Source organism: Lipotes vexillifer, unplaced genomic scaffold (assembly GCF_000442215.2).
Source record: "Lipotes vexillifer unplaced genomic scaffold, Lipotes_vexillifer_v1.1 scaffold147, whole genome shotgun sequence".
Taxonomy (NCBI): domain Eukaryota; kingdom Metazoa; phylum Chordata; class Mammalia; order Artiodactyla; family Lipotidae; genus Lipotes; species Lipotes vexillifer.
In genome coordinates, this window is record NW_006778796.1 from 4,839,691 (window position 1) to 4,911,779 (window position 72,089).

Here is a 72,089-nt window from a genome sequence, read left to right on the forward strand (position 1 = left end):
TGCTGATTGGAAAAATGATGCTGATAAACTTGCTTGAAGCAGTGTTGTCTCAAAACATCCATTTGTAAAAAACGCAGTATATGCGGAGCACAATAAAACAAGGTGTGCCTGTAACTAAAATCGAGTTTGAGAAACCAGGTCTAGAGTGAAAACCCAAATAAACTACACCTGGGGCTCAGTGTGTGGCCCCAGGTTCTCCCAGGGTCTGCTGGGCAGGCACGAAGTGCAGAATCTGATGTTTAAAAAGCAGGCTGATGGACTTCCCTGGTGGTGCAGTGGTTAAGAATCTGCCTGCCAATGTAGGAGACACGGGTTCGAGCCGTGGTCCAGGAAGATCCCACATGCCGCGGAGCAACTGGGCCCACGTGCCACAACTATTGAAGCCCGTGCAACCTAGAGCCCATGCTCTGCAACAAGAGAAGCCACCGCAATAAGAAGCTCGCGCACTGCAACGAAGAGTAGCCCCCGCTCGCCACAACTACAGAGAGCCCACGCACAGCAACGAAGACCCAACGCAGCCAAAAATAAATAAATAAATAAATAAAATTAACTAAAAAAAACAAGGCAGGCTGAGCAAATTGTGATGTGCAGGAGTGTATGAGGCTAAGAACAGAGAAAGGGAAGGGGAGAGGAATTAGGGAGAATTATAAGTACGTTTCTGATGTTGGATCATTTATATTGACCCCCTTTAAAAGAAGAATTCCTAAGATGCGAGGCCTCCTCCAATCCCCAGGTTTAACCAAGTACCAGGTGTGTAGGTTCCAGCCTTGGGCAGGTCTGGAAGAGATGTCAGTTTCCTCAACTCTAAAATGAGGAGTTGGTTCAGAATTAGATCATCTTCGTCTCCTCCAGTTTTAGTAATCTTTCTGGTCTTATTTCTCTTCCCTTGTATTCATTCGCCCTGTGCTCCTATCTGCTGAACACACACATTGGGAAATCAGCCAGTCTTTTGGGGTGAAATTCTACTGATAATGTTAACAGTCGTTCTGGATAATTTAGGCAAAACAATGCACATTTTTCTTAATTTCAGTTAGGTAAAAAGCAGGCTTTTATTGAATTTTCTAGATAATGAAAGTTTTAAGGGATTAACTTAAGAAGTTGCCAATTTTAGTAGAGCTTGGGGCCAAAATACAAGACGCCAATTCTTTTTTTTTTATTGGAGTCAAATTGCTTTACAATTGTTGTGCAAGATGCCAATTCTAAATCTATTATCACTAGAAATATCCTTGACATTTACTCTGGCTTCTCCAATGGATAAGAACTGCCTAGCTTCATAACAACCAGCAAGATCAAAATCCATCACTAAGACAAAAAATTCTCCGAGAGAATCCTGTATTCCCCACAGAATTTAAATATGCCAGTTTGGAAAGATGTAGCATTATTCTAGCTTTAAGTGTATAATGTTTCAGAGAAAGAATATGTTAAAGTTGAAAGAACAATATTAACAGCACAACCAAGACTTTCAGTATAGCTTTAACATTACAGCCCATTTTTTAAAAATTAATTTTTAGTGGAATATAGTTGCTTTACATTGTTGTGTTAGTTTCTACTGTACAGCAAAATGAATCAGCTATACCTATACATATATCCCCTCTTTTTTTGATTTCTTTCCCATTTAAGTCACTACAGAACACTGAGTAGAGTTCCCTGTGCTATACAGTAGGTTCTCGTTAGTTATATATCTTATACATAGCATCAATAGTGTATATATGTCAATCCCAATCTCCCAATTCCTCCCACCCCCACCTTTCCCCCTTGGTATCCATACAATTGTTCACTAGGTCTGTGTCTCTATTTCGGCTCTGCAAATAAGATCATCTATACCATTTTTCTAGATTCCACATATATGCATTAACATACAATATTTATTTTTCTCTTTCTTACTTCACTCTGTTATGACAGTCTCTAGGTCCATCCACGTCTCTACAAATGACCATTTTCGTTCCTTTTTACAGCTGAGTAATATTCCAGCGTATATATGTACCACAACTTCTTTATCCATTCCTCTGTTGATGGACACTTAGGTTGCTTCCATGTCCTGACTATTGTAAATAGTGCTGCAATGAACATTGGGGTGCATGTGTCTTTTTGAATTATGGTTTTCTCTGCTTATATGCCCAGTAGTGGGATTGCTGGGTCGTATGGTAGTTCTATTTGATATAGACAAGTTTAGAAATAATAGTCATTAAGTTAACCATAAAATTAAAACAACCGCTAACTACAAGTTGCAAGTTTGGCCACAAAAACTATCCAACCAAGGCCAAAAAGAGTGGATAAGAACATCACCACTAACCTTAGCTTTTCCTGGCTCTTGTCTTGGGGTGCTGTGGGTGGATTAAGTGAGGGTTTATAACCCTTTCCATTCTAATTGAAATCTCCACCCCCTCAAGGGATTGGCCAATGAGCATTCCAGTTTGTACACACCTCTGGGGCTTCACTTTACATCCCCTGTTTGGGTATTTGATAAAGCATCAGGATACTCAAGTAAGAAGAAAGTAAGATTCCACTAGCTCATTCAACAAATCTTTACTAAGTACCACTCTGTGCCAGGTACCGTTTTAGGCCCTGGGTCTACAATGGTAGGCATGACAGACCCAGTGTCATCGGTGGTGCTGACATTCTAGTTGGGGAAGATAGGCAGTATAAATATATAAACAAATAAATGCAGTGTATTCAAAATAATAATGGTAACAATATATCACATGATTATAGCTTATGAATAAGTGAGATCTACGACAATAGTGTTATAAGTGGTAGGAGGGAGGAACTGGGAACAACCACTAAAACTTACAAAAAAAACCCAACTATAATTGACATGCTAAGAGAGGAGAGAAAATGGAATCGTATAAAACGCTCAGTTAAAACCAGAGAAGCACTGCAAAGTAAAGGAGCTGCCACCGTGGAGGATTCCTGGACTGAATGTCAATATTATGACATAGTGTGAGTGTGTTTCGTGTTTGGTAATTGCAATCATTGTTGCTTTTGTTGTGGCCATCCATTTACAATGCTTGGTGTCAGTTTACTTATCTCTTGTAAAAATAAAATAACAGTGTGTGTAAAAATAAATAAATAAATAATAATAAAATAAAATAAAACCAGAGAAGGCAGAAAAAGAGTGGAAGACAAAAAAAAAGGTGGGGGGGAGAAAAACAAAGAACCAGGGCAACAAGTAGAAAACAGCCACAAACATGGTAGAGATTAATGCAACTACATCAATAAGCATTTTAAATGTGAATGTCTTAAATACACCAATTTTAAGACAGAGGCTATCATGAGTGGCTTAAGACCCAATTCTATGTTTTCCATAAGAAACCCACTTTAAATATAAAGACACAGATTGATTAAACAGAGAAGATTGCCAGGGGGTGTCGAGTGCTCTGAAGAAAATAAAATAGGGTGGTGAGAAAGAGGTATGGAGTGTGTGGGGTGAGCTACAGAGTTCGTGATCAGAGGGTTCCCTTAGGTGGGGATGTTGGCGCTAATAGAGCAAGGAGCCCACCATGGAATCTTCTGGAAAGAGGGAACATGCGCAGGTATGAGAGCTGGGGCTGGTGGCTGTTTGCCGCAGACCCTGCCCCCTAGAATTCATTTTCTGCTGACCCGTCCCCAGGAGCCTGGCCCCTCCACGCATCGCCCCGCCCCCCAGGCACCTGGTCCAGAGCGTCAGGCGTTCCCTTGGGCACCCAGTCCGCCAAAGCCCCTCTGAGTGGCTTAGGCTGGGTCCCAGGCTCATTAGGCGCTGCAGCTCCTCCTCTGTCAGACACCAGAGCCCCACTCCCATCCAGCTCCCCCTTTTGTCCCAGACACTGGAGGACCCACGAAGGCGTGCACTTTTACCCCATTGGCTCAGCTGCTGTGGTGTCTAGCCGGTGAGCCTCGTGGGTGCCCTCTGCTCCGGCTCCCGGCCTCACGGGTCCTACCGTTCATTCCTGAACGCTCAACACACTGACGTCTTTGAGGACAACCATCCGCTGCCTGACCGCCTGCTCTTTTTACAGGAGTCCGGTGGCTCGTGAAGATGGGAGGGTGCAGGGTGTTGAGACTAAAGCGCCTGGACCCAAAAGCTGGGGGACTCCACCTGTGCAGGATGGGGAAGGGGAGATTGTTTCCAACGTGGGAAGTGAACTGCGCAATTGAAGGTCACGTGACCGTGAGCAGAAAGACGTGGGAACCTGTCTTCAGAGGAAGCAGCTTGGCCTGTCCTATTTATTGTCTCTAATCCTCCAATTCGGTGAAGAAGCCAACTTCCTCCCTGGTTGTTTTCTCAAAGAGCCACAGCCTTGAGGGCCCTCTTGTGTCTAAGAGAATGAAAACTCCCAAAGCACTGTTTGTGCTCTGGCTTACAGTCTACACAGCAGGCCCTTGAGTAATAGTATCAGGCGGTGGCCCTGGGTAGTAAAATCCTGCCCAAATGGTCTTATAACAGCTCAAATTTCCTGCCATCCCATAAAACTCAATGATAGAGACCCCTCGGTGTTATCAAGTCAATGTCTGGTTCCCACGTGTAAATTAATCTCCAAATGAGTGTAAAGCGTTTCCCCTCCCTGAAGAGTTGGAAGGAGTAATCCAAAAGCCCGCCCTCGTTCAGAAACCAACTGCAGGTTCAGGGAGTGTCCCCCAAACACCCTCAGGTCTGGTAATCTGCTGGAAGTACTCACAGAACTCACAGAAAACGGTCCTACTCACAGCTTCGGTTTATTACACGGAGAGGATACAGATAGAAATCGGCCCAGGGAAGAGATGCACAGGGCAGAGTCCAGGAGTGTTCCAGGCTTGGAGCGCCCAGAGGTCTTCATTCTGCAGAGCCATGGACAGCGCTAACTCCTCCTGACAAGCATGTGTGACAACAGAATTCTGTCACTGGGGAAGGCCACCCGCGTCTGAGACCAGAATTTTACAGGAGCGCCATCGCGTGGGCATGACTATCCGCCCACGTGGCTGATCTGTCTCCAGCCCCTCCAGAGTGGAGCTGACCCCACATGACCCGGAGCCCCTGCCCAACATCATATTGTTGGTGCGGCTCAAAGCCTACACCAGAAATCATACAGTTGTTATCTGGCTGGCCCAGGCCCCACAGCAAACAAAGATACTCCTATCGGGCGTGTCTCTGGATAGTAAAATCCCACCAAAATGGTAGGAGAGGTTCCAAGGCTTAGAGATCACCTCCCAGAAGCTGAGGCCAGACCTGTCTCTGGGGAAGGTGAGACTCTTTACTGCACCCCCAACCCCATTTTCTTCTTTTTGTTCTCTTGCTCCCAGGAGGCTGGCGGAAACATCAGCCGGGACCACCAGTGCTCCTCGGGCCCGCCCGGTGGTGCACCTGCTGCCCTGCCTTTGCTCCTTCAGTAGTTCTAAATATTAGAGCGACGACAGAGTGCTTGCATTGTGAGAATGTGAAGACAGAACAATCTTCACGTCTGCGTTGCATTCTCCTCTCATAAAACCCTGAGGGGCTTTTGCATTGACTGTGACAGGCATTAAGGATCACCTCGCAACTGTCTGTTTTTCACATCTGGGCAAAAATCCCTCCTGTAGTAAGGAGTGAGTGTGTCCACTTTATGAGATGCAGATCAAACACTTGCCTTTTTCCAGTTTTTAAATTCCTAATTATTAGACACTCTCAAAGCGGCAATTCTCTCTTTTCTAAAATTACTTCTGCTGTTGACACATCTGTCTTGCCTACTGCGTGGTGAATTTTTTCTAAAGCAAAAAATTCTGATCTAGGCCTCTGATCTAGGGTTTTGTCTCCTGGCACCATGCTTGGCACATTACAGGTGCTCAATTAATATTTGAGATGTAAGTCAACACATGTTTAAAGCAGTATTAATAAGCCATACTTTTAGTTCTGAAATGCAAAAAATTAGAAGCCTCCAAATAACCATTTGGGTAGTAAGAGGACAAAAGTTAAATATATTTATATTTTCTTATACTTGTGTCAAATATAACTGGAAGGATTATACAAATGATAATGATGTTTGTCTGTAGGGAGCAGAACCAAAGAAAACTGGGGGGACAGGGCTGAAAAGAACACTTCCAACTGTATAGCCTTTTATACTTTTTTGATATTTGAACCATGTGAATGTATTCCAAATGATTTAATTTAAAAATTCTAGCAGCAGGGCAATGAATTGTAAATCCTTTATTTTGGCAAATATCAACAGCATTCGTTACTACCATGGATCTATTATTATTATCGCTCAGAGGAGAGTTACTATCTAGTGAATTCCATTGTTATTAGACACTGAAAACAGGAAGAGACTGGAGGGGGTTGAGAATGGGATAAGGAGAGGAGAAAAGAAGCTCAGGGGACAACATGAAGTCCTACCCATCCTTGTTACCAGGAAATGAGTAGACAGAGCAGATCTAACTTAAATGCCAGCCCCTCCAAAAAGGTGTTCAGAAGAGGTTCCATAACAATCACTCACTGGACAAAAAAGGTTGATGTTTCTAAAAGAGATCTCCTTGACATGAAAGACCAACTTAGGAACAATATACACAGCACCACGACAGAGCTGGATCACGGCAGCCTGGCTTCAATTAAGACACAACTGTGGACACAGCGATTTCTGGGGGACAGTGCTCACTCACAGCCGTGCTGCTGTCCTACGGCATGAAGATGTTGTACACGGTTCTCACGTAGATGTCATCCGGGGGAGGCTTCCTCTTGCTGCCAGGTTCAAGGAATTTCTTAATTGTAGGGATATTACTTATTTTCACTGTGAACTCCTGCAAAGGGAAAACGCAAAAGTTCAAGGCTAAAAGCAAAGGTGTTCATTTCTACGAAAATAGGGCGGTGCAAAATGGCCTATCAGTTTGGGGTTAGTAGATGCAAACTATTACGTATAGAATGGATAAACAACAAGTTCCTACCGTACAGCACAGGGAACTATATTCAATATCCTGGGATAAACCACAATAGAAAAGAATATAAAAAAGAATATATATAGATATGTGTATAACTGAGTCATTTTGCTGTACAGCAGAAATTAACACAACACTGTAAATCAACTATGCTTCAATAAAAAAATAAACAAAAAAAAAACCCCAAAATGGTCCATCAGAATACATTCAATAAATATTTGTTATCGAGATCCAAATAGAACTGTCATCCAGCACCTGTTTAGGGTCTGATCTCTTGGTATGATCATTTATAATCTCTGCCAACAGTGGCTGGAATCTAGGCCAGGCTCTATACAAATCTCACGGTTCCTACCAAGATGTGAACACTTTTCAGAGACAGAAAAATAAAAAAGATACTTAGGATAGGAGTATACTTGCTTAAATGAAAAAAGGAAGGTCGAAAAAGACATAGGTAGTACCTCAAATGTATTGATCTCAGAAAAAAATGCATTTAAATAAAAGTCACTTAAATAAAATTGTTTTAAAAATTCATCAGATAGTACAAGTTACATTTTAAGATTCAGCTGCCTTGACATTTTTACTCCTATTAACAAATGAATCCTCTTTCTGGCTATGTGTGAAAGATGGCCAGTTGCATTTTTTTGTAGCCTAGGGCTCAGTTATCAGATACCAGATATTCACGTAAACTGTAACAGAAGAAAAAAAATCTTATTTTTCATTCATAGAGTCAAATCTTACCAATTTTCAATAATTAAAAAGAAAAATCCATTTGATCTGGTGAAAATTCTGAACTATACGAAGAACTGTATTATTCTAACAAAATCTTTCAAAATAAATAGGTCATTTATTTAAAAAGCTACTATTTATTAAATGTCTACTATGTACAAAGCACAGCCTTAATTAAGCAGGCATACAAACATACAGAAACATTCTTACATATATCACTAATATTAAAAAAAACTAATAATTATGTCAATTAATTCTATGTAAATATGACAATCTTCTCTTCTTATTACTTATTTGAACTGTTTGTATTATGGTATTTGTATTATCTGTGTTATTACCAATAATTAGAAGCTTTTCCCAAAGGATTTATCATTTCAAGATTTACCTGGGGCTTACGTGTCATGTATAATAAAATTTTTGTGACTTTTGACTTTTTTTTTACCCTTTAATTAATGCAAGAATGACCCTTTAATTTAATCAGATCTGGTGTTAGATTTTGAAGTCCTTTAATATTGATACTTGACCTGTTCAGGTATTAAATTTGTTTACACAGAAGTACCTGGGATTTAAAAACAAATTGTTAGCATCATGGATAGAAAATATCCACAGGTCCTTGGGCCATTTCAGGGATCTGTTGGTATTAAAGTCAAACTTTAAAATGTCCATCTCTGTGCCTGCAGGAAGAAAGGAACAGAGAGCTAAACTATATAATGGCTATTTGCCTTGTTGAAGATTTCTGTTCTCATTTTCTGGGTGTATGTATTTAACCGGTGGTTGCTGTCCTCATTAGTATGTCAAAATGATGTTCACTAGACTTGGAAAAAAAATTTTTTTTTAAGTATATGTATTACTCTTTGGAGATTTAGTGTGTCTCTCTCTTGGCTTTGGATAACTTGGTCAAAGACGTGTCCATCTGGTTTTTATAGGGGATTGGCAACCTTTTTCTATAAAGGACCAGTTAGTAAATATTCTAGGCTTTGCAGGCCATACGGTCTGTATCAGAACGACTGACCTCTGCTGTGGTAGCGCAAGAGCAGCCTTAGACAATGCATAAATGAATGGGCCTGGCTTTGTGCCAATGAAATGTATTTACAGACACTGAAATTCAAACTTCGTATCATTTCATGTGTCATGAAGTATCACTATTCTTTTGATATTTTTTCAACCATTTAAAAATGTAAAAACCACTCTTAGCTCAAGAGTGATACAAAAACATGTGGCAGGCCTGATTTGGCCCAAGGGGCCAACCCACCAGCACAGAAGAAAGCCCATTGCATTTGGAGATAAAAGGCTAAGATTCTAGACAAAGTTGAGATACCCACTAACGAGGTCATCAGGCTGCTGACGTCTTTACCCTGGGTCTCTTTTTCTTCACATGTATTCAATATATTGAAGGCATTGGATGAAACGTGCTTTTTAAAGCCCTTTTCTGCTTCTAAATTCTATGATCGATCCTGCAAGAATAACACCGAAACATAAACTGAGTCACGCACCAAAGTCTGCCCTTGGAATTTGAGGAAGAAGAATGGTGAGAATTCTCTGGGGTGATGTTTAGGGTGCCTTTTATTAGCCCTCAGAATCCAGGCTCCAAAATTTCCAATTTGAGACCACGTTATTTCTGAGAAAGGGAGCCACACCCTGATGACGAGGCTGTTTTTGATGGTGACTCTCGGGTCCTCCTGTCAGCACATACAGCACAAGCAGATGAGCAGCCCCTGGTCCCTACAGCTACGTCTACAGCAGGTCCCTACTGGCAAACTGTGTATGGAGTTTGTTGCAAGAGTGTAGCCGTGCAACAATACCGAGGGACAACTTCTTTCACATGTAAACAATCTTTGAGCTCTAAGGGTCTGGGAACCAGAAAACCAATTTCAAGTCTGCACCTTCATTTCATTTTACTAACTAGAACCTAAAAGAATTACACACACACACATACACAGCCTACCAAACAACAGATATCGAAGGAAGGCCTAAGAGTTCTGGGCCAATCTTCTCAAATGTTGTTTTATGTACCTGGAGGTGAGGAAAGGCAGACAGGATATTAGGAATTTTCTCTTCTAGAGCCAAAATGGTCTGGAGTAGAATTATGTCAGCAAGGCTCAGCTGATTACCAACAAGAAACCTTTGTCCATGACCCCGTAAAACCTGCAGGGTAGAAACATTTTACATTGGTTATAATACTTGAGATGGAGAAAATGATGAAGCTGTGGAATCAGTGCAGTATCCGAGAAAGGCTGAAAACTACAACCTTGTCCTTTTATCCTTTTACGAATAATACCAACCAAGCAGTTCCCTATATGAGAGGGAGAGGGCGAAAAAGGTGTAGAAATGAAAGCATCCTTAAGTATCTGCTTTACATCAGAATGAGACCCTAAAAAGGGGAAGGAACGATTAATTCTAGATTTAGCATCCAGGGTTTTAAAAGGATACCTCTATTCCATAAATGTATTTACAGAAAAGAATTAGCCCTGATGCATTCAGGGGAAGTGATGTAAGACGTAAGCCACTGGTCCTGTCCAAGGAGTCTAATCTCATTTGCCAGTTCTGTGTTTCTGTGTGTCAGGACTCACAGTCATAAACGAGACATGACAGTAAAAAAGCAGGCTTCCTTTCACATCTTCTAAGACAGGGAAAATTAAAAGAATGAGAGTTCATCCTGACTCCCATTTTGAGAGTAACACAGGTACAGAGATTCATAGGAATAGACGGTGATCGGGAAGGGGCAAGGAACAGTGGTAGAACAGGGAAGATGCCCTTTGCGGATGCCCATGAGTGTGAGTGTGTGTTTACGTGTGTGTGACAAGGACTCTAATATGACTCCAAATCAAACAGAGCTATTGGAGCCGGACAGGGAGAGGACGAAGAGTCCAGAGTTGCAGTCCTGGCTCCTGACTTAGGCGTGTCACCCAGTCTCTCTGTGATTCTATTTCATTACGGGTAAAAAGAAGGTGACAATTATTTAGCTCATATGTTCGGTGGAGCCCTGACACAGTCTGGGCCACAGGGACAGAGGAACCAGCAGTGACCCTTTTCCAAGGCACCTGTTCCTCCCTCAGTCCCAGCACATTTCTGCATCATCGTATTTTACGTTCACAAACTGCCTGTGGGCAAGATGCCACGAAACTGGGTTTCCCTGGTGGCACAGTGGTTGAGAGTTGGCCTGCCGATGCAGGGGACACAGGTTCGTGCCCCGGTCCGGGAAGATCCCACGTGCCGCGGAGCGGCTGGGCCCGTGAGCCATGGCCGCTGAGCCTGCGAGTCCGGAGACTGTTGCTACTTAACGGGAGAGGCCACAACAGTGAGAGACCCGCGTACCGCAAAAACAAAACAAAGAAAAAAACAAAACAAAAAAAAGAGGCCACGAAACCAAAGACAGAAACACTCAGAAAATCTCTCTCCTCCTTCTTACAACTAATTCCACATCAATGGCCAGAGGAAGTCTGCCAATTCCAGATTTTCACATTCTCTTAGTTTTTAACTAAAGCATTTAAAATAGTCCCTCTGAGTTGAGGAAAAGAGAGGAGGAGTTTGAAGCTCAGAAAAACAGATACGGTAATGAGACAAGAAATAACAAAAGAGAAAACAAAAAGGGCACAGGGAAGAGAAATAAAACAGCAATGGTTCTTCTCTTTATACCAAACTATCAGGTAGGATGATGAAAGAATGAATGAAGTAGGTGGTTTCTTCTCTTCTGTATCCTGCACAAGGTGGCACCTGGCAAATGTAAGCAATGACAGTGCACACATGGGTGAGCCCATATTTTCCCCAGAAAACACGGAAGACTCTGGAAGAGTCTGGGAGGCTCCAAGACATCCTGGCTTTGCGCCGATGGCACCTGTGAGCCCTCAGGAGTCCAGGAGGTTGGTCTAGCAGGGCTCAGCTTTACTCTGCCTGAGCAGAAAGGGGCGTTTGTGGTCTGGTGATGCCGTGTTCACAGGCTTCACTGCCACCTACCTTTTCGAACACAGGAAAGTATCTAATTATAGCCTTCTGGGCCATGTTCACCACTTCCTTTTGCTGATCGTCTGGTTTGAGGAAAGGATGCATGATAATCAGTTCAAGAAGATCCAGGGTCCCCTCCACATACATGTCAATCCTTCAAAACACAAAAAAGCGTTTTCTCAGTCACCCCTCTCTTTGAACTCATTGGCTTCCACAACTAAGTATCTAGAGTGTTTTTCTCTTAAGGCTCTGGCAACTTAAGCACCAAGAAGCATTCATCTCCACCCGTCCCTTTACAGCAAAGATGCAAAGTCAATTCTAGCTGCGATTCAGAAAAATCTTTCAGAAAAACCTGTCACACATCTCAAAGCACAAGAGCCACGAATGTCCTTTCTCCTGGCCCCTACTCTGCCACCCTCACTCCAGCACCTAGGCTTGGTGCGGGTGGAGCTTCACATTTGTAAAAATAGTGGGTATTATTTATAGGATGCTTGGTGTGTACCAGGCACGGTGCTAAACACTCTCTATCCGATATTTCATTGAATCCCATGGCATTATGAGGAATGTGCTGTTATTATCCCCACCATACTGGAAACTCATCAGGACACTGGAGTGTAATGCTTTGCCCTGGGTCATGATCCAGGAGGTACAAGGACCAGGCTCTGAGTTCAAATTATAATCCAGCGCACAGTATCCTGGGCCTTGAATGTCACAGCAGCTTTCTATTCCTAATACTCAGCGATAATACATTTGCAAGAAAGGTAAAAAAAAAAACTATCAAAGCATTTAAACATGTTGAAACCTGCACCACACCCCAGACACAGGCTCTAATATCTGAATTCAACTGCTTTCTCTCGTTTTACTCAGACTCTCTGTACTGATTTTCTAACTGGTCTTGACATTTCTGGGGCTTTGTTCCCTGTTCCCACTAACGATACAGGACATGAAGTGGACAGGTGTGCTGCAGAGGGCGACTAATCAGTTAAGCATCGGTCAGTAGACAAGTGAGAACAAGCCAGAGGGGCCACAGTACAGGGTTCTCTCCTTGAGATCTTTGCCGAAGAGATGGTGCTTGTCTGCTATATAGTGGAGGATGCTCCGGGTCTGCACTAGCTTCATCCCATCAATTTCAACCATTGGCACTTGTTGGAACAGCAGGTGGTTACCTGGGAATGGAAGCCCAGAGTTAGAAGTGATCTCTTCCCTGCACCCCCATCAAAACATGCTCTGCTGAATGAAAAGGGACAGTGGGATCACAGCCTTAGGAAACAGTGTAAAGCTCCCCCAACTTCATTCAGGGGTGCAGATTTAGCCATAAAACAAGCCTGAAAACTAGCATTGATCCAAATCTTCCCTTCTGACTTTCACCCCAGGAAAAACACCTAGCTCCAGTGACAAAGGGTAGGGGAGACGTAGTGAAGACGTTTTTTTAGAGGTGCGCTGGCTAATACAGTAGCCAGTAAGCAGTGTGTGTATAGTTAAACCTAAATTAAAGTTAATCAATTTCTTTTGTGTGTGGCTGCAATGCACAGCTTACAGGATCTTATCTCCCTGAACAGGGATTGAACCTGGGCCCACAACGGTGAAAGCCCAGAATCCTAACCACTAGGCCACCAGGGAACTCTAAATTAATCAAACTTTTGAAAAATTTAAAACTCACTTTGTTAGTCGCCCTGGACACATTACAAGTGCTCAAAAGCCACGTGTGGTTGGTGGCTCCTGCGCTGGCCATTGTAGAACAGAACATTCCCATCACTCTAGAATATTCTATGACTGCACTGCTTTGCCAATCTGATCATGAAACCCAAGTCACCAGCTGATACTCACGTACAGGCGTCCACTACCACAGTCCACCTACCACCAAGTACGCTGTCACTGGTCAAAAAGTAACCCACTACTTTCTTCAAGAAGCCTGTCTCAAACACTTTCCCCACACCAAACGTCGGGGAGAGTTGCAAGTATAGCATACGGCCCAGCCCTGGGGGGGATCAAGGCTTGGGGGTGCATGCGGGTCGAGGGGAGATGTGTACTCAGCACAGGCCTAGTGACGCCAGGCAGTGTCACTCATGACGGGGGCATCACAGCCCTGCAGAGCTGGTCCCTCTCCGAGGAGCCTTGAGTTGGGCCTCAGGACCCTTGCTGATGGCCAGGAGGGAGGATGCTTACAAGGGCCTGGGTGTGGAGGGGTGTGTGTGACCAGGAGTTAAAAGGGGGCCTTCCACTGATGTCACACCTGTTTGTACTTATTTCAGAAAGCAGCCCAGTGTAAATGGTGACTTTTACCTGTGTACTTCAAGCAGGTGCAGATGCCTCAGGTAATTCAGAGGAGGTGGAAAGTGAGGCGGGAGGGGATGAGGGAGAGGAAGAAAGGGGGGAAAGGTAGAGGAGGGCGGGGGAGACAGAGATGGAGAAGGGCTGCCCACTGGGACAGAGGGAGGAACTGGCTCCTTCCCTTCCGCCAGCTTTTATAGAACTACTCAATACGAAGAGACTTCCTGGCAATTTCGGCTACTGTTTCCTCTTGCTTGTCTGGTTTTAGGATACTGGTCTGGATTCTTAGTGTCAGCAGTATCTTTGCCCTTCCACGTAAATATGGGTTCTTAGAAAAGAAAATCAGCATTACCGACAGTAATACATTTTGATACTCACCATCCTGCAACTTCTGCAACTGTTCTTTTGTTTCTAAAAAGTCTTCATCAAACTAAATTCAAAAAGACACGCCCCCCCCAAAAAAGAAGCGAAATGTCATTACAGGTTCAGGACTGAAAATACCAAGTTAAACTGCCTCAAAAGCAGAGAGAAAGAGCATACTCAGTACCCACATCTTGTTTCTAAATATCACTGGACTCCCAGAAGCAAAGGTTGACTCTGTTATGTCAGAAAGTGAGGACGTACTCAAAGACTAATGGATATGTCAAAAGCAAAGGCATGCAGGACCCTACCCGAGGGATTCTCTAGCCACATCTGGGACAATTTAAATATCGAAAAGAGTGATATCAGTTATGGATTAGAACACAACAAAAAAATCCCTGTGTCCATAAATGATGATTCTAAAAAAAGAGGGAGAAGAGCTCTCTTTTACAGAATTAGCACTAATTAATGTAGAATTATTCCTAATTAATGATAAAATTAGAAAATCACCAATTTTTCACCCTATAATGTAATAACTGATTCTGATAAGGATCGCAATGGATGCTGAAATCATTGGGTCATGGGGCATAGAATATTCACACAATCTCAAAGTGTTAACCCACAAGTTCCTTATTACGACAAAGAAAAAACATCTCTGCAGATCTGGAGATCCCACCATCCAACTAACCAAGTGGTCAAACTCAGCTCCCCACTGGGGGACACCCTGAGACATCACGTGCTCCCTGCTGTGACACAGTGAGGATACTGCACCACTGCAGAAAGAGCTCGCCAACCAATTTCACTTGGATCAAACTGCAAGGTGAAAATGGGGCATATCCACGATGTGGGACACTGTAACATAAATGGCCTGTTTTGTTGTTAAGCTCCTCCAGGATGTGCAAGGTTTGGAAACTGGTCTGGGGGACTTTTTGCCTCTGCTGTTCCCACTCTGTGGTCCTCACCACTTGTCTGGCTCCCGTTTCCTAGCCATCTATCCTCTTCCCGACCAAAAGCATGAATTCTGCTCTCAGGGGCAAATCTTTATTTAAAAGGGAATCGGGGCTTCCCTGGTGGCGCAGTGGTTGGGAGTCCGCCTGCCGGACTGTTCCCTGCAGGGAACACGGGTTCGTGCCCCGGTCCGGGAGGATCCCACATGCCGCGGAGCGGCTGGGCCCGTGAGCCATGGCCGCTGAGCCTGCGCATCCGGAGCCTGTGCTCCGCAACGGGGGAGGACACAACAGTGAGAGGCCCGCGGACTGCAAAAAAAAAAAAAAAAAAAAAGGGAATCGACTTTAGCCAGGTAGCCCTCTTCTGATAATTCTTTATGTTATTTGGTCTCCAAGTCACATAACTGATTCCTAACTTCTGTTGCCAGAAATTCATACAAGAGAGTCAATTCCTCCTTCACACATTCCTTTTCTGTTAAGTGAAGGGTAGGGAAGAAACAAACAAAATGCAGGCTCTGTTCTATTGATAGATGAAAAGAGACTAGAGAAATAACCACCAAATATCTGAATCTTGATTAGATTCTGGATGGGGGGAGGGGCAGTTATAATTGCTAAATAGTTAAATAACAGTTACATAGACTTCTGGGAGACGAGAGGGAACTTCTGAATATGAATTGTATATTAGATGTTGTAAAGTTAGTATTAACTTTCTTAGGTGTGACAATGATATTGCAGTTATTAGAACAATTCTTTCTTTCTTAACAGGGAGATACATGCTGATGTCTGTAACTTACTTTCAAGTGATTAAGAATAAATAAAGCAGAGAGAGGAGGGAAGAAAGCAAACATGGCAAAATGTTAACAACTGGTCAATTTAGTTAGAAGGTGTCCATTGTACTATTACAACTTTTCTGTAGGTTTTCAAGTTTTCAAACTAAAAGGCTGGGTGGGGCGGGGAAAAACACTGAAAAGTTTCTTTTCTTGTGATAGATAAAACTCGTGCTAATGTACTGATGCCCTTCACATGCCCACTGAGTCCCCAGATGGTTCCCCACCAGCATCTCTCCCTGCGCTGCCCCATCATCCCAGGAGGGGCAGAGCTGACAGCATAGACATGGCCATTCTCTCTTCCACCTCAACGGGCATCAGGATGTGTAGGCATGGCTTCTCCTACTCCCAGGGTCCTCCCGTGTGAGGAGGGGTCCTCAGTGCCCCTAGAGGCACTCCATCTGTGGCCCAGGAAGCACTAACTTCAGGGCAAGAATGTTCTAGGCATTTGTCCAAATGCCCAGCTGGTCAGGTGTGATGTTGGTGGTGTTCCCTCTGCACCACGGCTCTCACTCTTTTATGACCACGATCATTTATAAAGCACATGGGGAAGTGTGTGTATATGTGTGTGTGTGTGTGTGTGTGTGTGTGTGTGTGTGTGTGTCTAGGCTCATCCCTCAGAGATTCACATCCAGTAGTTGGGAGAGACCAGAAATGTACATTTTTAGAAAACGAGTCCTTCCAAGCAACATGGATGGACCTAGAGATTAACATACTAAGCAAAGTAAGTCAGACAGAGAAAGACAAATATCATATGATATCACTTATATGTGGAATCTAAAAAAAAAATGACACAAATGAACTTATTTACAAAACAGAAATGGACTCATACACACAGAAAACAAACATATGGTTACCAGCGGGGAAAGGGGGTGGGGGAGGGATAAATTAGGAGTTTGGGCTTAGCAGATACATACTGCTATATATAAAATAGATAAACAAAAGGACCTACTGTACAGCACAGGGAACTATATTCAATGTCTTGTTATAAGCTATAATGGAAAATAATGTGCAAGATATATATAACTGGATCACTTTGCTGTACACCCGAAATCAACTATACTTTAATTAAAAAAATTTTTTTTTTAATTCCTTCCAAATTGTTCTGATTCTGGTTTTTGACTTCTGGAAACACGTAGCAAAATGCATGTTCTCTCTCACTAGAGAAGCTCTCTTCAGTCAAACTTTATAGAACTTGGTCTGTAAGAAGAATCTAGCACCGGAACAGGAGATTAGAGGGTAGGAGAGGGAGGAAGGGAAAAATTCACCAGGCAGAGCTTGGAGGAGCTGGCGACTGTCTGGCTGCTGCTCCGGACTGTAAGGACAGACGGCGTGCAGCTTCCATCCACACCATGAGCTGTCTCTGTGCCCTGATGGGGTGCCATTCCCGCTGGGATCCTTGGAGAAGTGCCTGCGTCCACACCACGCGCTTCCTCTTCGCACGCCCCCTTCTAAGTGAACTGCCCAGAAGTTCTGAATGAGGAGCTTGTGGCCTTCACATCTTCTCTTTTACACTGTTCATCCCCCTCTCCACAAGGAGGATCTGACCAGGTTTGGGGTGGGGGTGGTCTTTGGGCACATGAAGCTCCAAGCAGCCAAGAAGCAGCATCCAGCACAGAGCAAGGTCTGAGGACTCAAACCAAGCATGAGATGGAAGACACCGACTCCCTGAATTAGGCCAGGCTGTCTCTCAGCAGGTGCGAGGTACCTAGTTACTGGGATGCGTATGCTTTACACATCAGCCTCTAACCGACATCGTGACCCTGGGAATCAAGAACTCACCCAGCGGCTGCCAGCCTGGCCCTCCTGTTTCAGATCTGTATGAGCACAAATGTAGCTGAAAATGTCACTGGGCACAGAAAGGAGAGGGACCCCTGGTACCACCTTTTGGGAATTGTTCCTGCAAACCATGTGGTCAGCCCTCATGAGGGAGGCCAGTCTAGCTCCCTCCACCCTGGTCAGAGGAGTGGGCTTGAGACCCACGCTGGGCTAATTACTGTACCCCACCTGCCTGCCTGGTTGAGGGTAGGTAGATCACATGACCCACGTTCCTTTCTGTTTTTCTTACTTAGGGTTGGGTTTCTATGACTGTAGCCAAGAATGCTGACTCACAGCAGAGTAGGAGGGGCAGAATGAAGCTAGGGAAGAGGAGCTTTGACAAGGGATTCTAGTACATACACATATAAGACACCCTCTTCAAAACCTATTAAATAACTGCAAACTCAGAAGCATACAGGGGTTAGACAGGTGACATAAATAAGCTGACTAGGTTCAAGTCAAAGGATCAAGAATTGTTCCGCTTTCCTCTTAACACAATTAGAAAATATGTCCTGAGACAACAGGGAATGATGGGGACTGTGCAGACTAGAAAGGTCCATCTCTAGGGACCGTCCCTACTCAGAAGCAGCAATTGCTGCCCTATGGAAATGAGGCCCCAGGATCATCAGATCTTCCAACTTCTCAAGAGAAGTCAGAAATCAGAATTTGTATATAAAAATGATATTGACTAATTTAGAAAACTGTAAAAACACTGTGTGCTGAGTTATAATGATAGGTAAGGAAACCAAAACCAAACCAAACCAACAATAAGAAACAAAACCCCACACCCATCAACCCTCATTTGTCACCTCTGGAGGTTGCTAGGGTAACGACTCATTCTGAAAATTGATAAAGTGGCAGAGAATCAAGCATCTATCCTGCTTTTCTTATTTGAATTGTACTTCAAGGTAATTAAGTAATCAGTGAACAATTACTCTTCATAAGAGTATCACAGTTAGTAAATTTAGGTGAAATGATAGAAATAGAAAAATCACCATTTTGTAACCTCTAACAATGGTGACGAGCAAGGCTGAAAACGACACTTGAAAGGGTGATGGAGGAAACTTCATACTGTGTGGAACGGGCTAAGGTCACAGGAACACACTGATCAAACTCAGCAACTCTGAAAATGAGACAGGCAGACGTCATGCACCCCGGATGTCGCTCAAGAGAAATATGATTGCAGTACCACCTCTGCCGCAGTCTGGCAGGAAAAAAAAAAAAATAGAGATAGAAAGAAAAAAAGGAGCCTGGAGTTGAGCAGACTTCTGGATCCAACTAGTAGCTTACAGGAAATATAGAGAATAGAACATGTTAAAATGAGAGTAAAGCCGCCAAATCCAGAATGGGGGGCATTCTAAACGCAGTTTCTTCCACAAATGGCACCAGAAACAAATGCAGACACTTAGCACCCAGATCTTGGCTGCTAATACCATTTTCTAATAGAAGGGACCAGGGCTCTTTGGAGAAGTACTAGGGCTAGGGCAAGGAAAATACAAGATTAGCCTGGAGCATCTTGGAGTGTCAGAAAGTGAGAAAATGTTGAAGGAAAAAAAAAAAGTAAAAAGGGCTACATGGAAAGGACACAAGAGCCAACCTGAAAGAGCCCCAATGGCCAAAGCTGGAACTATTTGAGCAACAAAAGATACTATTATTGAATTTTAATCAAAAGGATAAAATAAATATACTTAAATTCATGCTGATATAAACAAATGATGGAATAAATAAATAAATGGGGGGGGGGACAAATCTTCCTTACGCAAGAATTCTAAATGCAGTTACCAGGAGGTAGAGCTTAATTCCCATCCTTGGGAGTGGGGGCTGAATTTAATGATTCTCTTCCAAAGAACAGAGGGAAAATTAGTTGATGAATGAAGGAGCCAAGTGACCAGGCTTAACTGCACCACTGACGACTCATGATGTCCTTGTAACCCCTCATATGATGTAATAAGAAGGACACTTCACTCCGTGGTCTTCTTCCCTCAAACCCAGTCTAAACATGAGAAAAACATCAGACAATCCCAAAATGTGGAGGATTCTACAAAAAACCTGACCAATACTTTCCAAGACCGTCAAGGTGGTAAAATAAAGGAAAGACTAAGAAACTGTCACAGATGGAGGAAAGCTAAGGAAACATAATGACTAAATACAATGCTGGATCCTGGAACAGTAAAAGGACATTAGTGGAAAAACCAATCAGATTTGAATAAAGTCTGTATTTGTTATGCACCAATGTTAATTTCTTGGTTTTGATGTGGTTAGGTAAGATGTTTTCATTAAGGGAGACAGAGACAGTTACATGGGAACACTCTGCACTATCTTTAGAACTTTTCTAGTAATCTGAAATTATATCCAAATGCAAAGTTTATTTTTTTTTAAATGCAGAGGAAATGTTACAGATATTTTTAAATACTGAAAGAAACGTAATCAAACGCAATGTGTGGACCTGATTTAGATCCAGACTGAAACAAGGCCTGTTTGAGACAATCAGATTGTTAGCTGATAATAAGGAACTGTTGTTAATTTTGTTGGGTGCAATAATGCTATTGTGGTTATGTTTTAAAATGCTCATCTTTTAGAGAGCAAAACTGAAGTACTCACAGATGAAACATAAAATATTCCCAACAAAGCAAGCAGAGGGGAGGAGAGAGGTGAAACAAGATTAGCATAAAGCTGATGGTTGTTGAAGCTGAGTGACAGGTACATGGAACTCATGGCAATGTCCTATCTGTGCTCGTATTTGAAAATTTCCATAAACAAGAAGCTACAAGAACAGAACAAAAACAAGACCAAAACCATTGTGGGCCAAAGCATACAGGAAGGAATGCAGACAAGATACGAAGGCTGCCAGTCTGAAGCCACTGAAATAAATACAAAATTCACCTAGAGATTCTATATTCACAAAAGTTCTGGCTGTTAACTGGCAAATTGCAGGTTCGTTCCTTTTCTCCTCATTAATAAATATTTACTGGTGGTAGATCAGAAGCCATTGATTAAAGCTGAACGTTAAATACAATTTCATCAACTACACTCCATTTATAAAAAGAAAAAGTCTTGAGGGAAAGGACTCTTCTGACTCACTGAAGCAGGTCTGTAATATTAGTGGGAGAGGACAGGGCTCCGCCATTGACATTTCCCTCAAGTCTCAATGTTGTGGGACAAATCTGTGCAGAAACAGCATATAGGTAGGGTACCTCGACTCCAGCGGCAGCTAAAACCCATCGCACGGATTCCATGCGGCCTCGTCCATTTGGATAGTGGAGTTTGGGCTTCGTAGCCATCATGGCCTTTCAGGTTTTCTGAAAAACAAACGCAGCAGCTCCTCGCAAAAGAACAGCCTCAATTTCGAGTCCTCAGCCCAGAGCTCAGGCGCTAAATGAATATTCAGGATTTTCGCACAGAAAACTGTTTGGGGGTTTTTGTGGTCGTTGGAAGGGAAGAGATTTTGTTTTCGTTTTTTTAATTGCGTTTTCCCTCACTCAATAAAAACAGAACACCATTTTAAAACTTAAACCAAACCAAAACAAAACACTTGGCTTTCATACCGTTTCATATCGTTACGATTTATTACTCTGGATCTTGGGAAGCTGGGGCCATTTGCTGTAAAGACATCTATCTGTACTAGCAGCACGGGACTTCACAGAATCAGAACATCATTACTTTGACCTTGAAAATCTGAGATTTCCCAAATTCGGCCTTTACAGTCCAGACGCCAAGGGCCGCGGAGGAGACTTACACACCCGTGGAACCTCTGCAAAAATTCACTTTCACACGCATCAGATTTGAGCCTCACAGCAACAAGGAGGTGGGGAGGCCGAGGATTACTACTGTCCGCAAGACTTGCGTCGGTGGGCAGGCCCGCGGTGGCGGCCCCGGATCCTGCACGCCCCCGCCCCGCCCGGACACAGGCCCCCAGCCCCGGGTGCGCCCAGGCCACCGATCGGCGGCCGAGATAGGCTCCCGGCGCTCCGCGTGGCCGCTCAGCCCGCGCGGCCCGCCCCGGGGACCATCCGACCCTGCCTTCCACCCAGGGTTGCCTACTCCACAGAGCGGGTTAATCATGATACGTACACCGAGCCAAACAAGACCCCCACCCCAGCCCAGGGGCCTCCGTCTGCCCCGATGGGGGCGGGGGCGCAAAGGACCGGGGCAGGAAGACAGGAATAGGATGAATGCGGGGGTGGTTCCGGGATGGAAGGAGAGTGAGAAACTCGGAGCCAGGAGAAACAAGACGAGGGGAAAGGGCAGGTGGGGGCGGTAGAAGGGAGACAGACCTGGGTCCGCTCGGAGTGACCAGAACCGCACAAAGCCCCCAGCAAGCGGTCTGCAGCCAGGGGACCCGTGGGCCGCCCGAGGAGCTCTCGGTGGGCGAGGCTCCGTAGGATTTCACCAATAGACACGGCACTATTTAGCATGCCCCCTCCCACCTGCAAGGCATGCTGGATAATATAAAAACAACCCCAAATTAAGCCCGTTTTAGCACCAATTTTAGCAATTTTAGGGATTAAGTGATCATTTAATATTAGTTAAGTTAAAACTTTAAAGTGACTTTCAGAGATCCGACAAGAGAAACAAGCCGACCTATGCAAAAAGTTAAAAATCTCTTCAGGTTTATATACCGCGCGCTTTACTAGGTCCTTTCGGATGTGAGGGCGATCTGGCTGCGACATCTGTCACCCCATTGATCGCCAGGGTTGATTCGGCTGATCTGGCTGGCTAGGCGGGTGTCCCCTTCCTCCCTCACCGCTCCATGTGCGTCCCTCCCGAAGCTGCGCGCTCGGTCGAAGAGGACGACCTTCCCCGATAGAGGAGGACCGTTCTTCGGTCAAGGGTATACGAGTAGCTGCGCTCCCCTGCTAGAACCTCCAAACAAGCTCTCAAGGTCCATTTGTAGGAGAACGTAGGGTAGTCAAGCTTCCAAGACTCCAGACACATCCAAATGAGGCGCTGCACGTGGCAGTCTGCCTTTCTTTTGACAATGTTTTTAAAAAAGGATCAAGTAATTCATACAAAATAGGTATTTTTGAAAAGTAAGTAAAGTTCCATATATAGGTATGAAACACAACTCATTATTAAATGTGTGATTATATAATTTATATATAAAATATATCTTCATTATATATATTATATACACATATTTTCTATATTATATATAATGCACTTTTATATATATTATATATAGATTTATATATACATATATTTTTTTTCTCCTCTCCCTCCTTCTTTCTTCCTTGACCCAGTGAATCGTCTTGAGCTTCTCCTTCATTTTGTACACTTTCGACAAAACTGCTTTAAGCCACAGGTTAAACATAGCACCTTCTTGGATGGAAGGAAGTGGGGGCCTTGGGGTAGAGGTATCAATGGGGCTAAAAAGGTAATTTGCCTGGTAGATAAGTTAGAACTTTAAAATATTTTAAAACCGTCAAGGTTAGTATAGAAAAATTCACATGAATTTTAAAGTTAAAAATATATGCCTCCAAAAGGCCTTCAGAACTATCTCTTGCTTCTAGAGGCAGCTTCTGCTATTTCTCAGGCTATAGATGTTGTTGATTATTGTTTTCACCCAGGAGGGGTTTTTGAGAGTACCTGGCTTGAGAAGCCTGTGCTGCTGATTAATTACAGCAACTAACAAGATCAGATTTTATTTTCCATAGATTTCTCTGGCAGAAACGTGGAGGATGAATCGGGACTGTGTGGGGTGGGGAAAGAGAGACCTGTTAAATGTCCGTGTGAATTATAGTAGCATCATAAATTTGAGGAAGATGGGTAAGAAAAGGTGAAATTTTAATGAGGTGGAAAAAAGGAGAAAGAGAAAAGGTCTAGAATGATGCCCCCCCTCCAAATACACACATATACACACACACACACTTCCTTTTCCACCTTCCTCGTTTATTTTTCATAACATTTATTGTCATCTAACATACTATATATTTTATTTATTTTGTTATCTCTCTGAAATTTTGATAGAATGTATATTCCAAGAGGTTAGAGATTTTCATATTTTTTACAATATACTTTTGTATAACCTGCTCTTAGAATAATGCTTAGCACAGAGAAGGCGTTCAGAGAACACTTGTTGAAAGAAAGAAAGAAAGAATGAATGAATGAATGAATCGACGATACCTTGGTTCTAACTTCATAAAGGTTTGGGGAAAATAATCATGAGTAGGTTTGTCTTTCACTCCTGCGAGCCGTACAACTGGAAATGTCCACTAGACAGTTGAAGAGGCCGGTGGGAGGTTGGGGTGAGCAGATGTAAGCTGTTATATTCAGAATGGATAAACAACAAGGTCCTACTGTGTAGCACAGAGAACTATATTCAATGTCCTGTGATAAACCATAATGGAAAAGAATACTAAAAAAAGAATTATATATATGCATAACTGAAGAACTTTGCTGTATAGCAGAAATTAACACATTGTGAATCAACTATATTTCCATAAAAAAATAAAAATAAAATAAAAAAAGAGGCCAGTGACAACTCAGAAGAGAGGACTGAGATGGATTAACTTGGCAGCAAAAGGGTGAGTTAATCCAGAGAAAATATGTAAAGTAAGAAGAAAAAACAAGAACAGCTGGGCACACCAAGAGTCAGGAAAGTCACTTTCAAATACGAAAAGCAATATGTGTGCAATTTCATTTTTCTAACTCTGACCTAACACACAGATTACTCAAGTTGACATAGGTAGGAAGCCATATATATTTCTTTTTTTTTTTTTTAAGTGAAAGGAGGTTTATTCAGAGACATACACACTCCACAGTGTGGGCCGTCTTGGAAGGTGAGAGAGGCAGAAGCCATATCTTCCAAACCTGCTGAAGGTGGTCATACTTTATCAATTTTTTCCAACCCACCTTTCTACAAAGATTCGCTTTCATTGAACTAGGTAGGACAAGCATTATTATAAACGTTGTTGATCAGCCAAACCTTTATCTCCATTTTCTTATTTCTAATTGGTTGAACCATATCAAATTGTTGGTATTTTACTAATTTTTTCTAACTTACAAAAATGGACACTTCATACGTCCAACCTAATAAATTAGGGGTCATATCATCCTAGTGATCTTGTTTACCCGAAAGAGAAACTAAGGCAGTGTCATAAGACTCTCATTAAACAAGCTTGTGGAGAAATTAAAAACTCCTCTTATAATAATTCTGCTATTCTACAACAGGTATGCTTAGGTCATTCTGCTCCTTGGAAGCCCCTGAAATCATTCTATTCTTGGAGACCATTGGAGTTGCTCTCAGCCTGGGACAGTCTTACTCATGGTGTCTTTCTACCTACCTGATATATATCAATATATTCAGAGGCCCTGGGAACTCATCTCAGTCTTTGACCCTTCCCCCATCCAGGTCCGGGGATGTTCTGATGGGGAAGGGCACATCACCTACGGATTCACCAATACAAGGTTAATTGGCAAATCATTTTCCCTCAAAATTCTTTTAAGGTTTCAAAGAATGTTTGGGAGAAGAATTTCCTGTGGAATTCTGTATGGAATTCATGAAGTTATGAGCTTCTTTTGAAGGTTTACATTGTACATGTGAGTGTACTATGAAAGCTAGAAAAACGCAAGGTAGGTATTAATCATGATGAAATCAGCAACAAGAAATTGTTTTGACCTGCTTTTTTTTTTTTTTTCAAATATTCCTAGTCACCTAATTTGCTAAAAGCTAGATTTAAAAAGCCTCCACATTGCAAGATAACGCTTCCTACTGCTAGTCTAAGTGTATGCTTTCAATTTCACAGCAGTAACACTATATTAAGCGTTAAGGAGAAGTTATAAAATATCAAAATTCCAAATTAGGAAATAGTAATGTTATTGTTTGATGGAAGAACATAAAAACAAAAACAGAACACTCAAGTCAATCTTTCTTAAACTGTAACTTTATTTGGAGCAGAATTTTCCTTAAGGAAAGTTAACGTTTTTAAACACCTTAGGACAAACTATTCAAAAAAGGAACATTTTATTTCAGAAGGGGCATGAGTAAGTGGTTTTCTGTCCTCTTACCTTCCCATCATATGAATATTTGCTTTATAATTAAATATATTCTTAGTTACTCCCTTGTAATCAAACCAGGAGACTAAATTGCTGTCAGCATTGACATATCCACATCAGAAGACTGTTCAGGTCATTTTAAATTCGCATTAGCACAGTGACTATAAGAAACTGATAATACAGATTAATGTGATATTTGCTCCCAGTTTGTCTTCTATGGGTTTCCATGAGAAGGTCCTCACAATAAATTATATAAAATACAGTACTTTGGTTGGAAATTGTAAAAAATAATTCTAAAAATTAACCACATATATTAAACAAACAAGTTGCTACAGTATGCTTTAAATGATATAAAATAATTAGTATGTCAAACATTTTCTTATAAACATATTGCTTTGGATCATACATTGAGCTGAAACATACAGCCTGCATTCTTTTTCTCTCCTAAGTGGCACAAAACAATGGCGTGGTGCCACCTCATGAAAAAACATGGTGCCTGTGAACTCCAACAGTACTGGTAATTTGTACTTAAAAACAAAACGATTCTTGCGTTACATGGGTTGCCTTGACTGTATTCGATTTTTGATAACTCCGGGTGATGACATAGCATCAGTTTATTAGACGTATATAGTCCTTTAGGCAAGAGATGTGTCTAAAAAATTGCTTAAAAATCAGTTTTCTTCCTATTTAAATCATACATGAGCTGGGTGAGGGCTTAGTAATTAATGGCAGCTTATTGTCAAATTAACAATCACACCAAGAGTAGCTTTTACGCCCATGCAACTTTCCCTGCAGTTCACACACATACCCTTTGGCATACCACCGTCACTGAAACTTTGGGCACTGTACCATTTCCTGACGTCCCAGAAAGCTTTCTGCCTGGAAATGAGGTACAGACGTGGATAGGTACAGTTAAACTCATCATTCTTCTTGGTGTCTTGCAGTAGATTTTGTAAGTCTATAGTAACTAAAAATATAGGCAACAGGTAGCATTTCATTTTCACTTAACAAAATAATGGTGACTATTTGCTTCTATAGTAAACAGCTTGTATGCTCAATTTATCCTTTACCCGTTTCAGGGCGGGGGGAAAAGAGAACTTTATAGGATTTTGCTAGTTCTTTAGAATTGACATTGTTTTTTCAGCCTTCTAGTTTGCTCAATGCAGCGTCAGCTACTTGACTTGCAAATGAATAAACATGTTTTGCTTCCCAAGGGAAGTTGTTTGCTGATAAACAAATGAAAGAGGAAGAAGAAAAGTGAAATATTTTCTGAATTTGGGCCCTACAAATGTAATAGAAAAACAATTTTATGATGTGTAATAACCAGGTAACTGGGTTTTTCAATTAAAAAAGAAATGTAATGACCTTAACATAAGCTAGAGGGCCAAGAATATGGTATTCACAATCCATCTGGTTCTCTAGAGGGTATTTACAATCTAAAACCAGCTTTCCAGCAAGCTGGGTAAGCTTTCAGATTAACTTACTTTTTATACATAATACAGAAAGGGGAAATAAATATTAACCTCATAGTAAAGGACTCATCTCTGAAAACACATTTTCTGTTGCTTGGCATAATGAGAATATAATACAGAAATGAATTCAGCTTCAAGCTGTGCTTACATATACATCTTTATTTCCTGAAGCTTTGCCGCCAGTTTGTTAACAGGAAAATATTACCTCTCAAATCCACATCCACCATGTGCTTTTCTCATGCCCCAAGAGATCATGGTGCTTGATCAAGTATATTTTTGAGCCAGACTCTCCAAAGCACAAATTACTCCCTGATTTTAGGTGAGGGCCCCTTGGGAACCATCCTGATTTGTTCAAGCTGCAACGTATTATGTATACGTCAAAGCAAAGATTTACCAACTTATTAGGTTGAACCATATCAAAGTGCCGATATTCATTTTAACCTACAAAAATGACAATTTCATTGGCTCAACTTGCTATATCCTGGGACCAAATGAGAGTGACTTGAGCCCTGCGAGGAGGTGAGTCAATATACTCATGAGACTATGTCGCGTTTACAGACGGTGACCTTCTCTCTTGCCTTTCAGGCGACCATGAGTGGAGGCGAGTGTGCCCACAGAGGTGGATCAGAGCGGACGTTTTATCTTTTTCTGTCTCCAAACTAGCTTTGTCATTTTCAAAATTGCTGTAAACATTCCTCTCAATGGAACAGCCTCTGCCCACCATATAGAGTTCTCACTGTTGAAAGAAACTACACAAGGGTTAAGAGTTCTTTGAATGTGGCACGTGACAGACACTGACATCATATGGTAGCTGTGACTTCCCAGACCAGTGGGACCTCTGCCATCTATCTTTCCTGCTCCCCAAATTGCCATGAAAACCGAGCTAAATGCAACATTCTGAGGGTTAGGATAATAAAAAATCTTCTGCTGCTTTGAAACTTAGCTTTTGGATCACGCCTCTTGGCAGGGATACAGTTTAAGTGACCGTGTTAACCTTTACGTGGAGAACATTTTGGCTTGAAAAGCTTCCTTTTTGTGGGTACTTATACAAGTTGATTTCAAAAAATGGAAGAAAATAGAATATCATGGCATAGCTTGGTTTCAGCTGGATATCTCCAACCACCAAAAAGGGTGTTATAAACATTTCTAAAAATATTTACTTAGAGTTCTTTCATCTGGGGAGTAAAAAGAAAACAAAGCGAATTATGTAATAGTACTTTTAGAACGGCACAGCGGTATCAAAAAGTCAAACCAATAACATGGTACTGAGAACGGCAGATGGTCAGTTTTCTGGTGCTGAGGTCAGTCCAAAAAAGCCTAAAGTACCGAATATGCCACATTTAAAATTTAACCACTTCACAAATATCTGCACGCATTGAGGGAAAAACCCTTTATCGTGTAGCCTTAAATTGCACCCCTGTTGCAATACTGCATCATTATTATTCTATTTTTAAAAATCTGTATAAAATATTATCTGGAACCCCAAAGGAAAATCAATTGATCTTTAAAAACTTCCTTACAAAGTTGACTGTATAAAATGCTAAAACATAATCCATATATACAAAATGCTGCTGTTTAAGAAAATAATGGGACCCAGTTTTAGAATAAAATAACTTTGTACAAAAAAGGTACTGCATTCAAATCAATATTAAAAAAAAAAACTTTAAAAATGAATATTGAAATGTCTCAGTTCAGAAGAATAACTATAAAGTGTTTGCTTTTCCACCATCTGAAAGTCTCTTGCAGGTAGAACACCAGCTGGCTGAGGGAGAGTGTCCTGCTGTCCCCTACAAAGGGCTTCGTGACAGTCATCGCCGAGATGCATACTTAGCAGCCCAGTCTGTCCGGCCGTGCACGGGCTGGGCGGCTGGAGGCCGGGGCAGCGACCCGGGAGTGCTTCTAGGTTGGGTGTGGAAAAAAGGTCGCCCAGGATGAGGTCTCACAGCCCTCAGGGAAGAATAACCTGCAATGAAAGGAAAAGGTTGGTCTGACTGATACGGGACCCATGCAAACAAAGTGCAGCAAAGAGCATCTTGGTGACAGAAATATTAGCAAAGGAGAGTTCAAGAGCAGCCGCCTCTTCAGGGTCCTCCCCCCCAGTTAAGGACAACCCCATTCTATAGTGGTCAGGCCAGAATTACTGGTGTCATCCCTGACCCTTCTCTTTTTCTCAGGTCCCACTTGTAATTTTCAGCAAATCCTATTGGCTCTACCTTCCAAACCTACCCAAAACCTGGCCCAGGTCAACCATCACCACCGGCCCGGGCCAGCCTCATTCCTCACCTGGATAATCGTGACAGCCTCCTGGTTGGTTTCCCTACTTCCGCCCTGCTCGCCCTTTCAGTCTAGTGACAACAGGGCTTGAGTGAGCCTGGAGATAGAAGTCAGATCCCCTCACTGCCCAGCTCAGAACCCTCCGGGGGCTTCCATGTAGCTCAGAGTCATGATGATGTGCTTACGGTGACCTGTGGGGGGCGCCCCCCATCACCTCTGACCTCCTCCTCCTGCTACCCTCCCCTTGTTCACACCATTCCTGCACTCCACCTCCCTGTTGTTCCTTGCATCTACCAGGCCCATCCTACCTGGAGGATCAGGAACTAAGAGCCTGCATTATAGGGCTTGCTCGCTCACCTCCTGTAGATCTTTACCCGATGGTTCCTTTGCAGTGAGGTCTTCTTTGGCTGCCCTATGTAAAATGCATCTGCACCCCACACTCCCCACTCCCTGCTTTAGTTTCCCCTTAGCACTTCTGGAGCATCTTATTTGGTCTACTTATTGTCTGTAGAGTGCAAGTTCCAGGAGGACAGGGAGTTTTGTGTCTCCTTCACTCGTGGACCCTAGGCCTACAAGGTCCAGCACAAAGTAGTTGCTTGATAACTGCTTGTTGAGTCAATTCATGAATAATAATAATCTGAAATAGAACTTACCAGGGGAAGGGTCAGGTATAGGTGCCACGTGGACCCTCTGCACAGTAGAACCGATTTCTTTTTTCAGAAAGGAAGGGATATAGTTTCCAGCCAGTCCACTAGAACTTGTTGAGGTGGAACCAACTGATTTGCAAAAGGAAAAGCTTGTTACTGCAAAGACATGCACAGGACACCAATGAGGGTAAAGGACAGTGGGGCAGGACAATAGAGAACCAGGTTTTGACTTTCAGGGGAAAAGAATTAGGATAAAAACAGTGAATTCCGAGCAGAGCATTCTACCACACTACACTGCTGGAAACACTGGGGGATGGGGCGGGGGTGTGCAAAGAGTGCTGACCCTGTAGCCAGTACCCACAAGGAGGCTGGTAGGTTGGTTTGCTTAAAAAAAAAGGGGAAATTTGGAATTTTCTGTTTGTAATAATAAGTTTAAGCTGTTCTGGAATTTTCTTTTTCTGCTCCATAATATACAAGAGTTAGCCTTCCATGTCAGTATATACAAATTCCAGAATATGGTTAAACCATAACTCATTTAACCATTCTCCTATTGATCAGCATACAGGTTATGTTAATTATTTAGCTATTATAAGTAATTCTATGCTAAGTATCCTTGTCCAGAACCAGAAAATTAATCCTTATTAAAATATATTAAATATGTTCACTTTTTATGTCATTTCTGTCTTGAGACAGTTTTAAGGGCAGGAACTGCGTACTATTCATCTTAGTGTTCCAGGCGGTTCATGGAAAGCCTTACATATAGCAAGTAATCAATACGTATCGGATGGGTGAATGCGTATCTATAATGAGCCTTATTATTAAGGCTTCAAGGTGTACACGGAATAATGAAGAATGTTATACAAACGGAAGTTATATCCATTCGGAAGAGTTCATGAGGGGGAGAGTTGCTCTCTGTCTTCATAACACAGAGCATTCTTGGAAACTGCTCAAGGCAGAGCGGGAGAAAGGGTCTGGAGCTCATGTGTGAGGAGCTGTGTTGGTCAGCTGGAGCACATTTTGCAATTTTGGTGACTAGATAGATAAGAAGAAAAATGGGAAGAGAATTTGAACAAGGAAATCACAGAAGGAAAAAGACGTAGAGTCAGTAAACACAAGAGAAGATGATCAACCCTCATTAGTCAATGGGGCATGCGGGTTGAAGCCACAGTAAGATGCCATTGCACACCCTCAGATGAGCACCCGTTGACAATCTCAACAGTACCAAGAGGCATCAAGGGCAGAGCACAACTCCCACACCCTGCTGGACAGCAGCTGGGCAAAGTCCAAGATGAACACAGCCTTTAAGCTAACGCATTTACGTCATACCCAGAAACCTCACACGTGCACACCACCTATAGGGGGCATCAATGTTCACTCTGGTGCTCTAACTGTGAAAACTGTCAACAACTTACATGTTGATCAAGAAGAGAAGGAATGAATAAATTATGTTCTAAGTGTCCATCAGCAGATGAATGGATAAAGAAGACGTGGTATAGATATACAATGGAATACTACTCAGCCATAAGAAAGAACAAAATTTTGCCATTTGCAGCAATATGGATGGACTTGGAGGTCATTATACTAAGTGAAATAAGTCAGATAAAGACAAATACTGTATGATATAACTTATATGTGGAATCTAAAAAATATTAACAAAGAAACAAAATTGAGTTATTTGTAGTGAGGTGGATGGACTTAGAGTCTGTCATACAGAGTGAAGTAAGTCAGAAAGAGGAAACAAATACTGTATGCTAACACATATATATGGAATTAAAAAAAAAGATGGTTATGAAGAACCTAGGGGCAGGACAGGAATAAATACGAAGACGTAGAGAATGGACTTGAGGACATGCAGAGGGGGAAGGGTAAGCTGGGATGAAGTGAAAGAGTGGCATGGACTTATATACACTACCAAATGTAAAATAGATAGCTAGTGGGAAGCAGCTGCATAGCACAGGGAGAGCAGCTCAGTGTTTTGTGACCACCTAGAGGGGTGGGATAGGGAGGGTTTGAGGGAGACATAAGAGGGAGGAGATATGGGGATATATGTATATGTATAGCTGATTCACTTTGTTATAAAGCAGAAACTAACGCACCATTGTAAAGCAATTATACTCCAATAAAGATGTTTAAAAAAAAATATTAACAAACTAACGAATGTAACAAAAGAAAAGCAGACAGATATAGAGAACTAGTGGTTGCCAGTGAGGAGAGAGGGGCAGTATAGGGGTAGGAGATTAAGAGGTACAAGCTATTAGCTATAAAATAAGCTACAAAGGATATATTGCACAGCACGGGTAATATAGCCAATATTTTATAATAACTATAAGTGGAGCATAACCTTTAAAGACTGTGAATCACTATAGCGCACACCTGTAGCTTATATAATATTGAACAGCAGCTATACTTGAATTAAAAAAATTATATTCTAGTATAAATCATAAATCGTGGTATCATACACTTATATATATTGTATATGTAATACTATACATAATGTGATATATATTCTATGGATGTATAATTGCTGCATACGTAATATAATTATTAAAATGAGTGGAGATCCAGGATTATATGCATATAAATTTTAAAACATGCAAAACCATACTAGGTATTTCTTGTATACTAAAAACAAAGCATGGGGCTTCCCTGGTGGCACAGTGGTTGAGAGTCCACCTGCCGATGCAGGGGACGCGGGTTCGTGCCCCGGTCCGAGAGGATCCCACGTGCCGTGGAGCGGCTGGGCCTGTGAGCCATGGCCGCCGAGCCTGCGGGTCCGGAGCCTGTGCTCCGCAACGGGAGAGGCCACAGCAGTGAGAGGCCCACGAACAGCAAAAAAAACCCCCCAAACCCCCAAAAAACATGAACATGCAATGGACAAAGGCAGGGAGAAGAGAAGCCCAGATGTTTACTTGGCATGTGGAAGGGGAAGCAGCCCACAGCAGGGGAAGCTGTCTACGGGGCACGGGGTGTGTCTGCCTGGAGGACCTCTGAAATTCATCCGTCTATTATAAAAAGAGTAGGCAGGGGCTTCCAAACCGTCCACCTTCCAACCAGAAGGGGTTCTGATGCCCCGGGCTAAGGCTGGGCCATCAGACAGAAGGGAGAAGCCAGAGCAAGGCAGACCCAGTGAAGTGTGACCCTGGAGGTCGCCCACCACAGAGCAGGGCCTCGGAATCCAGACCCGTAAGACTGTTTTTCCCTCGCACCAGGGAAGACTGCTCTCGTCCCCAGCTACTCTTGACGGCGGAGCCCGAGGGAACTGGCGGAGTCCCCAAGGCCTGCTGCCAGGTGAGAGAGGGCAGCACGAGCCTGGAAAAGAGGCCCAGGGTTTTCACGCCAGAGAGGTCCTCGTGGTTCCACGGCTTGTCACCCTGCCACATCCAGAGAATCTGCTTCTTATCATTTAGGGGTTAATCATCATTACTCACCTGAATTTATTTTGCTGATCACTGATACCATCCCTGAAGATTTTCCAGACAAACCAGAACTAGACCATGGATTAGATGGAATAAAATCCTTTCCTGGATTCGGGAGTATGCCGTTTCTTATATTTATTCCTAATAGGGAAGAAATGTTTTTCAAATGCAAAATTTATATTTAATCTTGCATCACATGTCAGAGATGAAACGAATGCAGAATCCAATTTGTCAAAGACTTCCCATGTTTCAACAATCAAAGCAAAAACTGACCATGATGATGTCATCAGATAGGTGGCAGAGGAAAGATGCCATCTTCGGGGTGAGTGTGCTGTCTCACTGGTGGGTGGCCTGACAGACTTCAACTTCTACCAACATATCTGGGCACGTCTGATGTCTTGACCACCTGGTGCAGTCCTGGGCTTCTGGGTCCCTTGGCCTTCCTACTCGTCCGCCTTCGCAGACCACTGCCTTTCTGTCAGCTACCCAAGTTCTTCTCTTGTCCCTCTACACCCACAAGCCCAGCTCTGCAGCCCTCTGCTCTCCTCTTTCTGAATTCTGAGATTCCATCCTCTCAACCTGACATGGACTATTGGAGGTGACTCTGGTCTGTACCAATGACCCTCACTGACTCCCTCATGCCCAAGGTTGCCTTGACTTCAACTGCAAGACAAACCACTGCCCCCCGCCGGAACGCCCGCTTCCCACTCCTATCAGGCCTCGAAGGTAGCTTTCAGAACAGAAGAACTCAATTCATCCTTTACCCTTCTTCGTCCCCTAGAGCCAAAAAGAAATAACTCTCTCTGCCTGTGCTCACCGCAGCTGGAGTCTTTGCCGCCCCATACCCTGTCATCTGGGAAGTGGCAGGCCAATCTCCTAAGGCCACAGGGCCAAGCCTGATGAGGTCTGCAGTATTCAGGAGGCCTGTTCCCAATCAAGAGTGGGGAACCAGTGCATCAGCAGGGCCTCCATTCCCCCCCCAGGTCTCCACCCTGGGTCTGAGCACCACTGTCCCCACCTGGACAACGGCAACAGCTGGTGGGCCCCTCACCCATGCAGCACACAGATGTCAATAAAAGCGCGTCACTCCACCAGTTACGACCCTTCAAGAGCTTCCAGTGGCTCATGAAATAAAATCCAAATTTCTAATAAGACCCTCAAAGATGCCTCACGCGTCTAACACCTCATCCTCTCTGATGGGGCTTGGGCCACATGCTGGCCTCTCACAAGCCAAGCCCTTTCCTGCCTGCAGGCCTCTGTACTGGCTGTTCCCTCTGCTTAGCATGTCTCTGTGCACGTGGGGTTCCTTCCCAATCGCTGGGGCCCAGCTCGGAGTCACTTGCTCAGAGAGGCCTTCCCCGACCACTCTGTCTAAAGTACTGCCTCCGCTCCCATTTCATCACCCTTAACGCCAGTTGTCACCATCTGTGGCTATGGTGTGTCCATTTATTTAGGGTCTGTCTCCCACCACTAGAAAATACGAGGGTGAGGATACTGTCTACAGGCTGCTGGCTAAAGTCACTGCATAGGCTGTGATGTGAATGGAGGCCTTAGAGGTGGGCAGCCTAGTGACCCCTCTTGGCTATTATGTCCACCAGATTCTCAGTGCCCAGCACGGGATGCTGTGCAATACAGATTTACTGATGGAATGAATTTGTGAATGAACGGTTGGCTAACACTGTACGCTTAGAATACGGAGAATGCGAAGAGAGGTCTGGGTACCCTCCAACTACAATGGTTTCACTTAACCCCTGTGGTACAGCCACATGGGGTGACTAAGCTCCCATCTGCTTTCCTGAGAAAACACACAGGGCTGGCAGTTTCTGGAGAGACCTCGGGCAAGCTGCCTGGTTCTTCCTGGTTACTCCTTCGCTGGGGACTGGACCCGGTTTCCTCTACCAAATTTCTTATCTTAGGCAACTACAGAAGATAAGAATGTGAAGCCTGGGAATTCCCTGATGGTCCAGTGGTTAGGACTCCGCACTTCCACTGGTCAGGGAACTAAGATCCCGCATGCCATGTGGCCCAAAAAAAAAAAAGAAAGAAAGAAAGCAAGAAAGAATGTGAAGCCTGGGCGTCAGCTAGTATTTCTTTGGTGGTCCCACCAGTTCGGAAGAGAAGCCCCAAGCACTTGCAATCCAAAACAGGATCTTTGTGAACACGGGATTCCAGGGACACGATTTCTTATCAGTGATCAGGAATGTTTATTACCAGGCAGGTACCGGGAGTGCTTCATGTAGTGCTGCTTGGCCGTCGACCTCAAGGTGGGCGTGTCGCACCGGGGATAGGATGTCTGGGTTGGGGCACTATTTCCGGTGCCCACGGGCTCTGAGGGCTTCAGGTCCAGAACACTCTCAAATCTGAGTGGGGAGAAGATGGTTTCGGTCAGCACGAGCTGGGCAGCTCATCGGACGTAAAGATGACCTCACAGACCCCAGATGCAGTCCGTGCACAGACAGGAGCCCACACTTGCCTGCACAGAGTCTCATCGCTCTGTCTCTTCTTGTTTTTCAGGTCAATCCTGGTGAACGATGGGCTGAAATCCGAGTCATCTAAGTCAGCCCAGCCATCAGAATCCTTTGCTAACCTGGAAACGAGACCCCACCTTCTCCTACTCTTTGGCTTGATCTCACCATTTTTGTGCTCCAGGCCAGTGAGAATTCTCTGTGTATACAAGGAGGGGGGGGGGGAAAGCAATACTTGGCATTAACGGACCTCACCCATGAGTAATTCCCATTCTGAACTTTCTCGGTTATGAAAGGGAGGGTTCTGGGGCGTTTCCTTCCCCAATATGCACTGTTTATTGGAAAGGACAACAGTGGAAAACACAGTCCCGGACCTGTGTCATTCATCCTGCACAGATTACATCAGTTTTCATTCAATGGGGACGCTAAGCTGTGTAAGATAAGGATTTAAAAAAAGAAATTTAAGGTACTTCTCACGTATGAGGAAAGTGGCTGGATGCTCAAACAGGGATCATCTCTGAAAGAGTTAGTGTGATTGACACTGTCCTAAATTGAATGTAAGAGAATATAGCTGAAGTGTCAGTCACCTGCTCTTTCGTAGAAAACAATGCAATTAATGCCTTCTTTGCCTTCTCAGTAGAGCTGGATCCTATTTAACTGCAGAATTAGCTACAGTAAGAAATTTCCAAACACCCACTGCTGCTGCCGGGGGGCGGGGGTAAAGTGGACAGTCTGGAGACACCATCCCTGTAACCTCACGCTGCCCTACTCGGGAGCCAGCACTCACTGAGTGAATGCTAATCGACAGATAAAGTATTACTTTTGCATAAAGGTGTTTGAAGATCAGACTCTCAGACAGCACTATAAGGCTAATGGAAACCAGACTCCCGTGTCAGATTGTTATCTTATTGACTAACACTCACTGTTTCCTTTTGAACAGCAAGAAGAAAAGAAAGAGCTGGGCTCCATCAACAGCCTGGCATTACCAGCGTCAACTGATGGCACCGATAGGAATAATGATCTACAAATATTAGTGGGGCACTTGATGATTTTCAAAACATCTTCACAAGCAGCAGGACCTTTGATCCCCCATGAACAGCCCTGTCTGGTGGGCAAGACAGGCATTAGGATCCTCCTTTTCCAGATTAGGACACTGAGTCCACAGGGATTGATAATAACAATGACTAGCGCTCTCATTATCCACCCCTGTTTCACAGATGAGGGAGCGAGGAGCAGAGAGGCCAGGTACCCTGCACAGGGTCACAAAGCTATGAAACAGCAGAGCCGAGATGTGAGACCCTAGTGATCTGGGGCCGCGCCCAGCCTTCGGCCACCACCCCACGGCCAGGCCCCCAGGCGCGGCACTGTAATTCACAGGCAGAGCCAGAACTTGAACTTAGACCTTTAACTCCAAAGCCAAGGCTCTTTTCACAATTCCATGATATTGCAAAGACAGATCTATGATAATTAGACCTTATCTGCTGAAAAAGAAAATATTTCACTCAGTAAGTAGGGTCAGACGAGGAACAGGCCAGACACAGGGCTCTCAAGCGAATCTTCCTGCTTACTGCCTGGGGATGCTTGGCGTGGAGGGATGGCAAGAGCAAAGGGCTTGGCTTGTCCTCTGGAAGGTGATCCGTCCTGGAAGCCTCGGCTTTGTAGGGGTACGTGAGATGCTGAGAGGGCTGGCTGGCTTGATGCTGTCTCAAAGAAATGCGTGTGTGTGGCTTGGTTGGGGGCTGGGCAGGAGGGACCGGCTTTATGTGAGGCGGTGGGGCTGCCTTTTCCAGACCGTCCTTCTGTGGTTTTCCTGAATCGTGAAGGCTCTGTGTGGTGCTGCTCAGGGGGTGCCCGACCTGGAAGTAAGGATATCGAAGAGCCTGGAACGACACATAAGGCTGTTTTAGGAGAAGAATCTGGCCAGGAAGGTTGACACCATTCAGGGTTGCTGGCTAGATGTCACGAAACCAGTTTACTACAGTTGCTTAGCCCAAACCAATTATAAAACAGCATCCTGAATCTGTAACACCCTTTGTGAATTTCCTTATCTAAAATAGTGTAAAATGTACGGACTGGTTGCCACACTCAAATTACTTGGGCAAAGCACCCAGGTTCACTGCTATGCCCTTTGCTGCTTCTGCCAGTATCCTGGCTTTGTAACTTATTTGCTGTGTGTCTTAAATATAATATTTCACCATTCTAAGCCCATTTCTTCAGTCCATAGAAAGAAAAAAAATAAAATGGAGAGAGCCAAGGATAATGATCCAGGAGGACTCTGAAAAATCAAATATAAAATAAGCAGGTATAGATAAACAACAAGGATTTACTGTACAGGGAACAGTACAGCACAGGGAACTATCTCCAATATCTTGTAATAACCTGTAATGGAAAAGAAATGTATATAAAACTATCACTTTGCTGTACACCTGAAATTAACACAATATTGTAAATCAACTATACTTCAACTAAAAAATAAAATAAAATAAGCAGGTGCATCTGCTTTAACACCAGAAACGCCAAGAGTGTAATGAACGCTACAGTTAAACCTTGCCCATCAAGATAATCACGCTCTCTGGATCGCCGAGGGATAAATCTTAAAGTGCTGGGTTTGCAATTCTTTCTGAAATATCCCCTAGTCTTTTTGAGTGAAAGTCATTGAATACAACATAACCTTTCTCGATGAATCTGGGACATAGCTATAAACACCTGTAATGATGATAAGTGTAGATACAGAGGCAAATAACATGGATATTCCCATAGTGGTCCTGGACCCTGATATCTAACTCGGAAAGTCTTCTCTGTAGTCCCAGGTATTTTTGCAAGTCTCAACTGACTTGGGGGTATTTTTAGCTTTTCTGATACTATTCTTAAAAGTACACATTCCTCTCTTGGTTCCTGGGTTCCTTACAGAATCTTTTTCTTTTCATCTCTAAAAAACTTTTCATTGTAAAAAACTGGGTTCATCAGAAAGCTTCCTTCCTGCCCTGAAACCATTTGTTTCTCCAACCTTCTTGAGCCATCCAGGGTCTTGGCTGTTTCTTCTTTGAGCCACTGGACAGCTGCTTTTCTCCTATTCCTTAATCCCCCCAGCCGTCAGCTCTCAGCTCTCACAAATTCTAACGTCATGTCGGCCCTGTCTTCAAGTGCCTCTGTCACTGTCGCTCAGCCAAATCACTGACTCTGATTAGAACTGGTCACCTTTTTGATTCTTTGAGCAGTGGGATTATCAATGAGACAAGCTGAGAAGGGGCCAGGTAGAACTACCACAAAAAGAAGCTGGCAGGAGGCCTGGCGGTGTTTGAAGCCCATGGCACTACATGTCTCTTTTGGGTGCACTTTATAATCTAAGTCAAAGTGGCCTTGGGGGAGGGCGGATTGGGAAAATAGGAGGTATGGAATTGGGAAAACAGAAGATGTGTCATCCACGTGACAGAACTGCCATTGATAGTACACTATCTGTACTAGTTACTGGTGGAGTTATTAAGGCAAATCACTTAAGTTTTCTTTTCTTTTTTTTTTTTGCAAATCACTTAAACTTCCTGAGATTCAGTTTTCTCATTTATAGAATGAAAACAGTAACACCTATCTCATGGAGCCTTCATGGCGTTAAAATCACACAAAAACATACTAAAGCATGTGCAAACTATAAAGTTCTATAAAATGCTAATTACATTTATTATCCTAGCTCGCTCTCTCTCTCTGTCATCTGTAAAATGAGTGATTTGGATCTTACAAGATATTTTCACTTTGAAACTGCCTTTCAACAACCAGTACTGCCTTAGAAACAGACTGCTACATCATCTTAACTCAGAGAATATATCTGAAAACATCTGCCAAAGACAGGTAGATATATGTTTATTTTCATTTCCACGTATACGGTGACATACGACGTGAATTGTATGGCAATTTTCAAAGCAACTATATTGTTTAAACCTTAACTACTTTACACACAGACAGTTTTAAACTATTTTAAGTTCTTATCCCTTATATAGTTCACCATTAGTGGTATCAATAACTAGCTTTCACACATAATGCCTCATAAAATACTTCCCATGAGATTTATAGGTATTATTCACAGTTAGACATGAACTTCGAGAGAAACGCATCAGAGGAAAATGGAAGGAAACCTGACTAGCTGTCGGCCGTTTCTTGGGATCCCACTGCAGCGTGTCTCTCAGGAGATGCACTGCTTCGCTGCTGGCATTTGGAATCAGGGTCTTCAAGTTATTGGGCACACAGTGGGGCCAGCGGAAGTTCATAGCACTTGACAGTTGATAGCCTTCAGGCCAGTCGGTCTGAAAGAAGGAAAAGGTAGAAAATCTTGCTCAGCCAGTCGCTATGATCGGACTTTATATTCTGGCATGTATGCCGTGTCACTGCCACATCCATACTAACTATGGTGGTGGTGGCACTGTGGGTACTGAAATGCAGGAGGATGCTAACAGAGAGACACGAAGAACAGGCAGGCTGGGGAACAGTGGGAAAGACACTGGATTTGCCACCAACTTTTTTTTTTTTTTTTTTTGGCTGAATCACGTGGCTTGCAGGATCTTAGTTCCCTGACCAGGGATTGAACTTGGGCCACGGCAGTGAAAGCGCCAAGTCCTAACCACTGGACCGCCAGGGAACTCCCCACTCCAACTTATTTTATAACTTTAACACAAGACAGTTCACCTCTTGAGATTTGGGGGTTGAGCCAAATTAGTATTTTCCCAATTGCGTTCCATGAGACATAGGTTTTAGAAACTGCTAATGAGATTTTGGGGGGGGTAAAAATAAAACAAAACACCGTGTTCTTGGCCAAATAAACTTGTGAAAGCCTCCATATTACTATATCCCCATCTTGGTGAGTCAAAGTACAATCGCTTAGAAACCCAGCAGTCAGGAGAGCTATTAGTCTCAAGTCCTCCACTTTTTCATGCACCAGACCTACGGGGCAATCAGCACTGGAGCGAATGATGGAAGATGCTGAGCAATCAGTCTTTAAGATCCCTGTTAGTTCCAACAAACTCCTGTTTTATACGACACATTCTAATGTAATTGCTTTTTATTTTTTTAAAGTGACGTGGCAGAATATATAGCTTGTATCATTCATTCACTTAGAATAGTTACCGAGGGCCTCCTATATACTTAATGTTGTTGGGTATCCAAAAAATAATCCAATATAAATCCTGTCCTTAAAGATATTATGGTCCGAAAGAGAAAATAAGACATTTATTTTAAAAACACAGTAACACAAAATAAAAAGTAACAAAGGTCACAAGAGAGGTAGAGATACAGTCATCCAGAGGAGGGACAGATTCCAGCAGGAGAGTCTGGAAATCTTGAAGAGGTGGCATTAATGATTCCTTCAGATAATTTTTTTTTTTGGTGGTACGCGGGCCTCTCACTGTTGTGGCCTCTCCCGTTGCGGAGCACAGGCCCCGGACACGCAGGGTCGGCGGCCATGGCTCACGGGCCCAGCCGCTCCGCGGCACTTGGGATCTTCCCGGACCGGGGCACGAACCCGTGTCCCCTGCATCGGCAGGCGGACTCTCAACCACTGCGCCACCAGGGAAGCCCCCTTCAGATAATTAAAAAAATTTTTTCTGAGGGTCTGGTTTGTACCAGCTAGGATGTGTAAAATAAATGCAAAGAAACACAAGACAAATCCGTTCCCTGAGTGAGCTTATGGTCCAGGAAACAGATTATGTACACAGATGATATATTAATAACACAGAACACAGTTGAACATGAAGAGATTAGAGGAATAGGGAGGAGAAAGATTACGAGGGTCTTGGAAGAGTGGGATTGGGACACATGAGACATGCACTTGGCAGTAGCGGGAGATTCTAGAGCACAGAGCCAGGAGGGGTGCAAGTGACGGATAAGGGATGAGAGTTAGGGGGCTGGGCAGTAGATATTTTTAGGAGGGGAGGACAGTACCAGAGCTGTTCTTTAGGGGAATAAGTCTGGCCACAGACTGAAGAAACGCTGGAGGGAAAAGACTTGAAGGCAGAAAGACTGGGGAGGTGCCCCCCTCCCCAGACACAGGCAGGGCTTCAGTCTGAGATACTGGCTGGAGACAGCAGGATCTATGGGCCAACTGCTGGGATAAAGAGAAAGGGGAGCAAGGGAGAGAGGAAGAAGGTAAAACTGAAACTCAGCCTCAAGGCTGGGCTCTGGGATGTGATGGGACCACAGGCAGAAGTGGGGAATGAGCGAAGGAGGCTGGTTGGGGGCTAAACAAAAAGCATTCTGGGGCTCCCCTCGTGGCACAGTGGTTGAGAGTCCGCCTGCCGATGCAGGGGACACGGGTTTGTGCCCCGGTCCGGGAAGATCGCACATGCCGCGGAGCGGCTGGGCCCGCGAGCCATGGCCACTGAGCCTGCGCGTCTGGAGCCTGTGCTCCGCAACGGGAGAGGCCATGACAGTGAGAGGCCCGCGTAAGCAGTCTGGGTCAGATGTGCTGAGTTGGAGGTGAGGGTGAGGGTGTCAGGGAAAAATCCCAGAGAAAGATGTAAATTTGTGACCAGAGTTATTAAGGAAAGGGCGAGGGCTACAGATCACATTAGGAGACGTCTGCACGGATAAGAGTTGTAGCCACGAGAACGCACAAGCTCTGCAAGGGAGCGGACAGGACGCGGGCAGAAAAGCAGAGGAAGCCAGGAAGTCTTCCACTGCAGGTAGGAGAAGGGCGTAGAGGACTACCCAGGGCAAGGAAGATCCAGAACGAGCCGGTGCTGCCCAGGGCGGGGGGCAGGGAACACAGGAAGCTGCAGCTTTGTCCCACAGGCCTTCGTCCCACATCATTACCTTTTTGGGTGTCCCCAGCACTTGGCAGATTTTGAAGATTGTGTCGATCTCACTGGCCCCGGGGAAGAGTGGCCGGAGGGTGTACACCTCTGCCATGATGCAGCCCACGGCCCAGATGTCGATGGGGGAGCTGTAGTTTGTGGACCGCAGGAGCACCTCCGGGGCCCGGTACCTGCAAGACCAAGGAGACGCTAGTTGCACACCTGCCGGTCAGAAGCAAACTAAATACACAATCAGCTCCTCAGAGCGTTTCTGTATTTCTGTTTTCTGTCTAGTTCAGGGCGGTGCATGGACTCATCAAGCAACAGCTGTAGCTGCCGTGTAAAGCTGGACTCCTCTGCTTCACGGTTTTCTATGGAGCATTTCTTGACAGGCCTCTGCTCTATAGCATTTTCGAGAAATACAGACAGTGAGAAAGAAGAGGAAAAGAGCGAGTGAGAGAGGAGGGAAAAGGAGCGAGAGAGAATATAGAGCTAGTGGTCTGTAGGCTCTTCTTGGTCATGGCCAACTGCTTAAATCAAATTCTTAGGGCCTGAAAGTTTTAATAACACCAACTGGCTGATTTTCAGACAGGTCTTTGGAGAATCTTTTACACAACTCTTAGGAAAAGGTCTTCTGGAAGCTCTATATACAGAATATTATTTAGATTATGGAAAAGCACAAGGGATTTCCTTTTTAAAAAAATTTTTATTGGAGTATAGTTGATTTACAGTGTTGTGTTAGTGTCTGTTGTACAGCAAAGTGATTCAGATACATATATTCTTTTTCAGATTCTTTTCCATTATAGTTTATTACAAGATATTGAATATAGTTCCCTGTTCCCTGTTGGACTTCCTTCTAAAATTGTTTACAACACAAGCTTTTTTAAAAAAATTAATTTATTTATTTTTATTTTATTTATTTTTGGTTGCGTTGGGTCTTTGTTACCACGTATGGGTTTTCTCTAGTTGTGGTGAGCAGGGTCTACTTTTTGTTGTGGTGCGTGGGCTTCTCACTGCGGTGGCTTCTCCTGTTGTGGAGCACGGGCTCTAGGCGTGCGGGCTTCAGTAGTTGTGGCTCAGGGCTCTAGAGCACAGGCTCAGTAGTTGTGGCGCATGGGCTTAGTTGCTCCACAGCATGTGGGATCTTCCCGGATCAGGGCTCAAACCCGTGTCCCCTGCACTGGCAGGCAGATTCTTAACCACTGTGCCACCAGGGAAGCCCCTATAATACAAGCTTTTAGGCTTGGACAATGCCAACATTCCTACACATATGTGTTTCAAATGGTGTCCTTAGTGGAAAATTAGTATTTGTGACAATAATATTATCCTCAGTATAATCACATGGTCTTTAAATGGTCTTTAAAAATAAGAAATGCAAACATTAATATTATCCTCAGTATAATGGTATATTTTTAAAGAAGTGCAATTAAATCCTTTGAGGAAGATGGTACTCACCATCTGGTAGATACATAGTCTGTGTATGGAGGTCTTGATCGGATTTCTCGGGCCAATCCAAAGTCTGCAATTTTCACGAGTTCGGGTCCCATACAGAGGAGGTTCTCCGGCTTTAAGTCCCGATGGAAGAAGCCTGCAGAGGTGGTGGAGAAGGAATTCAGAGGCAAGATCGTGTCTGCATTACTCTTTGCAGCTGTATTGCTCTTTTCATGACAGTGATAGTCTGGTATGACATTGAAGGCTCTGTACATTCATCCCAATGGTAATGCAGAGCCCTTTGGACCATTCATTTCCCCTTGACAAATACAAAAATGTCGAATCATTCAAAAGTTGATCTTCATAATTTTTTTCCAAGAGAGCAAACTTCTTTTAAAATATCAAAACTCCATTATGGGCTGAGAGAACTTGGCAAAAATAAATTGTCACTCAAAGAAAAAAATATCATGCCTACCCTGCCCCAGTCAGCCAGAAAGAATTTGAGATTAAAACCATTTCAAAAGACAAGTCTTATGGCTACTGAGAGTTTACATCACAGCAAAAACACAATCACATTTTTTGTTTAAGAAACAAGGGATTTAAGAATATGACCTACTCGTATCTGAGATTCTGGTGTGTGTTGCAACAAATGTTTAAATGTCAAATACTGATTACTTTGCCCAGTAAAGAAGCACAGGGGTACATCTGTAATTCACATTGTGAAAGGCAGAGATAACTCACTGAATGGGAAGCCTGTCTCAGCTACCGCAGGGCTTTCGGGGTACATGTAGGAGAGACTCAAACACCCACTGATCAGCATCACATGCCTCTAAAGACCCCAAACCTTCCTCTTGCAGAGAGTACCACTGACAGACATCATTCTACCTGAGTCTAAGTCTCAATGGGTCATCAAAACCGGAAATACAACGGTGTCAATGCTGCTGATGGGGTTATTGGTTACCTGCCACCATTGCCAATGTTGTGAAGTTGGATTCTAAGGAGCGCATTTACGGGAGGAAGGAAGAGCTATCACTGAAGACGCCAGCTACTCACCTACCTCTGTGCCGATGCGCTCAAGTCTGCATCTCTAACGTGCCTGCTAAATCCTCTCCAGACATGTGTCTCTGATGGGACAGCAGCTGATGTCACTGTCACCCTTGCATTGACCTGTCCCAAACCACCCTTCTCCTCTCCCAAATTATCTCTCCTTCTTGAACGTTTGATATGACATCCAGGTAGCTTGTAGTTATGCTGGATCCATCTGTCCCCAGACAGTAACGGAGCTGTGTCACATTTTCCATCAAAATACCTCCTATCTGTCCTTTCTGCCCTTTCTCTGACTTAAAAATGTATAAATATGCAAGCAGTTATGAGAATGGGATATTTTGCCAGTGCATCCAGCAAGGCTCCTGTGGCCCCTAAAACATATGACCTGTGAGACCGATGGTCTCTCTTCCTAAACACTCAGAGCATCAAAAGCATGAAAAAAAGAGACGGCAGACATCATTTTCTTACAGAACAGATGGGAAAAGTGAGTCATGGGGGTAGCGGGGGATGAATTAGTCACAATCCTACCAAGAAGTGTGTCAGAGCTCTTGTCCTATCCGGCTCTGTTCTGTCCCTGTCGATCCAGACAGCCAAATCTTGATTTGTGGTGCTTGCTGGTCCTCTCAAGTCCAGATTCACCCTGTCTCTCCTCTTAGACTCCCTTTTCCTCCTCTAGTTGGGCTACACTGCTGTTTCCAAACTTCAGTGGCATTTCTCTGATAATGAAATGTCCTCCACCCCCAGGCCCCACTGCAACTCCCCCTGCCACCATCTATACAACACCCACTCAACAAACCTGCATCTCCTCCCTGTTCAGTTCATCCTATCACATCAACTATACTCAGATATAAGCATCATTCTTGGACTCCAGACCTTGGACCTTGCTTCCACCCAGGTCACGCTCCAGTACACACTGACCATCTCCTCCCATCGGTCAAGCTTCATCCTTTCCCTGCTAAGTCATCTTTAATCCTACTTCCACAGAGAACATGGGCACTAATGAAATGAGGAGAGAGAAGATTCTGGTTCCCCATTTATCCCTCTAAGCAGTTTTCCTTTCTATGGATCATACTTCAGGCCTAAAATAAACTATCAGAGGGAAAATGGCTAGGAAAAAAGTTTAACTGCAAACAGACTCTTTAAAAATAACTGATGAGGGGCTTCCCTGGTGGCGCAGTGGTTGAGAGTCCGCCTGCCGATGCAGGGGACACGGGTTCGCGCCCGGTCGGGGAAGATCCCGCATGCCGCGGAGCGGCTAGGCCCGTGAGCCATGGGCGCTGAGCCTGCGCGTCCAGAGCCTGTGCTCCGCAACGGGAGAGGCCACAACAGTGAGAGGCCCGCGTACCATAAAAAAAAAAAAAAAAAATGACTGATGAAAACTGTATTTGTCAGTTGACATATGTCACCTGTTAGACTGTATTCGAGGAAAAGCCTTTATAACTAGGAAGCATTTGTGAATATGTCTGTAGAATATCTGGCTCTCTGTTCTTTTCATTACTGAATAATAGCAATAACTATTATCAGCCTTATACCCATGAGCTCTATTCCTTGGTAATTTAAGGTATAAGACCCTCTTGTCATGTACCTTTACTTTTTTTTTTCTTTTTATGATTTCAATTATCTCTACTTTAACAAAGCATCACGATTTTATCACTATGAGAGGAAACGCTGCATAGTGGTTAAGTGTGTAGACCGATCAGGTTGCCTAATTTCAAATCTGGCTGGAAAATCACTTAACCTCTCTGTGCTTCACTTTCCTCCTCTGTAAAATGGGGAAATAACAGCATCTACCTCATGGGGTCGTTTTGCAGGATTCAACGTGTTAATATTTGTAGAGCTTTTAGTGCAGGGCTTGGCACATCTGCACCTTGCAAGAGCTTGTCACTGTTAGTAGTACGAATCCTCTCATTTTATCTTCCCCACAACCTGGCAAGGGGGACAGGCAGACACGGCTCCATTTGTTGCAGATAAGAATTAAGGCTTGTGAGGCCGGTGACGTGCTGCCCCATCCCCCCACCTGTGAGGAGGTGGCACTAAGTTCTGATCTGACTCCTGGCTGGGTACGTGTTCTGCTGATGTGTGCACTCAGGCTTGTAACAATGAGCCCACGTCTCCCTCTGAGCTTCTGATTCACAATGGAAACCCTTATTGCTGGGTTATTCAGAGATCATGCAACAGCAAAGTGCTGTTAACACAGAATCTTCCTGTTCGAAACTGTTTGGCTTTCAGAACACAGGAACAGACCACCAATTTAATTTCAGGGTACCCCATGCCAGTCGAATAACAGAGGGATTTTCTCTTTCATCCTGGCAGAAAATGCGTTGTGCTTCCTATTTTTATTAACAACCCTTGGGCAAGAAAAACATCAAGCCACAAAGAAGGCTTTCTCCCCTCCACATTCTGTTCATGAGGAATCTGATAGGAATATATGGAAATAACCAGAGAATACTTAAACATTATGAATTTCTGTAGCACACTTTCCTGCTAGGGAAGTTGTAATTTCACAGATATTACTGAATTTAAACCCACAGTGCTTTTATCAAGAAGGCCAGGAGGACAGCAACACATAGAAAGGCCAAGGGCTGACTCAAGGTCACGCACAGCAAGACAGTGGTGAAACATGGTAGCAGAGAACCACCTCTTGGGGCCAAACATTGTCCTTTAAGCCACCTAAGGCATTCTGGATTTCCTGCATGGATATCTGTAAGGGCAGGGCAAGGATGAAACATGGTTTGCATTAATTATTTAATTCCTGCAAAGTAGATCTGCTTTGGCATTGCTCGATCAGCACCAAGTGGAGCTGAGTTTTCATTCCCTGTGGGGGGGAGTAGTCACTGACATGAACCATGGCCATGGCAACCATCTGCAGCTCTGTTCTCTGCTCCCAAAGGAGTCTACTCCCAGGGACAGAATGCACCTTCTCACAGTGAGAACCAGACAACAGGGAAGAGCCTGAAACTCACAAGACAAATCTGCAAAGTGCTTTTGATTATTTCTTTTCCGTGACTGGAGGAAAAGAACAACATAAAGCTCCAAAGTTAAGTCAACACCGTATGAAAACCATTCAAAAATCATTTATCGGGCTTCCCTGGTGGTGCAACGGTTGAGAGTCCGCCTGCCGATGCAGGGGACACGGGTTCGTGCCCCGGTCCGGGAAGATCCCACATGCCGCGGAGCGGCTGGGCCCGTGAGCCATGGCCGCTGAGCCTGTGCGTCCGGAGCCTGTGCTCCGCAACGGGAGAGGCCACAACAGTGAGAGGCCCGCGTAACGCAAAAAAAAAAAAAAAAATCATTTATCAATGAAAACGAGATAGAACCAGCAAAATGAATATCCATCCCACCTCCAACTACTATCACCACTTTCTTCACTTCTTGTTCTCTGTTCTCTGTGAGAAGAGACAGGTTTTTCTAGAGAAGTGTAGCAAATGGGCACAGATATGGGAGTTAATCTCCGCTCTACTACTTTAATGCAGTGGGGCCTTTGGCAGGTATTTAAACCTCTCTGAACCTCAGTTTCCTCTTCTTTGAAAGGAATAGATACCATCTGTCTTCTCTACCTGAGAAACTGGCAAGGAAACAAATAAGGTAACGGATGAAATGATATTAAGCTCAAACTAGAACTGGCGCTTAGCTGGGGGAGAGTGTCCACAAGAATCTTAGGGAGAAGCATGGTGCTGGGGTTAGAAAAGCAAAGAAGGTCTGACCGTCCTAAACTGAGCTTTCCCTTCCACCATTTCTGAACACAATCGGAGTATGTAAGGTGTGCAAGGAAGACTGACAGTGCAGTTTCAAAGAGGTGTTTTGACACAATAATTTAGGGATGCTAAATTACTGGATATGAATATGTACTGTGTGTGTGTGCATACATGTGCATTTGTGGGTATTGGGGGGAGAGTGTATGTGTAGGTGCACATGTGCATGTGTACACGCAGATGTGTACGTGTGTATGCACAAGCATGGGTGCGTGTGTGTGTGTGCGCATCTGCGTTGATTTGATGGGATTTGGTAGAGACCTGGATAAAAGGATACAAGTTCTTTCTGGCAACAACTATCTGAGTCTCACAAAAAGCAACAAAAAGGAAAGGAACAGAAAGCCAACACATATCAACTTTCTTATAGATCCACCATGCCGTTCCCAGTACTGAGCAAAGAGCCCCAGTAACCGAGACACTATGACGGGTCCCTATGTGAAAACTTCTGGTTGACCTTTCTCTTTGGAGAATCCCTTTGATTTCTCACCATTTCTTTTTCCTGGGCTCTCAAACCTAGTAAGTGCCCCTTCTCCTCCTACTTGTCCCTAAAGACACCATACCAGAAGTTTTCAGCGTTTTGTGAACTCATACCATCCCTTGGGAAATTCTTGTGGCAAAAGTGCTCCTTCTACCCGTGTCAGTGGAATCAGAGATACCTTTTACTGAAAACTTTTTACTAGAATTGGTTCACGGGCTTGCATATCACTCTTGAATTTTTCAGCACATGCCCGCAGCTTCCAAGAACTTGTACAGACAGACTCTGTTTGTCGGTTTGTGTTTTGTTTGGCCTCTAAATGTGATGGCTGCTTAGGGGTCACAGAGCAGGCTGGGAAGGGTCCCAGACGTACCATGCAGCACAATGTCTTTTCCCCTCGCTGCCAATTTGCGTCAAATCTGAACTGACTGTATCATCAAAGGGCTTCTGCCCAGTTTCCTTATTGGGTAATGAAACTCATTTGTTGGTGCAATATTTGCAATGGCAATGATACCCTTAGACTGGGAGGGAACAGATTTCTGTCTGTGCAAGATCAGCTTGCCATCTGTCTGTGTGTCAAAGCAACCTCACATGGCCTTCTGAGGGACTCCGGGCTCCCCTGGTGGACACGTCCATCCCGAGGCTCTGCGTTCATGAGAACAAACGGACCCAACCCAAGTTGGGTCTGTGGCCAGTTAGTAACCCAGACTAGTAATGCCTCAGGACTTGCCGGAAATATAACCTCAAATGCATTGCTACTCAATACTGTTCAAAAGCTCAGCTAAGAACAATAGTGATGGAGGATTTCCTGAAGGGTATATGACCATCCATTCCTCTGGATGCCTTAAATCTCTCCCTGGACTCACCAGACCATCCCCAGAGTGAATCATACTGGGCCCCAGTAGGACCATTTTCTCTGATCAGGTGATGTAATCGGCCTATATTGAGGAAGATGACCTGAAACTGTCCCATGTAACTTGTCACTGTGTTTACCATAAAGTCATGTTACGTAAGGATCCATGACAGAAACCTCTCTGGTATCAGTACCAAGAATAGTTCTGCTTCTCTTGGGCAACTGAACTGTTTTTACCTCGGAGGACCCATGTAGGTTGTAATCGGCCGTGTTTCACGTTCTGCATATTGTCTGACAGCAAAACTCAGGCTCACATCTGTAGCCTGCTTCTTCTACTTAAGTAAAACTTGCTGACGTGTATTTTGTCGATTAACCTCACCCCGGCTATGTCCGTGCCTTGTTTTGCCTTTTTCTTTGCTTATTTTAAGTGTATTTTATTTTCCCAGATTGCATAGAACTTGTTAGACCACTTTGCACCCTTCCGAACGAGCTGAAATTGAAATACATTAAAAAAATGAAAAGCCACAGCAAAGCAGTGTTAGTTAGTAGGTTAAACATCATATGTGAAGCTTCTATGAGTTCTAATCATAGGTTCCTGATTAACACACCAGTTAATGGTCAGGAATAACTCTTAGATCTGTAACTAACAAGCTTAATGTTAAAGCCTAACGAATAAGAACACACAGACATGATAAATAATGAGGGAAATTCAGAAATCAAGCTACAGAAGATAATATATTCCAAAAGCCACTGTCAGCCTCTCAACTCTTCAATTTTTTTCTGGGAGTCAATTACAAAAGACACTGATGCTTCCTACGTCTTCTACCTGATGACAGCATTTCACCGCTATTCCAAAGCACAATACTCCAAATCACCTACCGTGTTTGTGAATAAATGCAAGTCCTTGCAATATCTGATACATGATATTTCTTATAGCAGATTCAGGAAACAACTTATTTCTGTATAGGGCAGAGGAAAAAAATGTTATAAATCTAGATTTATGAAATTTGTTAATGAAAACAAAGCCCCTGTTTTCATGTTCTTTTGGTTATACAGTAAGAATTTAAGGAAACACTTGCTGACATGCTAATTTGACTAGATCCTCTGATAATAAAGATCAAAGAAAAACAACTGCTTTCCATGTAAGAGAGCATACCTTACAAGCACCAAATCAGTTATGTTATAAAAAAGAAACGATCAAACATTTAATAACAAACCAAAAAAAAAATTACCTCCAATGTATCATATAAAAATCTCCTCTCTCCATAATATAATTAAAGCTTAAAATCTTTTGATGGGGAAAATCTGAGGTCTTTCAGATGAAGGGCTTATGAGATGCAGTGGATAGTGACATTTTCCCCTGGTTGGGCAAACCACACAGCTTCTCTGCTGTTATTGACAATGGAAATGATATTTGTTCACTGAAATCACCCAGAAGGATGCTCTGAATGGCATTCAACTGCCACCAGGAAAATGTGCCCAAGAGGTTCTATATGGTTTACTTTTCAAGTCCAAAATGACCATCAGAGGTAAGTTTTTTTTATTAGTTTCTTTGTCTTCCCAGCATGCGAGCCCTGTGCACTGTAGTAAGAAAGGCACTGAAAGGAACCTGGAAGTTCCGATGGATGGCTCAGAATGAATGAAGCTGCTACACCCCTCACTTGTGGTCACTCTGCCCATACAGTCCTGTTGAGGAGAGCTGCAGAGTATCTGTTATATCTCTGAGTCTGTTAGGGTAAATAACCCATTAAGACATTCAAGACGGCTGCACTGAAAGCAGCTTCTCTGCCGTTATCACAGGCCCTCCAAAGCAGCAATGCAGATGGGCAGCTTTAAACAGCCAAGGCCAAGCAGCATGACCACAATAAACAAAAGCAGAAAGAAAACACATCCACTTTGCAACATTTATTTCTAAGATCATGATGACCACACTGTACCTTTCTTTAATGAGTTGGTAAAGATTTTCCTTCATGTACTCAAAGATAAAATACAGATGATCATTTTCCCTGATAACCTCTTTTAATTTTACTACATTGGCATGGTTGAGCTTCTTTAAAGACTGAAAGGCGAAGAAGAAAAACAAAAAAATTAGAGCAAGTCTGTTGTTGAAAAAAGTAATTCCACATACACTTAGGGAGAAACACCCAACTCTAGAACCACAGAGTGCCACAATTCATTTGTTATTGACAATGTGTTAATAAATGGTATTTCTCTGAAGTTGGTATTAACTTTATGTAGAAAAACCATTTCAATTAACTGACTAGGAGGTAAGAACTTGACCATAACTGGAACTTCTGGCTGCCCCCAGGACCAGGCAGTGGGCCAGGGCTATTTTAGGTGCACTCCCTCCAGGTGATGGAATTCACGCCATGAAAGTGGCCAGAGGGGAGTCCATTGAGGCTTTGATTGATCTGATACTGAAGAGGCAGCTGCTGGGAGCTGAGATCACCAGCCAGCAGTCTTGCAGACACTCTGAACAGGAAATTGCTCAGACAGAGGCTGGCAGCCTGATTCTCGCAACTCTCTTCTGACACGTGTGTGTCCATGGGACGTATAGCGCTCCTTACAAGGTGAGTGTTCAAGGACGGGAGAAGGAGGAGCAATCTCACTGGAAAGACACTGAGGTGAGATGGGAGAGACACCTCTGCTTCCACGAACAGCAAAGGTAAAAAAGTCAAGCGGGGGACGAGGAACAGAGGGTGGCTCAGAAAATGGTAAGTGACCTTCTGATTATTCCCCACGCGCATGTGTGGTTTTCCTCCTCCTGGAACATACACGTGAGTGCAGCCATGCGCAAGCTATTTTCTGTTTGCATCACTGGCTCTGTCCACAGTGAACAAATACACTTTCATATTGGTGAGCAGTAATCCAGTTCATGTGTGACAGCCGGACACCCAACTGTGGGTTTGCTCACCAGGTGATCAGAATTTGATAGACCGTCTCCTTCAAGAATGCCTCAAGGGGTCACCGTGGCAGGGGCTTGAGCCCTTTAATTCAAAAAGCCTCTTCCTCATAGAGACGTGAGTCCGATAATAATAAATTGTAAAGCCCTCTTTATCTTTGAATTTCCTTCAGAGGAACATTCCTTCTATAAAACAAACAGAATGTCTGAAGATGAAAGTGTTAACATGAGTGTCCGAATCTGGAAGGACACTCAGTAACGACACACCCAAGGGATCAGAGCTGGGGAATGTGCAATATGACCGAGTTACTTCAAGCAGCTGGGAAGAGGGAGGAAATATGGCCGGTGAATGAGAACAAAATAAGACTCTTCTGGAACCTCTTCCCTGAAAGACAAGCTTTTGCCAAGTGCCTCTCTGGCAGGAAATACTCAGCTGTTTTGGCCAAATGGCCACAGATCCTTCCAGAATGACCCAACAGGCTGATTACTTTTTCTAGTTGGGTTGGATTTCTGGTTCTCCATGAGTAGCAAGCATTGCCTAACTTGTAAGCATTCACCAGACTCTCATGGACTGCAGGCGTCTTTCCTGCTTGTTTGCTTAAAATGTACCACCAGCAATGGCTGAGGTGTCCAGTGGATGAGTAGCAGAATGAACAGGGCAGATTCATTCAGAGGAAAATGAAGTCGTTTTCAAAGCTTTGCAAGAAGAGAATTCTAGGCAAGGAGTAGGACCGTCTGCTGCAAGTGTGTTTTGAGCATGAATTACTGGCCCAAGTCTAACAGTGGCTCCAGCTCTCGTTTCTCAGTGAGGCTCAGGGGCAAGTTAAAGTCTATATCAGTTTAATAGAAAAAGAATTAATTTAAAACATGAATTAATTTTGTGGAGGACTTCATGTGATTCATTTTCAAGAGGTATATTTCCAGAAAGAAGGCATCTTGTGTTGGCTTGGGAAAGGCTTCCAAAAAGATGTAGAGGCAGGACAGTTGTATCAGGCAGAGAGGGAGCACATCAGGGGGATGCTTCAAGGAGGAGTAATCTGCAAGCTCTCAGTGGTCGGTGAGAGTCTCATACACAAGACTTGAAGGAAGAATCAGGCTTGGACAAACTCGGTGGGAGGGCAAGGGCACGTCAGGAGGGAGACCCTCAGAGACTGGGTGTGGGAGCGAGTGGCCACCCAGTGTCGGAGGGATGAGAACTGCCCGGATGCCAGGTGGATGCCCACTGAAGTATTCTGACAGACCCTGGGCTTGAGACCAAGCTTCGCTGCCTAGAGCTGTGTTTCCCTCCAGCAAATTACGGAATCTCTGGGCCTCAGCTGTGCTCATCGGGAAATTCAAGATACTAAGACTTTCCTCATCAGGTGGTTGTGGGGATGAAATAAGACAGAGCACGTAAGGTGCTGCCTGGCCCATAACAGCTGCTCAGTAAGTGGTAGCTGGTGTGTGAGTGAACAGCTGAGTGCTAGGGAGATGAGAGGTGTGGAGAGTGGGGACCACAGGCCACTGCAATGAGCTATGGTTTCTGAGTGCAGGGGTAAATGATAATTAACACAAGAGGGAGAAAATATGAGCACTGAGGGAGGCAGAAGTTCTAGAAAATTCAGACACTGGTGTCCACTAAGCAGTTGGATATATGGGACTGAGGCAGGGGTCAACAAACTTTTCTGTCAAGGGACAGAGAGTAAATATTTTGGGCTTTCTAAGTCATATGGTCCCTGCTGCAACTACTTAGCTTTGCCAGTGTAGTGTGAAACCAGCCACAGATAATATATAAACAAATGGACACGGCTGCGTTCCAACATTCTTTTTTTCGTTTTTTACAAAAACAGGCACTGGGGTATTTACTGACCCCTGGTCTAAATGCATAAGAAAGATAAAAGATGTGATGGGGCTGCTGAAGCAAGGAGAAATGAATAAAATCACCCAGGAGGAGAAGCCAGAGCAAAGGAGAAAATTGCTGAGAAGAGAATGTGAGGAATTATCCATACTTAAAGGGTGAAATCATAGAACCACTGGTGAAAGGCAAGAAGAGGCAGAAGAGGTGGGTCAAAGCAGAGTCACAGAGACCTGGGAAAGGAGAGGAGGAAGTGGTCCACAGACAAGAAAATGTCTGAGAAGATGATCCTGGACTTTTTTAAAAAATCTTTTGGCCACGCCGCACAGCATGTGGGATCTTATTTCTCCGACTAGGGATCGAACCCGCGCCCCCTGTGTTGGCAGCACAGAGTCTTAACCACTGGACCACCAGGGAAGTACCAATGATCCTGGACTTGACAGCTGGTGGCTTTTAGGAGAGCAACTTCCGTAGAGTTGCAGAGGTGAATGCCTGATTCAGTTAAGTGGAAAGTCAGTGGTGGTTGGGGAAGTGACAGCAGAGGGGGTGCTCTGGAAGGTAAGGTCAGGAAGGGGAAGGGGTGGGAGCTCCAGGGGAGGGAGGGCTAAGCCTGGTTAGACAGAACAGTGGGCACATTGATAGACTGAAGACAAGGAGCCAGTGGAAAGGATTTTAAAGATATGGGAAGGTTTATAATAGCCAAAGGTGTCCCAGTGTCCATCAATGGATGAATGGATAAACAATATATAGTAGATCCATACAATGGAATGTTAATCAGCCTTAAAAAGGAAGGAAATCCTGACACATGGATGAATTTAGAAGACATTCTGCTAAGTGAAATAAGCCAGTCACAAAAATGACAAATACTGTATGATTGCACTTATGAGGTACCTAGTGTAGTCGACAGATAGAATGTAGAATGGTGCTGTCCAGGGGCTGGGAGGAGGGATTCATGGGGAATTATTGTTTAATGGACACAGAGTTTCAGTTTTGCAAGATAAAAAGAGTCCTGGAGATGGGCCATTCTGATGGGTGTACAACATTATGTATGTACTTAATACCACTGAACTGTACCATTTTTAGGTCAAATACGCAATTCTATATCTATTTTGAGTCCTTTGGGTTCTAGGATGGACACCTTTATCGCTGTTCTAACAATCTGGACTATTTCTCTGATTATCTACCTGGCAACCTGCCACTTCCCTTTGAGTTGTTGTTAACCTTAATGCATAGGCATTGTTTGCAGAAAATGTGCAAAGGAGCCTTCTCCAGAGATGGCTACAAAATGTCATTACTACATATGTTCAACTTCTGGATAGTATGGCAGATTTTCTAATGTTGTCCAGTTTGCTATGTAAACAAAATTGTGCAAAGCTTTAAAAAAATGGTCAAAAGGTAAGTACTATGTATATTTCATCACCATTTGAAAGAAAAGAGACACCAGTGAGAAACTAGTGAAAGTTGAATAAATCTGTGGTTTAGTTAACAGCACTATTACCAAGGTTTAAAAAGTACATGCACACACACCAAAAAACTAAAAAAAAAAAGTGCACACACATAAATAGCACAGCAATCTTCTCTCAGCTGTCAGCTGCATTATGTTATCATCTGCCTCCTTTTTCAACATCAGTGAAACAATTCAAACTGTATGAACTATAAATCTATGCATGTATAAAGCTATTTTAATCAACCATACCATAAATTATCCCTTTGTGTATTAATAAATACCTTGACCTCCCGAAGGTTCATGCATTCCTCCCAGGAATAAAACTTTCTTTTCATTCTAAAAGAGAAGAAAGAAACAAATAGCACGTTTATTCCCAGTAACTGGCTATGCTTTATCTTAAAAAAAAATGTTTTCATTCTGAACCTAATGAACAGTGCTTAAAGTGGGTTCCAATTTCTACCAGATACTATACTATCCAAAACAGCATTTTATTTAAAAACCTGGCAGTGCAATCAATCCTCCAGCACAAAATTTCCCAGCAGAGTTATCATGAGGGCATTGCAAAGAGGCCTGGACTGCTGTCTTGCTCTGTCACTAATTAGCTAACCCTGCCCTGGAGTAAAACCCCCCAGGCTTATTTTATCTGGACCAGAGCTGTCCAATCAAACTTTCTGTATTGGTGGAAATATTCTGTACTGTCCAGTATGGTAGCCACTAGACACAGGTGACTACTGAGCACCTGGCGTGAGGCTAGGGCAACACAGAAACTGAACTGTCAATTTAAATTTTAAATTTAAATTTAAATGATATATGATTACTTGCCACCATGTTGGACGGCATAGGGATGGACACTCCGGTACAGGGGTTGGCAAACTATGGCCCACGGGCCAATTCCACCCGACCATCTGATTTTATATAGCCCGTGAGACAAGAATGGCATTTATACTTTTAAATGGTTGGGAAAAACAAAGCAAAAGAAAAATAATAATTTGTGACATGTGAAAATGATCTGAAATTCCAGTTTCAGTTTCCATAAACGAAGTTTTGTTGGAACACAATCACACTCATTTGCTTCCATATGATACATGGCTGCTTTCCCACTACAACAGCAGAGCTGGGTTATGACAGAGACCACATGGCCTGCAAAGCCTAAAACATTTACTGTCTTGCCCTTTGCAGGAAAAGTGTGCCAACCCCTGGTCCAGAGCCTGAGGGGAGAGACAGACAGCCTGGTGAGCTGGCCAGAAATCTAAGGGTTCTCTCTTTCATGGCCCTTCAACCACATCGTCTCATTTGAATCTTATAGCAGCACCATGAGACAGATGGGATGGGTGGAAACTAAGAAACAGAGAAGTTATGCCATTTCACCAGGGTCTCATTGCTGGCTAGTAACAGATCAACTCTCATCTCTCCCCCTCACTCTGAGAGTCTGTCCCAATGTCACACTGTCTCCCAGCTGAGTGACCATTTCCTTTATTCATGCCCCAGATATATTTTAGCCCCTGCTACACATGGCAGAGGCCCAGGCACTGGAGATACAATGATGGGCAAGATGTTGCTCGTGGAACCGACCTCGGAGCAGGAAGGCAGGTCATCAATCGACTTCTGTGCTGAGTGCCATGAAGGGAAGAGACAGGGCACCATGAAAGTAGACCCCAACGTGACCTAATCTTGTCTAAGGTATCAGGAAACAGCCTTCCAGTGAAGTGGTATTTCAACCAAGTCCTGAAGGACCAGGAGAATTTGGCCTGGTCGGAGGCGTGGGGTAGTGAGTAGCATGGGAAGACAGATGGCAGAAAGGTATCTGGTGAGTTCAAGAAGCCAAAAGGCCAGTGTGGCCAGGACAAAGCAGGCAAGGGAGTAGTGGAAGGAAATTCAGCCAAAGAAAACAGGCAGGGGCCGAGTGAAGCAGCAAGTTGTAAAATTGGGGGCTTGACCCTAAAACTGATAGGAAGACATTAAAAGCTCTTCCTTTGGGATCCCTGAAAGCAGAGCCTGAGGCAAGGACTTGGGTGCAGGGAGTTGATTTGGGAGGTGATTCCAGGAACCCAGGGCAAGGAGCAGGGAACCTGAGAACAGAGAGGGGGAAAACCCATGAAAGGACACATTACAGAGCTGACACTGCAGTGGGCAATGGGGGCTCAGTCCTGCTGGGGACCTTCTGTGGACCAAGCAGGAGCACCTTGGTTGAGTCTCCCACGTGCACCTGAGGTGGGATACTGGTGGCGGGCACATCACTGCACACCCCAGCACACTGAAGTCAGGTGGGACGAGGGGACATGACAGGGCAGCAAAGAAGGTTTGGTACAATTGATTTTAGACAATTAGACTCATGTGTTTAATATAATCCCTTCAGGCTGGAATGGACAGGGGTAAGAATGGAAGCCAGGAACCCTAGAGAGGAAAGTATTCTAGAGGCAGAGGTGGTAAATGATAATGAATTGAATGGGAGGTTAGCAGTGGGGAATTGGAGAAGTAGGTGGGTGGATCAGATAAATATCTGGTAGTTAGAGTCTATAGGACCAGACGACCAATGCTGGGGCACAGGGAGTGGGTGTTGGGGGACTCCCAGGCTTTGCGGGGATAGAAATGTGTCATTTATCAAGACAGGCATTATATGCTGGATGTAAGTTCAGCTTTGGGTATGATGAGTGTGAAGTGTCTTCAGGGCATCCAAATGGAGATGTTGAGAAGGCAACTGGATATAGATGAGTGTGGCAGGCAGACTCTAAAATGGTCCCCAAAGCCCCCCACATCCTGGTATTCACAAACTGGCATAACCCCCCTTCTTTTAATTACTTGCTTCTAACTAATAGAATACAGCAGTTTGAGAGGATACCCCTTCTGTGATTAGTTTACAAATGCAATAAGATGTCACTTCCATCTTGCTTGAAGACTCTCATTGCCTTCTTGACTTCCATGTCCTGATGGAGCAAGTTGCCATGTTGTGAGCTGCTCTTTGGAGAGGCCCACATGGCAAGGGACTGAGGGCAGCCTCCAGCCAAGAGCCAGCAGAGGACTAAGGCCCTCAGTCCAGCAACCCCCAAGGTACTGAATGCTGCCCGAGTGAGCCTGGAAGTGGATCCTTCCCCAGTCCAGCCTTCAGATGAGATCCTAGCACCAGCTAGCTGCTTGACTGCAGCCTCATGAGAGACCCCAAAGCAGAGAACTCAACTAAGCCAGGCCCAGACTCCTGACCCACAGAAACTGTGAGATAGTTGTCTTAAACCACAATTTTGGGGGGTACACTGTTATGCAGCAACAGGTAACTAATACAATGGGTCTGGACTCAGATTGCAAAGGGCGAGTGGGGTGGCGGGAGCAAAACCGTAGTCACCAGACTATCACAAGTGTAAAGGATCCAAAATAAGTCATTTCATTTCTCAGTTTCAGTTTCCTTTCCTATAAAATATTTCTTAATCTGCATGTTACTACCTCCCCATATGAGAAGATCCTTGGAACAAGTACTAGAGCTGTATGCAAAGTAGTGCATCTAACATGGGGATGTGTTTAAGACTCTAACATGAGCATCCCAGAGTTCACAGTCATCTAACCCACAGCAATCAATGTCTGAGATACTACTCCATGCCTCCCCTGTAGAAACTTTTCACAGATGAGGAATGGAGAGCATAGAGTTAAAACTATGTTGACAATGTGTCACTGAGGATGGATTCCTGAGCATGAAGGATAAAACTTACTTTTTAATAGCAATCAGTTCCCCAGACTCGATGCTTCTTCCCAGCAGGACGGAACCATAGGTTCCATCCCCGAGTTGCTTGATGGTTGTGTATCTATTCATGGTGTGCCCGCTCAGGCCGGACACTCATCTCAGGGCCAAGGCAGATCAGTCCTGCAGCCGCAGCAGACCTCCCCGGAGTGTAACCAGATTTTTCTGTGGCAGCACCAGCACAAGGTATTCAATAGAACGTGACTATCTCCCAAATACATATTTTCAAAGATGAGTCTTCTGCCTGTAGAGAAAAATGAAAGACAAGGATAAATGTTAATGTACATTCTATGTCTGTCTAAATCAGGGGCCAGCTGTAACCCCCAGCCTGCCACCTGTTTTTTTTGTAAATAAAGTTTTATTGGAACACAGTCATGCCCACTCACTTGCATATTGTCTGCAGCTGCTTTCACGCTACACAGCAGAGTAGGTGTGACACAGACTGTATGGCCCACAAAGCCTAAGGGATTTATTATTGTACGCTTTACAAAAAAAAAAAGTTTGTTAACCTCTGGTCTAAATAATGCTCTTTTCCAATTTTTTATAAAATGAGACACAGCGTTCTTGGAAAGTGATTTTATCACTGACTCAGAAATGAGTCAGCTGCAATTTGATGCCTTTCTGCTGACTAACCACTGTAGGCAAACACGACATGATAACTATGGTCGATGGAAATTGCTGAGCTACAAGAATCCATGCTAAATATACTGTGTTCTGCTTAATTCAGCTACAATTAACAATGTAAACATACAAAGGCCAAGAAATGCTTAAATTAAGGTTCTCCTGATATAGAACTTACATGTGCTCCATGAACTGTTTGTGGCTAGGCAACAACAGTATTTTATTAATATTATTTTTATTACTAGATATTCAGAAACTAAGCAAAGAACTAGTAATTTTTTAAGGCCTGCATGTAGGGTGTGTCTCTTTTAAAGTCCTTCAGTTGTGTTCTTTAAAAAGATAAGTCATGGGACTTCCCTGGTGGAGCAGTGGTTAAGAATCTGCCTGCCAATGCAGGGAACACAGATTCAAGCCCCAGTCCGGGAAGATCCCACGTGCCGCCGAGCAACTAAGCCCGTGCACCACAACTACTGAGCCCGCAAGCCACAACTACTGAAGCCCACGTGCCACAACTACTGAAGCCCATGCGCCTAGAGCCTGTGCTCCACAACAAGAAAAGCCACCACAATGAGAAGCCCACATATGTGAGGAAAAGTAGCCCCTGCTCGCTGCAACTAGAGAAAGCCCGCGTGCAGCAACGAAGACCCAATGCAGCCCAAAATAAATAAATTTATAAAGAAAAAGATGTCATTGATTTTTCATTTATAAAATTGAGTGTCATTCAGTCTGCCTATAATGAAGAAAATGCAGTACATAACTTAAGTGATTGCAATGCCTTTAGGCAAACAAACATTAATAAAATGTAAATGCTTAAATAAGAACACTAAAGACATTAAAAAAATACATCTGTCAAAGTACTAATCTGAAAAATCAAAAGATCGGAAAAGAATGATAGAATAAGTGACATTCTGCATCTAAATCGAGTCAATGCAGCTTCTCCTTCCAGAAGAATTCCAGTCAATAAATGTAGAAGGAAGGAGGGAAATAAGAAATTCGCTATTAGGCAAATGTCACAATTTGTTGCAGACAAGATTCGCCGATGGATGCAAATATTGGTCGATGAACGTTTGAGGAGAAACAGGCTATTCGCATAGTTTCAAAGTATCTTTGGGAATTCCCTGGCCGCCCTTTCACTTACCAGGCCCAGTTTCTTCGATCTCTCATTGGGGAACTAAGATACAAGCCAAATGGAGCAGCCCAAAAAACAAAGTATCTTTAAGACATTCATTAACGTCAAAGGGAAAGATGGTAACTCTACAGGCAGAAATCTAACAGAAACCTCCTTACCCAAGTGATCAAGTTCAACATCAACATTACTAAGACATACGACACCATGTACCCTGGATATGATGCTCTGAGGAGGGCACACCATCACCTCTGTGGTGTTCTGTCAAAAATGCAGAACCTCAATCCACTCATGAGAAGACGTCAAACTCAAAATGAGGGACGTGCTACAAAAAACTGACCGATACTCTTCAAAAGTGTCAAGATCATAAAAGGCAAGGACAGACTGAGGAACTGTCACAGATTGGAGGCAAAGAAGGAGACATGACAACTAAACACAATGTGAGAACCTGAATAAGATCCCAGAACAGATAAAAGACATTAGTGGAAAAGTTGGTGAAATTTGAATAAGGTCATAGTTTAGTTGGCAGCACTGTGCCCAAGCTAACTTCCTGAGTTTGATCATTGTCCTATGGTTATAGAAGATGTTAATATTAGGGTAAGCTGGGTGAAGAATTGCTAAGAACTGTCTGTACTATTTTTGTAACATTTCTGAAAGTCTAAAATTAGTTCAAAATTAAAAAGTAATTCTAGTCTATGTTTTTGTGAAGGCTTTACATGACCTTGAGAAACCTTAAGAACTGTAAAGGTTATTCCTGATTTCACCATATTCTACCATATAACTGGAAAACCTTTTAGATATCAAGCTTACTTGCCCCTCTCCCACTCATTCCCATTTCCCCATAGAACCATTTTAAGGTCCCTGGTTTGAAGAGCATTTTCCTTCTTTCGAAGCTCTACAGGATGAGACAACTTACAACTTCCTTCAGCAGCTCTTTACAGTGATAGATTCCATTGCTGATTAATAAATATTTATAAAGCACTTCCTGTGTGACCCTATGTTAATATCTGGGGCTACAAAGACCAATAAAATATGGTCCTTTTTTTTTTTTTAAAGATCTTAGTGTCTCATGGCAGAGGATGAGAGTGGGTGGATGCATACTCATGAATATGCACCAAGATATTTCATGTACACTGAGGGTACAGGATGTGGGGAGGGGTTAAGGAGAAAGCCCCCTGGCTTCTAACTTGGTTGATTCCACTTGGGCTCAGGAGAGCAGTAAGGAGAGTCTTCATAAAAGACTGAGTCTTGAAGGAAAAAGAAAAGTAGGTGTTTTGTAATGTAGGGGATTCTAGCATTCCAAGGAGCAGAAAAGAAGGCACAGGGGCTTGAATCTGGGGTGGAGGGGAAGGTGGGAGCTTGGAACTGCAAAGAGTTAACCCCAGAAGTTTGCTTGTTGAGAGCCTCAAATGACATTTCAAAAAACAAGGCTTTGACTGGATCCTATAATAAAGGAGAAGAAAACACTATAAAGGTCACTCATGGAAACAATTAGGATATGGATTCTAGATTAAAGTATTGTATCTGTATTAAGTTTACTAAAATTGATGCCTGTCCTGTGGTTGTGAAACAGCATAGTCTTATTCTAAGAAAATACACCCTGAAGGATTTGTAAGCAAAGGGCCATAATATATGCAAATTATTCTCAAGTGGTAAAACAAAAATTCTGTGTGTGTGTGTGTGTGTGTGTGTGCGCGCGTGTGTGCGTATGTGGAGAGAGAGAGAGAGAGAGAACAAACACACAACGGGGTAAAATGTTAACACAGGGTAAATTGGGGAAAAGGTGTATGGGTCTTCTTTGTACTGTCCTTGCAACTCTGTATGTTTGAATTATTCTAGACTAAAAGTTTAAAAAAATTCTCAAAATGGTAGAGGAAGGAAATCTTTAAAAAGATAATACATATCTTAAGCATTTTTTTCAGCCTAAAACATTTTAATGTAGGTTAACTTAATAAAACCTAATATGAACTTGCTCATAAGACAGAACACATCATACATCATGGCTCCTCCATTTCATGATTTGTGCATTGTGGACTGTTTTGGATTCAAGGTGTGTCTCAACATAACATAGAAAGAGCATTTGGGTCACAACATAAGCAATTTTGGGCTCTGTGTTTGTTTTCCCCTCTTTTTCTTTTTCATATTTATCTCCATCTATTTTTGATATGACATACGATTTCTGCATCATTCATAATTTCATTTTCCAACAAATTAAAATTCCCAAATCACTGTTGTATGTCATCTTCCTTAAAAAAAAATCACTGGAACTTTGATCTGTCAAAAATCAGCTAACTCATAAATTACATGCTTTAGTTATTTATTTTTTTAAAGTAGGCTTTGACCTAGAGACAATGGGAAGTCAATTAAGGTTTTTTTGGTTTGTTTTTTATAAATTTATTTATTTGTTTATTTGGCTGTGTTGGGTCTTCATTTCTGTGCGAGGGCTTTCTCTAGTTGCGGTGAGCGGGGACCAGTCTTCATCGCGGTGCGCAGGCCTCTCACTGTCGCGGCCTCTCTTGTTGTGGAGCACAGGCTCCAGACGCGCAGGCTCAGTAGTTGTGGCTCACGGGCTTAGTTGCTCTGCGGCATGTGGGATCTTCCCAGACCAGGGTTCGAACCCATGTCCCCTGCATTGGCAGGCAGATTCTCAACCACTGCGCCACCAGGGGTTTTTTTTAACAAGAAAATAACATGATCAGATTTGCATTTTGTAATCCAGTTAGAGTATTTTTCTTAATGTCCAACCGAAACCTGCCTATTCTAATTTAAGCTAATTTCCTCCCGCTTTGTTTTTTTTTGTGTGAATATAAAGAAACTATCTCACGAAAATGTGATGTACATCAAATTAGTAATCAAATGTGTATCTCTCAACCTCCTCTTGCTGTAATTACACAACCTTTCCTCACAGGACCTGTTTTCCACTCCTTTAATTATCTTTGGCATTCATCTCTGAATCCTCACACATTTCTCCATGTCTTTGATGAACTGTGGCAACCAAAACTTAATAACGGTCTACATTCCAGTAGCCTGTGGGCTCTCCCCCACTATTTTTGCAATGGCATTATATATAATAATAATAATTCATATCTATCAATTATTAATCATAGAAGCCTTTCTTTGATAGTTAGTTCCTCATCTACTAAAACTGCATAATTGGGACAATGTCTTCATAGATTATCAATGAGGAAAAGCTATCTTGAAAAAATTAAGAACTTTACTGAAATCATGATAGAGTGGGTCATTCATTCAGTATACAGTCACCCTATGATTCCTCCTTGTTACTGTCTGACACATTATCATAGAACAAAATTCAATTTCTCTGGCAAGATTTGACCCTCACCAACACTTGGCGGTTGCTTTTTAATTTTATTTCAGGTAATTACATACCAACTGTAAAATGGATCAGACTAGAGTCTCTTTCTTCAGGCACTGAAGTCAGGTTGACAATTTCATTCAAACTTTACCAAGATGCCAAGCACTATGCAAGGCTTCTGGGGCACATTATGGATAAGAGAAGGTCCTTCCTTTAAATAACTCCTAATCAACACGAACATGGAAAATGTAGGAAACGCTATAAGCCCATGGTAGAGAGAACAACAAACTCTTGGGAGGAGGGAGGGATCAGACACCCCCTCAGAGAAGAGGTAATATTGAGGTTTGAAGAATGAGCAAAGTTTTACTACACAGAAAAGGGAGAGAAAGGAATTACAGATGGAGGAAACTCTGCAAAAGGTTGGTGGGTATAAGAGCTTGGCATGCTCATGAGAGCTTACGGTTCCTACACTGGGTGAACGAAAGAATCACCTGGGGAAATTTTAACAAATACTGATGCCCAGGCCCCACCTCTAAGAGTCAGGTCGAGCTTGGGGACTGAGTTTTGATAATTTAGAAAGCCCTCCAGGGGACTGTAATGTGCAACCCCATTGTGAGGTACAGGGCTAGGACATAAAAGCCACGGAGGGCAGTAAGGAAGTGCAGGGAATGGCTAGAAACTTGGGGTGGGACCCAGCTGTGAGGGCGTACATCTGTCATGCAGGAGTTTGGTCTTTACCCTGCCACACAGGAGCTCTCTGGGGCTTTTAAGCAGGGAAATGACATGAGGGAGACCCCCCCGGACTATATAAACTGATGTTAGAATAGAGAGACTAGAGGCAGAGAGACTAGATGGAGGGTACTGCAATAGTCAGGTGAAATATGTAGAAGGCCTGAACAAAGGCACCAGACAGGATGAATGTTATAGAGAGTAGGAGACACAATGGGTTCTGTTTTCTAAGGTGTTGAATTTGAGATATGTATGAAACCTCTCACTGGAGATACTCTAAGGTTGCTTTATTTTTTTCCCCCAAAGATAATGCATTATTGGAGTTCTTATTAGGAGGACAGCATTCAGACAATGCTAATACCTTGCAGAGCTCTGGGGTACTCATAGAACACTACATGAATGGTGTCCACTGGAGTTTTGCAACATGGCAGCTGCGGATCCGGAACAAGGGACATGACAATCTCAACATACACCTGAATTACTGTTCAACTTTGGATAACAAACTTCAAGAAAGATATTCAGGAACATAATAAGGGGCCTAAATGAAAGCACGATAAGAGTAGTTGAAGAAAGAGAGAATACATGAAGAAAAAGGGACTTAGGAAGCTGTGGTGATTGTTTCAAGGGTCCAAAGGAGTATCAGAGAGGAGGCTTAGTTACACTATACACAGATCTAGAGAACAGAACCATGACAACTATCTGAGCTTTCTGTTCTCTAGTGAATTATTTCCTAAACTAAAAACAATGATGTGGTATTATTCAAACTAGCATTAGACAAAAAGGAGCATTCAACCCATAGTCAACTCTGAGCATATCCTAGCAGGAAGTGGTTACTGACTTTTGAGATCAGTATTGTTCAGTTGTTCACCATTTTTGTGGTGGCCTGAATATGATGACTCATGTTATACTCTGAAAGGAAAGGACAAAAACTCACTGCTGCTCTGGGAAGACAGCAGGGTGATGGACAGCGCACTAGGAAAAAGAAGGGCGATATGACAGATGCCATTGATGATCTACCCCATAGCAATGTTCCTCTTGCTGCTTAGTTTATAGATCTCTGATTTTATTCACGATTCAGTACACAATCAGGGATGGCAGCCACCTACTACAGCCCCAGGGCATGAACAATGATCAGTTGAAGCCAAGCCAAACAATTCTATTATACTTCCTTCCTACTGAATACTGTTTAGGGGTGGGACCATGGCTCTGACTTAACGAGACGGAAAGGAAGGTGAGCTGGTGAGGGAAGAGAAGGGCTTCTGGGAGGGATTCTACTCTTTGATAGAGACAGCTGCCAAAGGGGTTGTTGCCCCGTGTTTCTGCCTTGAACATGGTTGTATAAAGCTGTAATATTCAGAGCTGAGACAGTCTTCTGGTGATTATGAGACGTCAGCCCTAAAGATGAGAATCCCAACTGCTGAGGATGGATTAAGAGAAAGAAGCTGAATCCTGGATGACATCACTGGGCTGCTGCATGATCCCTGAAAATATCTGCTTTAGATTTCTTGTTATATGACCTAATCAAAAGTCTTTGTTGCTGAAACCACCATCAGATATTCTGTCAAGGACACCTGAAAGCATTCCTCTGGAACACACACAGTGACCAGGGAATGGCCCTTGGGGTAAGTTTCTGGCAGGGCAGAGATGACCAAAGTGCTACAGTTGTACAAGCAAGAAGTCACCATGTAGACCACTAGCCAAAAATCTCAAGGAAGGCTTAGGGCCACTGATCCCTAAATAATGGCTAATTTCTCTCGTCAAGGACATGTCATTTACTGATCCATGCATCACTGGCAAAAAACAATTAAAATAATTTTTTCTTACTAACAGTATTAGTTTTCCACAGCTGCTGTTCACGAATTACCATAAACTTGGTAGCTTAAAACAGCAGAAATGTATTCTCTCACGTTTCTGGAGGCCAGAGTCCAGAACCAGTATCACTGGGTAGAGATCAAGGTATTGGCACCTCCTCCAGAGGTACTGGCTCACTTCTTCCTTGTCTCTTCCAGTGTCTGATGGCTGTTGGTGTTCCTTGGCTCGTGGCCACATCACTCCAGTCTCTGCCTCTGTGGTCACACTGACTCCTCTCTGTGTCAAATCTCCCTCTGCTTCTCCTTATGAGGACTAGTGTTTCCATTTAGGGCCCACTAAACCTATCTCCATTTAGAGATAGGTAGGTTTATCTCCCCATCTCAGATTTCTTAATTTAATCACATCTACCCAGTCTAGTTTGCCAAATAAGGAAAAATTCACAGGTTCCAGGGACTAGAACCTGATATCTTCAGGGGATAGATACCACCATCCAATGAAACCTCCCAAAGACTCCCACAGTCATCTGAGCTATGGCAGCCGTGGTTTCTAGTCATACAAAGTTGAGTGTCTTAGGAATGAAATCAAGAATCTATTGCTTAGTTACCCAATGAACAAAGGCAGTCCTTTTTGAACGATAGAAAGTATTTCTCTTTAACTCTACAAAGCAGACAAGACTTCACAACTGGCTGAAATCTCAGTAGATGACATTAGCATACAGAGATTCTACCCTGTGTGGACCAGGGGTTGCAAACAGGCAGCCTGAGGATGGAATTCACAGATATGCTTTGAGTTTATATTTAAAAATGGGAACTTTCATATAAATATCGAAATTTGGAAATTTAAAATCTAGAAAAACTGAAGAGCTAATAACACAAGGTCTTTTGTCCTCCATGGGAATAAAAGCTAGACAAGGGTGGTCACTGGCCTTTTAGGCCAAGCGTGAGCCCTCTATCCCGCCACTGTCCCCAACCTCCCTGTGTCCCTAAAATGAATGTCATGTCAGTTGCTAATTTTTTTTCTTAGTTGCCATTTATTTTTGCACCTTCACAGCCACTTGTTTTACTAGAAGAAAAATATTTCTCTATTCCTCTGTCTATGTCAAACAAGCACATACCCAGCTTCCTTGATTCTTTTACATTTCCTCCTCTGCCCCTGAGAGCATCTGAATTCACAGTCCCTGGTATAGATGGTCACTACTGCCTGTGAAGTGAATGGGGTGTGACAGCCCATCCATTAACTTGGGGAATCAGCTAACATGTTAATGGGCAGTGCTTCTAAATACCACTCAGACTCCAAGAATGAACTTGGATAATCACTCACTATAACCGATCCACACGTAGCTTACTAATATATCAAATAAGCCAAAAAGGTAATAAGAATTTCAGAACTTACTATGTATACCGTACTGTTACAAGTGCTTTGCATATATTAATCCATTCAGTCCTCACAACGGCACCAGGTAGGTACTATTATTATTACCCCTATTTTACAGATAAGGAATCTGAGACACCAGCCACTTGTTCAAGGTTATGCAATTAATAAGTGTTGGCAGTGAGATAGGAACCTGGGCCGACTGCACCAAACTTAATGGAGAGATTGCAAAAGATCCAAAGGTTATGAAATCTTTTGAGGATCTGAGAACGAGAGGAATTAAAAGAAGTACATTGTAGCTCAAAGTCCAAATATGGAAACCGGTAATGTGGCCATGCTCTAGTTGGCCTCATTCTACAATCGAACTTCAGTGGACTGAGCGGGGACCTTGCCAGCAGCCACTGCCTACAGGGGAGGCACGTGACTGCAGACAAAGAGGAACTGAGTCCCAGTTTCCACCTGGCACAGACCACCTGTGACTCAGAGCATCTCTTGGTCCTCGGGTTAATTTCTGTGAGGTGAGGGCACGGGACTTAATGAAGCAAGGTGGTTTCCTGCTCTGTTATTCTGTGGTTCTGTGACTCTCTGGGTCAGGAATCAAGCTGGCACTTGTCTAAGAAAAAAAACAGATCAACGTTTCCACCTTTCCCATCACATGCACAAAAGCTAGCAAAGAGCGGACAGTGCCCCAGAGGGACCCTGTGTGCTATACATCATCTCTCTTCCAGAGCAGGATAAGTGTCTCACTGTCTCAGCCAGACACCAAAGCTCAGAATCTACTCCTTTTCCTCCCTCCGAGTCCAGCTCAAACATCACCTTTCCAGGGCCTCCTGTCCCAACCTGCACAGACACAGCCAACGGCTCTCTCCCCAAGAGGCCACAGTGCCCTGTCCCCACCTCCCCAGTGGTCAATGACACGCAGGCCTGTCCCGGACAGTCACCATGCTTCTTTCATCTCTGCTCTCCTACCTCATGCTCCGCCTACACTAGCAGGTACTCATGGTTTGAATGGTCAAAACATGAATTTTAGTCTTTGCTGTGTATCTTCTGTACCACCCTTGGTAAGCATCTCAAAACAGAAACCTTCTTTTTCTTCCTGTGCAAAGTCATGGTACTCAGATTGTTTGCCCTGAGCAGAAATGTTCTGAAGTTCTGAAATGGGAGAATAGTAAATACTGCAGAAAGCCTAAAGCAGGCAGGCTGCCTGGGCCCTCCCACCGTGGTGCTGGAATTACTGGGTCTCAAAGAATCACAGAAAGGTCCCCACAGTGTCGTCAGATCAGGCCTTCGGCTTCTGGGTTAGGCTGTACCCAACTCACAGAGCGGCACAGCTGTATTTCGCTTTCAAAGGGTTCCAGACAAACTTTGAAATGAATGCTATGGTTTTTTCTGGCTAGGTGACATTGGGGAAACCTTCCTGCGGTCTGTCCCAATTCCCTCCCCTCGGCTCAGTCCTCAGTAGGGCAGATCATCTGCTCACGGCTGGGATCTCACACCGAGTGTCCTGTTCATTCCCAGCCTGGGAAACCAACCAGGCACAGGGTGGGCCGCTCTTTAGTTTGAAAACTTAAGAGTCATTGAATAAATGCCACAATTACTCATTTTTTAAGATAGGAGACAGAAAATTGTACGCAAAAGTGGGCATCTCTGGGAGTCGTGGTTTACCAGCACGACTTCCACCATTCGGACCTGTGAAGAGCTTTTCTCCCTGAGCCTTGATGGTTTTCCACTGAAAAGATGCCATTGCTTTCACCTGTCCTCATCGGAAAACTAGATCATGTGCAAAATCACTCAATGGCCCTTCTCCTGGCACTTCTGAGTTCCATTTTACCTTAACTGGCATGAATTCTAGGTTCGAACATTTCATAACTTTACAAGAGTAAAGTTAATATTGTTACATTTCTTTTAAAAAGGTACTAAAAATAGTACATCTGTATTTCTAATTTTTCTCTCTGGGACCTAATTCTTCTGCCCACATACATTTTAGCAAGAATGTCCTTGAAATATTTTGCTTCTTGGACCAGTGCTTTTTTCTGCACTGGGGACAGCAGTTACAATGCCAAAAGAGCCTCCTTCATTGTGGAACGTGCTTGGCCTTTCCTGTGACAAGGAGCACATTAAAGATGCTTCTGGCTGCTGCCTTCATTGGAAGGATGGGAGAAGAGGATCCCTTACCTGGGCTGCCCTCTTCTATTCCCCAGAGACTGTTTCATGCCCTGACCTCCCTCACATCCTTCAAGCCCAGCTTCTGAAAGGAGAATTCATGCACCAAGTCCTAAATCCCAGGAGAAGGGTCTACCACTTCCCATCACTTCTCCCACAAAGGGCGCTGTGCCCCGAACCTAAAGTCTTCCATTGCTTGTAGATTAGTTCTAAACTAGGACCCATCATTCTATGTGGTCTGTGGGCTGTGAAGAACCGAAGGGAAAGGAAATATTGAAGACCCAGAGGAAGAATAACTTTCCTCTGACTTGTGGGAAACTGCGGATGAGCTGGGGTGACAGTCCCCCAGCTTCACGCAGGCGGTGGCCGTGGTCCCAGCCCCAGTTGCTCACCTGATTGCCACCCTCTGTTCTAAGGGTGGGCAAGGGAGGGCGAGGGGAAGATGAGGGAGTGAATCAGAACATGTCACACATTCAAGCACTACTCAAGTATCACAGCACGTTTAACTCAGGGCTGATCTCACGCAGCGTAAGATGCTTCACCACCATGTGTAACAACAAACAAATCAATAAAACATATCGAGGACGTAAAGGCTTAACATAAAAATAAAATAGAGCAGGTGTCAGCAAATGTTTTCTGTGAAGGGCCAGCAAATACGTTAGGCTGTGAGGGTGACAGGGTTCTGGCAC

The 72,089-nt window shown here is 43.6% G+C and overlaps 2 protein-coding genes across 2 annotated transcripts; both read right to left on the reverse strand.

Annotated features, from left to right (window-relative positions):
- Positions 1-6,124: 6,124 nt before the first annotated feature.
- GSTA4 (glutathione S-transferase alpha 4) lies at positions 6,125-22,119 on the reverse strand. Its single transcript, XM_007451931.1, has 7 exons — positions 22,027-22,119; positions 20,947-21,051; positions 14,179-14,230; positions 12,563-12,695; positions 11,542-11,683; positions 9,601-9,732; positions 6,125-6,726 (listed from the first exon to the last, which is right to left on the reverse strand). Exons 2-7 carry the CDS (start codon positions 21,034-21,036, stop codon positions 6,604-6,606), a joined length of 672 nt encoding a protein of 223 aa, XP_007451993.1. The 5' UTR covers positions 21,037-21,051; positions 22,027-22,119; the 3' UTR covers positions 6,125-6,603.
- Positions 22,120-29,027: 6,908 nt separating this feature from the next.
- On the reverse strand, positions 29,028-60,355 carry CILK1 (ciliogenesis associated kinase 1). Its single transcript, XM_007451932.1, has 13 exons — positions 60,237-60,355; positions 56,820-56,874; positions 52,293-52,414; positions 51,235-51,314; positions 44,253-44,385; positions 42,817-42,988; positions 40,149-40,316; positions 37,590-37,901; positions 36,030-36,220; positions 35,768-35,916; positions 33,569-33,697; positions 30,147-30,269; positions 29,028-29,182 (listed from the first exon to the last, which is right to left on the reverse strand). The coding sequence occupies exons 1-13, from the start codon at positions 60,335-60,337 to the stop codon at positions 29,028-29,030; spliced, it is 1,890 nt and encodes a 629-aa protein (XP_007451994.1). The 5' UTR covers positions 60,338-60,355.
- Positions 60,356-72,089: the final 11,734 nt, after the last annotated feature.

What these genes read in the sequence shown, in the direction of transcription:
- GSTA4 (XM_007451931.1), bottom strand. Translation starts at nt 21,036, where the DNA reads ATGATGGCTACGAAGCCCAAACTCCACTATCCAAATGGACGAGGCCGC. An exon ending in ACTTTCCTGTGTTCGAAAAG is followed by an intron (nt 9,733 to 11,541) that starts GTAGGTGGCAGT and finishes TCTACCCTGCAG; the next exon opens with GTTTTACGGGGTCATGGACA. An exon ending in CTGCCTTTCCTCACCTCCAG is followed by an intron (nt 6,727 to 9,600) that starts GTACATAAAACA and finishes TTCCCTTTGCAG; the next exon opens with GAGTTCACAGTGAAAATAAG.
- CILK1 (XM_007451932.1), bottom strand. Translation starts at nt 60,337, where the DNA reads ATGAATAGATACACAACCATCAAGCAACTCGGGGATGGAACCTATGGT. An exon ending in AACGGCCGACAGCTAGTCAG is followed by an intron (nt 37,902 to 40,148) that starts GTTTCCTTCCAT and finishes GTGTCGTTCCAG; the next exon opens with GCTCTTCGATATCCTTACTT. An exon ending in AGCGATGAGACTCTGTGCAG is followed by an intron (nt 35,917 to 36,029) that starts GCAAGTGTGGGC and finishes CTCCCCACTCAG; the next exon opens with ATTTGAGAGTGTTCTGGACC.